At 36.7% G+C, this 72089-nt stretch overlaps 3 protein-coding genes and 1 non-coding gene across 4 annotated transcripts; 1 reads left to right on the top strand and 3 right to left on the bottom strand.

Annotated features, from left to right (window-relative positions):
* The first annotated feature begins 7513 nt into the window (after positions 1–7513).
* On the top strand, positions 7514–7620 carry LOC135152527 (small nucleolar RNA R71). The gene has a single exon (XR_010291702.1). It is a non-coding gene; the product is annotated as a small nucleolar RNA R71 (small nucleolar RNA).
* Positions 7621–26819: 19199 nt separating this feature from the next.
* LOC108203377 (protein FAR1-RELATED SEQUENCE 5-like) lies at positions 26820–28505 on the bottom strand. Its single transcript, XM_064091995.1, has 2 exons — positions 27422–28505; positions 26820–27136 (listed from the first exon to the last, which is right to left on the bottom strand). Exons 1-2 carry the CDS (start codon positions 28503–28505, stop codon positions 26820–26822), a joined length of 1401 nt encoding a protein of 466 aa, XP_063948065.1.
* A 65-nt stretch (positions 28506–28570) lies between these two features.
* LOC135152163 (protein FAR1-RELATED SEQUENCE 5-like) lies at positions 28571–29737 on the bottom strand. The gene has a single exon (XM_064091994.1). The coding sequence runs from the start codon at positions 29735–29737 to the stop codon at positions 28571–28573; it is 1167 nt and encodes a 388-aa protein (XP_063948064.1).
* A 1716-nt stretch (positions 29738–31453) lies between these two features.
* On the bottom strand, positions 31454–43027 carry LOC108192394 (uncharacterized). The gene is made up of 8 exons (XM_017372286.2): positions 42514–43027; positions 40361–41680; positions 37841–39670; positions 36132–37220; positions 33253–33357; positions 33077–33166; positions 32269–32379; positions 31454–32183 (listed from the first exon to the last, which is right to left on the bottom strand). The coding sequence occupies exons 1-8, from the start codon at positions 42574–42576 to the stop codon at positions 31632–31634; spliced, it is 5160 nt and encodes a 1719-aa protein (XP_017227775.1). The 5' UTR covers positions 42577–43027; the 3' UTR covers positions 31454–31631.
* Positions 43028–72089: the final 29062 nt, after the last annotated feature.

Below are 72089 nucleotides of genomic sequence, written 5' to 3'. Positions count from 1 at the left end.
AAGGTTTAAACACTTCTTTACTAAAGAGTCAACTACAATTTAGGGTCACCAAAAGAATTCTATGCCTCTCCTATTTTTCTATTTTTTTTCTTTTTTTTTTCTCTACTAAGTCTAAGGTTGGGACGCTTCTCAGTGTAAGTGAGTCACGACCGCCATTCGACTTCGCTTATTCTCTTTTTTTTTCTGTTTTTTTTTTTTTGTTTGTTTATCAAGTAATTCTCCAGTAATCAAGGGTTGTGAAAAGTCACCAAGAATTTGCTTATTCTAATACATTTGCACTTAATACCAGCACAAGTACATGGATCGTCCCTTTCACATGACATTGCATTCTACCCATTGATCTCAAAGGAGTACTGATAAATTTTTATTCTTTTTTTCTTTTTTTTTTTTTTTAGAAAGGCATATTCATCCCTTAACTCCCCCAAACTTAAGATTTACAAACTCTAAGTTCAAAACGGGAATACTCCAAACTCTACGCCCGACTCAACGCAAGGACTCAAGAAACAAGTTAGTCTAAGTCTTATCTCTAGAGCATAAGTGTAATTACAATTTCCACACAAGTCGTTTCCAATTACAAGGCATCACATATAATCAAGATTACTAGCCAAGAACTTATGCACATAAACTCATCATAGGACATCAACTTGGAAAACAACTTCAAGATTCATGCAAATGCAACTATATGAAACTACTAACACATACTAACACAAGCATATATATATAAACAAAACTAACTAATATGTAACAATATGAAAGAATATGCTAAATTATATGCAACATGCAACCTATATGAACACACACATCACTAGTAGTCCTTAGATTAGCACCCCCAAACTTAAAATATTCAATGTCCTCATTGAAGGTGATAAAAAGGATCGAATGTACCTAGAAGGAGCCCGAACCATCACTCTCCTCACCCTCATCAGGTGAAGAGTCAGCTGGAGGATAAACCATAGCAGCACCGAACACAGGCCACTCCACGTCTACGCCCGTAGCACGAAAAGCAGTCCCCAACGCCTGTGTCAAATCCCTCGCAAACCGACTATGCATATCGTGCATCATATCCATCCGCCTAGTGAGCCTCCTGTACTGAGAATCACTGAACCCACTGCCTCCAATCTCCGAGTGCTCTACTGTATGAGAAGGCCCAGCTCTAGCTCGATCTGTTGCAGCCTGAGCTCGATCCGGCGACGCTGGAGGTGGTGCCCTAGCACGTCCCCCCCTGGAATCTCTATAACCCATCCCCATAGGGTGGGGTATGCCACCATCCCACTCGGGTAATCGCTCAATAATAGCATGATCAATAGGAGCACTCGGCATCTGCAACTGCTCCTCAGCCGACCAACTCACACCCACCGCCACACACAACCTAGTCACTATTGTGGCATGAGGAATGGCCACACCAGTTCGACTCCTCAGAAATCTCATAATGTTCTGATGGATAACATAAGCAACATCCACATACTCTCCACTCAGAATGCCGTACAACAATATAGCACGGTCAACAGTGACGTCGTGTGGGTGACCCGAGGGCATGATACTAGAACAAATAAACAGGTTCCAAGCTCGGGCATACCTGTTCATAGCAGATGTAGGGAACGAGACGCGCACATTAGTGGTTGGGTTGCGCTTCCACACCGTACCCGGAACACACAATTCATTGACAATCTTATCCAAGTCCACGTTCCTCTTATCTTTGCGCACCCAATCCTCCTCCGTTTCTTGCATCTCTTGTCCCCCAATGAGCTTTTGGATGGCTTCCAAAGTGTAATCCACGGTCAAACCCCGCACAATTGAAACCCCATTCTTATCCATTCGAGCATTAGCATAAAATTCTCGGACAATGCTCAATGGTACCGCTTCCGGTGCCTTACACAACAACTCCCACCCCCGAGCTTGAATCATCAACATCAACCCACCATCCCCCGATGAAGGCAAAAAACCCCTTTCTTTAGTAATGGACTTACCCATAAGCCGAATAAACTCTTCTTGCGCTTCCGGGCTTGTAAACTTGTTAACCGAAGAACCCGTTGCTTGTGCTTGCAAACTACTACCCCCGGATCTCCTAGCTCTTTTAGGTGCCATGGATTTGAGGATGTATGTGATGATAGGTTGTAGTGGAGAGATTTAGTGAAAAGAGATGAGATTTGGTGGAGATGGGTGTGTGTATAGTTGTATGTATATGTATGTATAGTTGGGGTTGGAGAAGATGAAGTGGGTTTGTGTTTGGGAGGAATTTGGGTGTTGAATTAGGGCTTGAAAAGGAGTTTAAAGGGCTGGGAAATAAGGGGAAGGAGCTGGGTTTGAACAAAAAACGAGCAAAAGAAAAGAAGAAAAAAAAAAATTTTTTTTTTTATAAAACCCGGAACAGCTACTGCCTACTCGCGCGGGCGCCCCGGCCTGGCGCGGCTGCCCCGCTCGCGCGGGCGCGCCAGCCGTGGCGCGGGGGCCGCGGAGTGGCAGTGGCCTTCTGTGATTTTCGCGCGGGTGCCCCGTCCCGGCGCGGCTGCCCCGCTCGCGCGGGCGCGCCGGCCGTGGCGCGGGGGCCCCGGCGTGGCAGTGGGTTTTCGAGATTTTTTTTTTTTTTTTTTTCGAACAGAAGAAAAACAAGGATTGCTTGAAAAAGCGTGGGTTGCCTCCCACGAAGCGCTTGTTTAACGTCCTTAGCTTGACGTGAAACTCCAAGAATTAGACAATAGAGAGGATGGTGCTTACCGACTCGCGATTCACCGGTCCTCCGAAATATGGCTTCACTCTTTGTCCATTCACTTTAAATGATTCCTCCGGTGTTGTTTCATAAATTTCTATAGCACCATGTGAAAACACCTTCTTTACTGTGAAAGGACCTGACCATCTAGATTTTAACTTCCCAGGAAATAGTCTGAGGCGAGAATTAAAAAGCAACACTTGTTGGCCAATGAAAAACTCCTTTTGCACCAACTTTCTATCATGCCATCTCTTGACCTTTTCCTTGTAGAGCTTGTTGTTCTCATACGCCTGAAGCCTAAACTCGTCGAGTTCATTAATCTGAAGCATTCTCTTTTCACCAACAGCTGTCATATCAAAGTTTAATTTCTTCAAAGCCCAATATGCTTTATGCTCTAACTCTGCAGGCAGATGACATGCTTTTCCATAAACCAACTGAAAAGGTGACATCCCCAATGGAGTCTTATAAGCCGTTCTATAGGCCCAGACGGCCTCATCCAGCTTCAACGCCCAATCTTTCCTTGAAGGACTCACAACTTTCTCTAGGATTCGCTTGATTTCCCGATTAGATACCTCAGCTTGCCCATTTGTTTGAGGATGATAAGCAGTGGCAATTCTATGATTGATACCAAACCGTTCCATAAGTGTTGTGAACTTTCGATTGCAAAAGTGTGAGCCTTCATCACTGATTATAACTCGGGGAGTACCAAAGCGAGTGAAAATGTTCTTCTGAAGAAAACTGATGACTACCGCAGCTGTGTTGGTTGGTAAAGCCTTGACTTCAACCCATTTAGACACGTAATCCACAGCAAGAAGAATGTAGAGATTATTGCAAGATGAGATAAAGGGTCCCATGAAGTCAATACCCCACACATCAAAGATTTCAACCTCAAGGAGTACATTGAGAGGCATTTCGTCCCTTCTAGAGATATTACCAACCCTTTGGCAACGATCACACTTCAACACAAACTGATGAGCGTCCTTAAAAAGAGTAGGCCAAAAGAACCCCGCCTGCAGAATACGAGCAGCTGTCTTCTGTCCTCCATAGTGTCCCCCATAAGTTGAGTCGTGGTAAGCTTGCAAAATTCCTTCAATCTCACTGTATGGAATGCACCTTCTGATAATCTGATCTGAACCTTGTCGAAACAAGAATGGCTCATCCCAACGATACCACTTCGCCTCATGAAGAAACTTTTTCCTTTGAGCATACGACAAATCGGGAGGAATGACATTACTCACCAGATAATTCACTATATCCGCAAACCATGGCTCTTCTTCTTGGACCCCAAATAATTGTTCATCAGGAAACGACTCATTAATTAACGTGGTGTCTTTGGATGCTCGTGCTTCATCTTCCAACCGAGAGAGATGATCAGCCACCTGATTTTCAGTGCCCTTTCTATCCTTGATCTCCAACTCGAATTCCTGAAGTAAAAGAACCCAACGAATCAAACGAGGCTTCGAATCTTTCTTCGACACTAAATACCGAATGGCAGCATGATCAGTGTAAACCAACACCTTCGTCCCAAGCAAATAAGACCTGAATTTCTCGAATCCATAAACAATAGCCAGCAGCTCCTTTTCGGTGGTAGTGTAATTTAGATGAGCCCCATTGAGAGTCTTACTAGCATAGTAAATCACATGAAAGATGTTATTCTTTCTCTGACCAAGCACAGCTCCCACCGCATAGTCACTAGCATCACACATCATCTCGAAAGGCTCATTCCAATCAGGTGCAGTGATAACAGGTGCTGTGGTTAATTTCTTCTTGAGAGTTTCGAACGCAGCCAAGCACTCTCCATCGAATTTGAAAGGCACATCCTTCTCTAACAAGTTGCATAAGGGTTTGGTGATTTTAGAGAAATCCTTGATAAACCGTCGATAGAAACCCGCGTGACCAAGAAAACTCCGAATCCCCTTTACTGAGATTGGTGGAGGAAGATTTTCAATTGTCTCCACCTTAGCTTTATCCACCTCAAGACCCTTGTTCGAAACTTTATGCCCAAGGATTATGCCTTCTTGAACCATGAAGTGGCATTTTTCCCAATTAAGAACGAGATTAGTTTCCACACATCTTTTTAGCACCATCGTCAAGTTGCTCAAGCATTCATCATAAGAAGTACCGAACACAGAAAAGTCATCCATGAACACCTCAACATTGGTACCAATCATCTCGGAGAAAATAGCCATCATGCATCTCTGAAAAGTTGCTGGTGCACCACAAAGTCCAAAAGAAAGACGACGGAAAGCAAATGTGCCAAAAGGGCAAGTGAAAGTGGTCTTCTCCTGATCCTCTGGTGCGATACAAATCTGATTGTACCCTGAATACCCATCAAGAAGACAATAGTACTCGTGACCGGCCAACCTATCAAGCATCTGATCAATGAAAGGTAATGGAAAGTGATCTTTTCTGGTGGCTTTATTGAGTTTTCGATAATCCATGCATATTCTCCATCCTGTGACTGTTCGAGTTGGAATGAGATCATTCTTCTCATTAGCTACCACGGTCATGCCTCCTTTCTTAGGCACACATTGAACAGGGCTCACCCAAGAACTATCCGAGATTGGATAAATAATGCCGGCATCAAGCCACTTAAGAATCTCCTTCTTCACCACTTCTTTCATGATTGGATTGAGTCTTCTTTGATGTTCAACAGTGGGTCTACTACCCTCCTCGATCAGAATTTTATGTTGACAATAAGAAGGGCTGATTCCCTTGATATCTGCAATAGTCCATCCAATGGCTGATTTGAACTCCCTAAGAATTCTCAAAAGCTTTTCTTCCTTGATACCTGAAAGGTTAGATGCAATAATTACAGGTAATGTAGAAGCTTCGCCAAGAAAGGCATACCTTAGGTGTTCGGGAAGTTGCTTAAGCTCCAGTTTAGGAGCTTCAACAATAGAGGGTTTCAGCCGTTCATGAGAATCTTTCAATTCCGATAACCCAAGAGATTCAATTGGAGGATCCAACCGTCTTCTCCAAGGAGAAGCATTCAAGTATTGAAGGTGTTCTTCTTCCTCCTCACCACCGAATTCTGAGTCACCGGATATAACCCTTTCCAAGACGTCAGTTTTCAGCCTGTTATCAATTTCCGAATGGGCTGCAGCTTCGAGCATATCCACTTTAAAGCATTCCTCCTCATCTGATGGAAGTTTAATGGCATTGAACACATTGAAAGTAACCATCTGATCTTGAACTCTCATTGTGAGTTCACCCTTTTGAACATCAATCAAAGTCCGCCCCGTCGCAAAGAATGGTCTCCCCAAGATGATGGGAATCTTCTTATCTTCCTCAAAATCGAGAATGACAAAATCAGCAGGGAAGATCAGCTTATCTACCTTTACCAACACATCTTCAACTATCCCCCTTGGGTATGTAATCGAACGATCAGCCAGTTGCAAAGACATATTAGTAGGTTTCAGCTCCGGAAGACCAAGTTGCAAGAAAATAGACAAGGGCATCAGATTTATGCTAGCTCCCAAATCACACAAGCACTTGTCGAACGACAATTGCCCAATAGTACACGGGATTGTGAAACTTCCCGGATCTTTCAGTTTCGGGGGCAATTTCTGTTGCAACACAGCACTACACTCCTCGGTCAAAGCCACAGTCTCCAATTCCTCAAGTTTAAGTTTTCGAGATAGAATACCTTTCATGAATTTAGCATAACTCGGCATTTGTTCTAGAGCCTCCGCAAAAGGTATGTTGATTTGTAATTTCTTGAAGACCTCTAGAAATTTGGCGAATTGTTTGTCGAGCTTATGCTTTTGCAGTCTCTTCGGAAAAGGTGGAGGTGGATATACTTGCTTGACCCCAGTATCAGTTTTCGGGCTAGACTTTTCGGTTGATTCCTTGCTTGCTTCCTCGTTGACCTTATTCTTGTCAGCCTCAACAACAGTTTTTCCACTATCAGACTCAGATGAGAGCACGGGTGTTTCAACCTGTTGATCACTCTCTTCCTTGTTTCGCTCTGTTGCTGATTCTTTATCCTTCGTAACCTTTCCGGACCTCAAGGTGACAGCCTGTACCTGTTCCTTCACTTCCTTCTTGCCCGGATTGGCCTCAGTATCACTAGGAAGAGTTCCTTGTGGTCTATTAATCAACGCATTAGTAATTTGCCCAATCTGATTCTCCAAAGTCTTGATTGACACCGATTGGCTTTTCACCATTAATCTTAATTCTTCCAATTCTGATCTTTCATTGGAAGACTGTCCAGCCACCCCATGATTTTGTTGCTGGAATCCGGGTGGATGGAATTGCTGTCTCGGTGCAAACTGTTGTTGAAAACCAGAAGGGTTAAAAGGTCTAGATCCTTGCTGCTGAAACTGTTGCTGTTGTTGTGGCATGTAATTCTGATTATTGCTCCAGCTGAAATTCGGATGATTCCGATTATTAGGATGATAAGTGGCCGGAGCTGGCTGTTGCGACCTCTGAAAGTTGCTCACAAACTGAGCGGATTCGCTCGATATAGCACACTGATCCGAAGAATGTGCTCCAGCACAGAGCTCACAGACTGAAGGTGGTTGCTGATTTCCTAGATTTGCCAAAGAATCCACCTTCATAGTAAGAGCCTTAAGCTGAGCAGCTATGGCTGTAGTAGCATCAACATCTAGAATTCCTGCTGCCTTGCCCTGATGAAGACGCTGAGTAGGATTCTGATATTCATTGGCAGCCATCATCTCGATCAACTCATAAGCCTCATCATAGCTCTTAGCCCATAGAGCTCCGCCTGATGCAGCATCGAGCATTGGCCTCGATTGAGGACCCAACCCATTATAAAAGCAATTAATAACCATCCAATCAGGCATCCCATGGTGTGGGCACTTCCGAAGCATCTCCTTGTAGCGTTCCCACGCTTCACATAAAGTTTCACCAGACAACTGAGAGAATTGAGTGATAGCATTCCTGATTGCAGCGGTTTTAGCCATAGGGAAGAACTTAGTAAGAAATTTCTGAGCCAGATCCTCCCATGTCGTAATAGATCCTGCAGGAAGAGAATGCAACCATCCTTTAGCTTTATCCCTCAGAGAAAATGGGAACAACCTCAATCTGATGGCATCGTCCGTAACACCATTGAACTTGAAAGTGTCGCAGATCTCAATGAAGTCCCGAATATGAGTATTAGGATCCTCAGTCGGAGAACCCCCAAACTGCACTGAGTTCTGTACCATCTGAATAGTGCTCGGTTTGATCTCGAAAGTGTTGGCCTGAATTGCTGGCCTGACAATGCTCGATTGAATGTCATCGATTTTAGGCTCAGAGAAAGCCTTCAGAGCCTTAGGAATATTCACAGCTGGTGGTTGATCAACCATCGTATCAATCTCTATCGTTTCTTCCTTAATTAATGCTTCCTTACGAGCCTGAGAACGTGTTCGCATACACGTCACTCAAGTACCTGAAACACACACAACGAACTAAAGTGAGAAAAGAATCCAAGTCACTGAACTTTAACGACCACTAATGACAAGCACATAAACTAAAATAAAACACCGAGTCCCCGGCAGCGGCGCCAAAAACTTGTTCGCACAAAATCACGCAAGTGTACGTGGTCACAAGTAATATAGAATATTATTCAAGTTCGTACCCACAGAGACTGGTGTATTCAGAAATATGCACTTATGCACCAATGTATGATTATTATTCAATGCTTGGACAAGTATCAAATTGGGTTTTGGTTTTCTACTTAACTAATCCTATTTGAATTATGAAACTAAGACTTATCAACTAAGAGAATACGATTTACTAATGAGAATAAAACATGGGATTCTAGCTTCATTAACAACTTCATTCAGAGTTCTACCTTATTCGATTGTAATGGTTGATAACTAATCAGATAACACGAGACTGATACACGCTAACTGTCGTTATACGTGCACCATACTGCTACACATCCACAATTAAGATAGAAGGTAAACAGACACCAATTATGCTTAGACCCTATATGTCTATAGAATTTGAAAACATAACGGTTGAAGAGCAAGTTATCTATCAAGATTACATAGGGCGATGCAAGATGGGTAAAATCACATCACAAGTCATGTTATCGAACACGAAACCTATGCTCGCATGGCAAGTTCTAAATCAATATATTCACTGTCGCTTCAATAAAGATTAACAAGCAATCTTAGATGTTAGCTACGCATCCAAGACGAATAAGCACAACCAATACGAGGAAATCAAACCATCACATATGAACAAGGCAAATTAACTACTGAAATTCATCGATAAATCCGCTAAAATCCCATGACAATGATTAGTTCATAATCGAACTTCTCATCATCATGGGTTCGAATGTAAACATGGTACTGAATAGGGAAAACAATATCAAAGTACTAGAACAAGAGTTAAGAAACAAATCCGAAACGAGCATCCAAAAGTATCGCCTACTTCGAAGAATTACAAAGATGAAATTATGAACTAGATCTTCTCCGTAGCCGTCACGTGCTCCTTAGAATGTTTCTAGGTTATTTTTTAAGTTCCCCCAGTCCTCCTTTAAGTTTCCCAGCAAACGGGCCTTTAAACGGATCAAAAACGGGCAAATCGGGCCAAAATTCCCGCTCAGGTCGTGGGGCGGCCGCGCCAGAGTTGGGGCGGGCGCGCCAACGGGGCGGCCGCGCCAAATCAGCAGCCCTGACACCCAACCTTGTCACGTCCATAACTTTCTCCTCGTGCATCTGATTGCTTCGCCGTTTTTTTTCAATTAAAGCTATGATTCCCCTCTTCGTTCTCCTTCCAAGAAACCTACACAATACCACACTAAAACATATCAAAAATATCAACAGCTTGAGGCCATTCCATCAATTTAAGCCAAAACGAAGGCTTCCAAGTGGATATAAAATCCACTTATCAGCCGCAGCCTAAGTACTCTACTCGGGAGTTGTTTGACAACTTCCAGGCCTATCAGCTTGTAAGTTAATCTCCCATTTCATTTGTATTCAAGTTTGTACTTTTATCTCCCTACACAGATGAAGCTTTGTCACTTTTTTGATTGCATTTCATAAAACTATATGCAGATCCAGAAGGGTCTGGAATGCCTGCAGAGGATGGACTCTACCATACCGCCAGAGTATCATGACGATTTCAGCAGGATTGCTCCTATATTTATTGAGCCGTACTGCCGATTCATGCAGACGGTTAGAGGCCCGGCATATACGCCCCCGGCGTTGGAGCATGTCCATCTCTCTCCTTCTGCGAAGAGGCCGTTAGTTGCAGACAGCTTCTCACACAATGTCGTTGATATGACACAGCCGCCTCAGCATATTTCTGCAGACCTTATAGAGCCTTCTTCTTCGAGGCCGAAGAAGATGACTGTTCGCCGCCCCGCGGAACAGAAATGGCTGATTAGCAAAAGGCTGACAAAGGAGAAGATGGATACTATCCGGAGAGACTGGGGATGGGGGAAGGGTATGACAGTGGGTCTCGAGGGTGGTATAAGACATGATCTTATGTTCACACTTGCCCCTATTTCAATACAGAGTCTGGCCCCCGGTGGATGGTTAGATGATCTGATCATCTACACATACATGGTACAATTTCTGTTCATGTTGTCTTTGTATTTCTCTTTGTATAATTCTGTTTAATGTTGTACGTTCATTTATATTTCTCTTTGTATAATTCTGTTTAATTCTGTATATATGATAATTTGATGCAGTGGCTGTTACGTGATCGGGAGGAAGCAATTGCTGCAGAGGGCATCCACCCCAGGGAGCCTACGTACTACTTCATGGATCCCTTCTTCATCCCGTTGGCCATGGAATTGGACTACAAAAATATGACGGAGAGGGTGAAGCACTTTTATTTGAAGTGGGGAAGTTGTGGGGTTGGTCCACCAATCAACCAGGTGGATTACATATTTGTTCCCGCAAATGTCAATAACAATCACTGGATTCTCATGGTCTTTGCTGTGAAGAAGTGGGCTATCATGGTTCTCGATCCTTTCAACGATAAGGCTGAATATCCAGACGAAGAAGAAGAAATGGTACTAAATCCTTCACTCCTCTTCTACTAATATACATGATGGTTTTGTTTAGATGTTTGTTTTCATGTTTTTGTCGTTTGTAGGTCGGTGTACTTGGAGGGATGCTTCGTTTTCTTGCCAAGGGTCAAAAGTTCCCGCAAGAGGATGTAAGTCTAAATATAAAGACAACCCTATCTGTTACATAGGGATGATAACTCAACAATAGAACAGGACAAGTAAATAACACTACGCCTGCACCGGAATCGGAAGATACGAAGACAAAGGTTGAAGAAGCCATCTACATTCTTGAAGGAATAAGTTCACTGGAAGAAGTTCATTAATATGTCCATGCCTCAGTGAAGAATAAAGATTGAAGTATTCAAAATTGTGGAAGCAATGAAGATGTTGTCCAAGTACTCGAAAGATTTCAGTGCAACCCCTGAAGCAAGATATTTCTATATATCTTGGTTGGTTATTTATAATCAACAAACTGAAGCATAAACTAACCCGGAACCGATTGATCAATGTTTGCTGACAAAGAAGGTACAATGTTTAACTTCAGTGTTAGTCGCTTGTGAACCAGACCAGTGCACTAAGCGTCAGCACGTACGGAGCTTTGCAAAGTATTTATCGATCGAAGAATTGATCCAGTCATATCAAGTCATTTGTTCCAAAGCCAAGCCAAGCCAAATGCTCTGCCTCTGCAAGCTATGCCAAAGCTTACTACTCAAATGCCATATGTCAAGCTTCCACAGAAAGCCATATCAGGAAGTGACATTTTTATGTGTGTGCACTTATATATTTGTATATGTACAAATATATTTATATATATGTATATATGTATATTTAATTAAATATAATATATATAATATATATGTATATATGTTTTTTATTAAACATATGTATATGTATATTTATATGTATGTATATTTAAATAAATATATATGTATATAGTATATGTATCTATAATTTACATAAGCAATTATATAATTAAGTGCATATATATGTATATTATATTATGTGCATAAATATATTTATATTTAGAGAGAGCTATATATATATCTTTATATATATATATATTTATATTAATATTTACACATAGTTATATGTATATTATATATATTTAAATATATGAGAATATATTTAAATATATGTGTATATATATATTACTATATGTTTATATAAATATTATATATATGTATATATTCATATATACTTTTCTTTATATATTTATGTTTATATTTATATTTATAAATAACTATATATATCTCTATATATATTTATATATATTTATATTTGTATTTACATATAATTATATATTATATATATTTGAATATATGAGAATATATTTAAATATATGTACATATATTATTATATGTTCATATAAATAATATATATATGTGTGTATATATTTATATATACTTTTATTTATTAATATAATCACAACATAATATATTATATTATATATTATATGCATGCATGAAGATGATGTCATGTGTCTAGGGCACTCTAGGGTTTGCATGTGCATGTAGGGTTTCACACAAGACATTACACTTGTGAATGATTTTTTTCTAAGTCATTTATACTGTGAACACACTGGAAGCATACATGGCGCAACATTTGACCTGGAAGAAGTCCAAGGAGTGATAACAGTGGGCAGTCACCACTGTTGGGGCGCAAGTTTGGTTAAGATAGTTTTATTCTAAGTAAAACTATCAGTACCTGATGGCGCAACAATTGACCACAAGTCAAGGCGCAGGTTGGTTAACTCTTAACCAGGAGAGAGAACAGGGAGAGTTGGTACACTCTAGCGCAAGTTCATGTTACTGGAAATATTTCTAAGTGTATACACACTCTTCACTCTGTTGGCACAACTACAGTCAAGCGCAAGTATTGACCAGGCGCAGCTTTGACTTCTCCAATGAGTATTGTAGTGGCGCAAATTCAAATACTTAGATTTATTTCTAAGTAAACTCTACTGTGGAAGTGGAACACTGGAGCACAAACTCTCTCCCCTGGCGCAAACTCAATATATATATATTTGTATATATTCTTGCGCCAACACAAGTTACTTGGCGCAAGTTTGTTATACATATATATACTTGTATATATATTGGCACAAGGTGACTAGTTGTTAACTAGGGTTAGTTAATGAGAAGCCTATAAATACTTGAGATGTGGGTTCATAATTTAAAAAAACACACTCTCCACCACCTTTATGGTGGAATGGCTTTGTGCCTTGCACACTACTACACACAAATAAATCATAGCTTAGTTTTGTAATATATATATATTTAGAAGCTAGGGTTTGTGAGTGTACGTAGTAGTAGCCATTGTAGCCAACCTTCGGGTTTGGATTTATAGCACCCTTCGAGGTATTTATCAATATACAGATATACCTTGGAAAATATTGTGTGTTGGTTTAATATTTTCATATCCTCAGAAACCGACCCAATAAATATCCGGAACACGAAACCATTACAGAACTGCAATTTGTTTATCCGCAAGATTCGAAAGAATTTTAAATTGTAGTGAGTATCGTATTCAACCCCCCCTTCTACGATACTTTGGACCTAACAATTGGTATCAGAGCAGGCTGATTGATATACAAATCAGGATCCTTATTGTACGTAAAATCATGAACCTAGCTTTTGATATTTGATTAGGGTAAATGTTCTTCCGGTTTGTGTTGCTGAATTTGTCCGTAGGCCTAAGCAAGGATTATCTGTCGGATACTGAACTTTGGACCGGGACTTATAAATTTATACTTTAAATTTTAAAAAGTTTATTTTATAAATTTGACTTAATTTATTTTAAACTTATTAATTGAGTTTATTATGAATTAATTAAATTTATCTTATAAACTTGATTAAATTTACTTTATAAACTTTACTAAATTCATTTAATAAATTTGCTTAAATTTATTTTAGACTTGTAAAGTTTACTCTTAGACTTTATCAAGTTTATCATAAATTTTTATAAATTTATTATTTAAATTTGTATAATTTATGATTTAAATTTAAGTTAAAATATAAAATATAAATTTAAGAGGATTTAACTGATTATGGATATAAGTTCAAGTTCAAGGGTTCAATTTAGTTTGTTCTGGAAGCTATGATTTAATTGGAGACGAGACACTTGAATATTTTCAAAAATTAAATTTATCTAATAAATTTTAATATATTTACTAAATGAATTTGAAATAAATTTATTCTAAACTTATTCAGTTTATTATGAATTTATTTGAATTTATTTTTTTTAAATATAATTAAATTTATTTTATAGATTTAACTAAGTTTATTTTATACTTTATTTTCTTTCATCTTTTAAAACTTATTTTTAAATTAATATTCTTTATAATTTAAACTTAGTTTAAATAATCAAGTGTCCCGTAACCTTTTTAATTATTCTACTCCAAGACAAATCAGATTGACATTTAGTTGAGACAGATCAGGCTGACAGATTACAAGACAAACACCGGGCTTTCAAATACCAGATTCTCAGAACCGGTAATAAAAGTACATTGATGACCCAATCCAATTGATTACTCAAAGGATTATTAGAAGCAGTTTTCTATGTTCGACAAAGATGATTGTGATTCGAAGAAGATTCTATTGAAGACTAATTTGGTACTACTAACAGTGGATTTTGAAGAAGATACTTCAGGCCTTGATCTGAGTAATTACTCCGACTTGATTATTAGATCACCAGATCAGGATGGGAATTTGCTACATCTGCAATGAAGCATCTTTCCAGGGCTCGGAATGTCAACTTTGAATGGCACTACTGGTAGTAGGAAAAGAGAAGTTTTTATGGACGAATCTTCAAGGGATTTCAATCTAACTCAGTTATTCAGGGATATACAATTACACATTGAATTGTACCAATGCTAAATTTATCTGGAATCAGTTGAGATCAAAGACAGAGAACTGTGGAGGTTTAAGGATATAATTATCGAGTTACTACCGCATCAAATCAGTTTCGTGCATTTATGTCAAAACCTTAGGATTGAACAGAAGAGTTTGTAACTGCTGAATTTGAGGAAGCTCAAGTCGACGAAAGTTAACATTTTTGAAGAATGTGAGGACAGAACTTCAAGGATTAGCATAACACTGTCTGAGAGGTTTAGTCATGTCAGATTCAGATGGAATCCATTGGTTTCAAGTGGAGACTCTTCGGGGTTTAGTTCGACAGGTTGTTTGAAAACTGAGTTGGTAAGTACACACAATATTGATTGGTATCTTTAGCAAAGAATGGTTGCTATATATATTGAAGCCTCGACAAACAAGGATGATAAGGCTTGTCTGAAATTCAAGTGGATGTTTTGAAAGAAACATCACGACAAGTTCTTATGCTATTTTAGGAAAGGTGTGAGCTGGATCAGTTGCTGATGAGAAGGATGATTATGGTTATCTGGCTATCCCAGCATTCTCTGAAGATGACTCACCTCGCACTTCTCAGGTATGAATTCTTTCTAACTATGCAATACTTATTTCTTTATATTCAAAGCATGTTATAAATCTCTGAGTAGAATTATTTAACACACAAGCACAAGCATGATAGCATCACATTAGATAATGTTAAACTAGTATGCTAGATGACTATTCTGGTAACTAGGATTGATGATAATCTTGTGCATGTGTCTTTAGCAGATTCTTAACATGTGTATGAATATTTAGGATTTGATTATTTGAAATGGTGAGATTAGAAGCTTTCCTTTGGAAAACAACTCTTAGTTTTAGGGGTTATGATCCTAGCATGTATAACTTTGTTAAAACACTTACTTTCAGATTCCCTAGTACAATTAGATTTGCTTATTTATCTGAATTGTTTGTTAAGGAATTTATTTATTCTATGATGGAATGTCTACCTTGTGTCAGTAGAAATTGTAGAACTTCATGTTAGATCTAAAACTGACTTAGGTAATAGAGATAGTATAATGCCATATAACAACAGATTGGAATCAGATCCTTATGCTCTTAGAAGATTATTGAATATATGTAATTCTACTTTATACCTGTTGCACTTGTGTTAATTGGTTTAAGTAGAGAGTACTGAATCTTCTGAATTGCATAACTGCATGTCTTGCTCTTGTCTTATCTTTGATTGTTTGCCATGTGTATTCAACATCATGTCTGCTTATTTTCATGTCATGAATGCATTTCTTTGTACTTGCATTGAATTTAGAAAAGCATGTTTGAGAATCACATTAGGGCAATGTCTAGATAAGAATTAGCATGTTAAGGTTGCTTCTGTTGTTACCACTGTTAAAGAAAAATCTCTAATCCATCCGGATCCAGTTATGATTGGGGACCATAGAACTCTTTCCATTTGTGATTGCAGGTTACATATGATCCATATGATTTTTGGTGCACTCTGTTTGCTGAGTAGCTGAAATCATATGATTCACAAAAAGTACCCTGTTAGCAAATGTGATTGTGTGAGCAGTTCCGTCAATAATCTTTGAAAGATGACAACAAAGATTCTCTTAGGGGACATGCCTGTTTTCCTGGAATGTCATCATGGAAGAATATCTTTCTTGGAAGAGTCAAAGCACACAAATTCCTAGTATCAAACGGTTCTCTGACAAAGGACATTATGTCAGTTCATGGAATAGTGTTTTATCTTAAATCAAGAAGGATGTGAATATTGCTCGTAGCTAATATGGAACTTCAACTGAAGATGGAGTGAGCTGTTTTGATAGTGAAGCCTCATCAGATGAGTATTAGCTATGGCACTTGAAGCTCTCAAACTTGTATGTCAAAACAAGGAGCTCTTTTTATTAGTAAGAAGAGATTTGGTGAGAGGACTGCCTCATCTGGAATTCATTATGGATGAAGATTATGAGGTATGTCAATAGGGAAGTCAAAGGAGCATCGCACAGAAGCAAAGATATGATCAATATTGCTGAGCCGCTTCAGATGATACGTATGGAATTCTACGGATCAGTTAATGTCATGTCTACAACAAAGCCAAATATCTTTTTGCGAAGATCATTGACTACTCTAGATTCTTTCGTGTTGTTCGTATGTGTTCGAAGGACAAGACGTCACAAATGAAGGTTGATCAAGATGAACCCTGATCATTGATAAATCCAGAAAGACACCATTCTTGTCAGTGGCCAATCAGAAGCAAACACTAACTCTTGGTATGTGTTTGGAGGAAAATGCCTCTTTGCAAGTCTTGCATTTGAAGCTTAAAGAATATTTTCCTCGGCTACTCAATGGAGTCTACAGTCTACAGGGTGATTGTGATTAATCAACAGAAGGTGATTGTAAGTCTGGACAGGACATTGAACGACACTTTGCTCCAAGCTGTTAAAGGTGATATCATTGGTATTATGATGATTCAAATCCAAGCAGAATCTCTTTGCAAGGATAAGGATTGTTAAGAAAATCCCAGCAACAGCTTAGGGGGAGCATTTGGTGGATCCACTAGTCAAACTCAACACCACATTGAAGATGAACAGGACATATCAAGAACGTATCTGCTTAGACAAAGGGTCTGGAGTCAATATCATTCCCGGGTTCTAGTTCTTAAATGTTCCGAATGATGAAGTGAAGACTAGGAGAGCTATTGTGAAAGGATATTGCATCTTTGGATTTCAATCTGAAGTGAAACTTGAGGAAGATTCAGAAGCTCCTAAAGGGATCCAGATTGAGTGATTGCACAGCAAAATGATCTCAATCAATTTGAAAAGCAGATTGTGTGGATTCTGATACCCTGACCTAATGACAATTCATTACTTAGTACTTGTCGGGTATTTAGATTCCAACTGGATGTTTTTGGCTCTGTTACGAGGGACAAGCCAGTTTGGTTGCTTAGAGTTACTTCAAAAGAGAAGGTTATGAAGATGATGGAAATAGAATCTTCAAGTTCAGGACTCTACATCTTAGGGGATTCAACGACTTTCATGATTGAACTAAAGCACCATTGACGAGAATTGGGTTCAGGATATTACAGTGAGCTAGAAGATGAAGCTTCATGCAACATTTCAAGGACTTTGCAGTTGCAGATCCAACAGAATTTGTATTCTCTTTCTTCACCAGCTCTCTATGAGTTGTTATCCAACACCTGATGATCGTCACAGACATGGTATGACGTCTGACTAGCATATTATTTTAATATCTATTTGCTAGAGTCATATTTGGTATCCAAATTATTACCTCTCATGATACAAGGCACACACAATATACTATCTGTGCTGTGATACCATGATTATATTATATGTGGACTAACGTCACTTGTGCAAGATAATTGCTAAGTGAATGCAGATTAGTGATATGATGAGTTTGTTGGAAAGTTGCAAGTCTTTATGATCTACTAGTTAGCCTAAAAGAATGATGGCAATAAAAGGAAGTCAAGGATCTTTTGAATATGCGCATTTTGGAAGATTCTAGACCTGCCAAGACTTAAGCCAACAACCACTGAACTTGATCAGTACAAGAAAGGTACATCAACTGAAATGTCAAGTCTTAGAGGTATTCAACTCATCACTTTACTTAACTGCAAAATGATCACATGTTATATTTTCTCTATGTCAATGTTCATGGTTTTGATTGGATTTTGGAGAATCTATCCATTTAGTTGTTAAGAGGTTTATAGTTATTTTTGGGGATTGCCTAATCTATTGGAATGGTACCCTAAAGATACTGTGCTTAACCTGTACAACTACATAGATATTGTTTTACAGATTGTCAGAAAGACATGGGATTTATTCTCTCTTGAAGCTGTCATTCGTGGAAGGAGGTTGATTTCTTGTTATAATAAGAAGATGTCAAGAACAAGGAAATAACTCCATTTCCAGCAACTCTGTGAAGCACTCTTTACTCCCTTGAACCTAAGGATCTTGCTATTGGAACCTAAGGACCTAACTCGATCTAGTGCTCGTTGACATAAGGTATTACTTCTTTCATGAGCATGTCTATCGTATTCCTTGAATGAATTCATGAGTATTAAATTGTCTATATATAAGACTTGTGAATTTATTTAAAATCCAGTACCTCGTGCTTTTTGCTATTATATGTGATTGCCATGTTTATTGCTTTGCATGCTTAGATGGTGATTATATGTTTTAGCATGAGTGTTTGTTATTTCAATTATTTAAATTGTGTTGCATGACAATTAAGTGACTTGTTTGTTCATGATTTAAATGATCAGGGATGACATGAAGCATGACTTAATTATGTTATTTTTCTTGATCTATACCTCTTCAAAAATTGGTATCTAGTAGAGAACTTTGTCATAATCTAGTCGTGATATATCTGTATTTGTGAACATACTTAGGATTATTTTCTAGGTTGAATTCATCTTTATAGGTATAAAATCTGAAGCATGACTTATTTGTTTCTAGACTTGTGACTTGTATCAGTAATTGGTATGTGGTTAGAATCTACTTAGAATTTAGTCATGATATACTAGTATTTGTGGAGTTACTTAGATTCTCTCTAGGCTGAATCCATTTATATTAGTGTATATATTTGAAGCATAACTATTTGTGTTGGATATTTGATGATTTATTAATTGATATTTTATTTCATGTCTAACTACATATAGTTGTGATACTTTTAGTGTTAGTGATTTTTTTGCATGCTTATATGTAGATCACTAATATTAATTGTTAATATTTTTTTTGCGAGGAGTTGTGTGAATTCACTTGTGTTTAAGGATTATCTGTATAAGACTCGTGAACTTTTCTTCAACTTTCCCTCGGGCTTGCGAATATCTTTGTATGATTGTCATGATTTTAGTTGTTATATGCTGATCTGATAATTATATGATATTGCGTAGGTAATTATTATTTTATCTTAGTTAAATTGTGATCCACAATTATATGCCTATTTGTTTCATGATTGACTTTGATAGAATAATAGAAGCATGATTAATTCATTTTTGAAATATTTAATTGGTATCTATTTCTGATGCTTTATTGATGTTTTATTTGTGAATTGATTGTGATGTATTGGCACTGGTGAAATATTGTTGCATATTTCTTAAAACCACTGGTGCTAATATATTTTAGGTGTTTAATATTTGAGTACAAGGGAGACAACATAATCTTTATTCTGTCTCATATTTATGTTCTGGAGTGGTGAGTTTCTTCAAAGAAATTTTCTTATCAATTGATTTCAACAATTGGTATCCACTACTCTATTTCATAAATACTTCTTAGAATATTTTGCATCTATACATGTAGCGTCATAAGACGAGATATTGATTATCTTGTATTTGTGTACTTGGTGATCTTTGTCACTTGCAGCGTCTGTTTTGACGATGTGCTAGTATGAGGCCTTTTCACTAATTAGTGTGGCGAGTGCTTTATACACTGTAGCGCATAAATTTTCTTGTTTCCTTTTTAAAATTGTAGTGAGAAACAGGAGTCTGTGTTTTTTTCAAAGACAAGTTCATTTAAACCTTTTATGCATAGATTCAGACTCTTGTACTCAAACCAATTTTTAATGGAAAACTTTGATTCTTTCATCGGTTGTGATTGTCATTCTTTATGCAAATCATTTTTACAATCACAACTGATTCATTTTTCCTCAAAAGATTAAATGCAATTGCTCTCATTCAAAATCATAGATTTTCTAAAGTGCATTTATATCTCATTCTGTTCTTTGGAACTTAATCAGCCTTTTGGCTTTCCTAGATAGTCATAAGGTTGAAAACCAACAATCTTTATCCCAGACTATAAAACCAAATTCAGAGCACATCTCAACTTTCCCCCTGGAGTAATAAGGAACTTTTCAAACAAAAAGTCAATGAGGGAGATACTGTACTTGTTGCAGCAAATAAGGATGTGAGGGATAGTGTACCCACAGCTCTACCTATCAAGGAAAAAAAGGTGTTTTTGAACTTGAGGTAACTGTTGCTCATCTGTATTCTCTCAAAAGAATATAGAGCTGAAAAGGCAATAAAACAGTCTCTGGAATCATTCTCTCAACAGGATGAGTCCATTGAAATTCGCTCGTCAGCCAGAGCATCTTGTATTAAGTCAAGCACATCATCAGTAATCACTCTGATGAAGAGCCTAAACAAAAAATCTTATGGACACAATACAAGAGAGTGCACAGTGAGGTTAAAGGTTTTGTTCTAGAAGCAACTTCTTCATTTACCATTTTACGGTAGATAAGATGGTTGATGCCTTTACAGGTGTAAGGAGGAAACGAGGATCTCAATTGCCAAATCTTCAGGATTCTCGTCTCCCTCCCCAGATAAGAACAGATCTGGATCCAATCGGAATGGATAACCTATTTATAGGAGATCGGCAACTCTCTGACTATGAGTCAATTTATTGATGAGTTAGTTGAGGATCGGGGATTTACGAAACCCCATTGCACCGCCAGTGACCTCTCTTGAAGGGGCTATGGTGATTTTCTCATGCAGGTACAGAAGACCATACTTTGAGTGCTGAGAGAAACACTGTGAGCCAAACACTGAGAGTTAAACACTTGGTGAGATTCTGAGAAGAACCAGTGAGATATCAGAATGAGAAATATGTGAGCATGAGTGAGTGCAAACACATAGGATATTGAGAAGAGTGAAACACTTGTGAAGTACATATGATAATAATTGGTATTGAAAGCTCACAAGTTGTTGAAAGAATTGACGGAAGCAACTACGGTTCATTCCATTTCACGGTGTGAATTTATGGTTGATGAATCAAGTGTCTTCACAGACATTGAGGAGGACTTAGGCCTTTGCCATAATTAAGCCTTTGTCTAACCTCCCAGAGCAAACAACTCTGGATCCTTAATTGGATAAGCCACTTAGTGGTTGGCAACTTGTGGACCATGATTCGGATTTATCTGATGAGTCTGCAGGGACTGGGAATTACGAACTCCCATTGCACCACCGGTGACCCCCTTTAAGGGTGGCTAAGGTGATTTTCTTGCAGGTACTCAGCATTTTGGAAGCTCAGTATTTGTGTGGAGGGATACACTTACAGAACTCGTGAGTGACACCCTTACCCAAAAACCGAGAGAAATTTGAGTGTCGAGTGATACACCTGCAGAATGTTTAGTGAGATAACCATTGATTACCGAATTTATACCTAAAGGCAAAGTGGATACTTTCACTGAAATGTTCGACTGACTGCCGTTGGAGCCATGTTGAAGAAGTTATCGAAACCTTAACAGGGATCTAACAATTGGTATTGCGACCTAACAATATCGGGAAGCTTTATCATTTGGTAACACCAAAGGGACACGGTTGTCAGATTTTACTCATTACTTTTCCGTTTGGAACCTATTCTTTCAGTATAGGGACCAACCCAATTAAAGTAAACCCTTCTTCTGAACTCTTTCTTCGACCCCAGCTTTAGTGTTGTTTAGTTCTCTATGGGGAGATTATCTTTTGGTACAGGAAGTATTGTACACGTTCCTTGACCTATTTGATACCACATATCCTCGGAGGATTCCACAACTAAGGGGGAGAATATATGAAAGGGGGAGAATATATGAAAGGGGAAGAAAAAGTAAGTTAGCTTTCTTCTGCTGTCTACAACTAAGGGGGAGTAAACTACTCTTTAGCTGTGTACTACTGAGGGGGAGATTCTTCTTTCAACTAAGGAGGAGGATTGATCTTTCATCTAAGGGGAGACAACTACTTATCACTAAGGGGAACCTGATCAAGGTAACGGGAGGAAAAGTATAAGGTGATACAATTATTCTTCAGTAAGTGGTAGAAAGGAACTTATTCATTACCACTGAAGAATTCAATGAAGCTGCTGATTGTTCTTTGCATAATGGAATGTTTTGAATTCTCTTCAAGACAGACTATGAGGATTATCTGGCAGGTAAGCAAGAACCAGAGAAATAAAGGTGATATGCACATTTGTTATTTCTATTTCATGAAATCTGGAAATGTATTATATGATCCAGAAACTTTGTAGCATTATTTACCAGTCCAGGACTTTACTTTTTCTAGTGTTAGTTGAGTTATCCTCCAGAGGATTTGCTTGTTATGATTAACAAACAAATAGGGGGAGATTGTAAGTCTAAATATAAAGACAACCCTATCTGTTACATAGGGATGATAACTCAACAATAGAACAGGACAAGTAAATAACACTACGCCTGCACCGGAATCGGAAGATACGAAGACAAAGGTTGAAGAAGCCATCTACATTCTTGAAGGAATAAGTTCACTGGAAGAAGTTCATTAATATGTTCATGCCTCAGTGAAGAATAAAGATTGAAGTATTCAAAATTGTGGAAGCAATGAAGATGTTGTCCAAGTACTCGAAAGATTTCAGTGCAACCCCTGAAGCAAGATATTTCTATATATCTTGGTTGGTTATTTATAATCAACAAACTGAAGCATAAACTAACCCGGAACCGATTGATCAATGTTTGCTGACAAAGAAGGTACAATGTTTAACTTCAGTGTTAGTCGCTTGTGAACCAGACCAGTGCACTAAGCGTCAGCACGTACGGAGCTTTGCAAAGTATTTATCGATCGAAGAATTGATCCAGTCATATCAAGTCATTTGTTCCAAAGCCAAGCCAAGCCAAATGCTCTGCCTCTGCAAGCTATGCCAAAGCTTACTACTCAAATGCCATATGTCAAGCTTCCACAGAAAGCCATATCAGGAAGTGACATTTTTATGTGTGTGCACTTATATATTTGTATATGTACAAATATATTTATATATATGTATATATGTATATTTAATTAAATATAATATATATAATATATATGTATATATGTTTTTTATTAAACATATGTATATGTATATTTATATGTATGTATATTTAAATAAATATATATGTATATAGTATATGTATCTATAATTTACATAAGCAATTATATAATTAAGTGCATATATATGTATATTATATTATGTGCATAAATATATTTATATTTAGAGAGAGCTATATATATATATCTTTATATATATATATATATATTTATATTAATATTTACACATAGTTATATGTATATTATATATATTTAAATATATGAGAATATATTTAAATATATGTGTATATATATATTACTATATGTTTATATAAATATTATATATATGTATATATTCATATATACTTTTCTTTATATATTTATGTTTATATTTATATTTATAAATAACTATATATATCTCTATATATATTTATATATATTTATATTTGTATTTACATATAATTATATATTATATATATTTGAATATATGAGAATATATTTAAATATATGTACATATATTATTATATGTTCATATAAATAATATATATATGTGTGTATATATTTATATATACTTTTATTTATTAATATAATCACAACATAATATATTATATTATATATTATATGCATGCATGAAGATGATGTCATGTGTCTAGGGCACTCTAGGGTTTGCATGTGCATGTAGGGTTTCACACAAGACATTACACTTGTGAATGATTTTTTTCTAAGTCATTTATACTGTGAACACACTGGAAGCATACATGGCGCAACATTTGACCTGGAAGAAGTCCAAGGAGTGATAACAGTGGGCAGTCACCACTGTTGGGGCGCAAGTTTGGTTAAGATAGTTTTATTCTAAGTAAAACTATCAGTACAACCTGATGGCGCAACAATTGACCACAAGTCAAGGCGCAGGTTGGTTAACTCTTAACCAGGAGAGAGAACAGGGAGAGTTGGTACACTCTAGCGCAAGTTCATGTTACTGGAAATATTTCTAAGTGTATACACACTCTTCACTCTGTTGGCACAACTACAGTCAAGCGCAAGTATTGACCAGGCGCAGCTTTGACTTCTCCAATGAGTATTGTAGTGGCGCAAATTCAAATACTTAGATTTATTTCTAAGTAAACTCTACTGTGGAAGTGGAACACTGGAGCACAAACTCTCTCCCCTGGCGCAAACTCAATATATATATATATTTGTATATATTCTTGCGCCAACACAAGTTACTTGGCGCAAGTTTGTTATACATATATATACTTGTATATATATTGGCACAAGGTGACTAGTTGTTAACTAGGGTTAGTTAATGAGAAGCCTATAAATACTTGAGATGTGGGTTCATAATTTAAAAAAACACACTCTCCACCACCTTTATGGTGGAATGGCTTTGTGCCTTGCACACTACTACACACAAATAAATCATAGCTTAGTTTTGTAATATATATATATTTAGAAGCTAGGGTTTGTGAGTGTACGTAGTAGTAGCCATTGTAGCCAACCTTCGGGTTTGGATTTATAGCACCCTTCGAGGTATTTATCAATATACAGATATACCTTGGAAAATATTGTGTGTTGGTTTAATATTTTCATATCCTCAGAAACCGACCCAATAAATATCCGGAACACGAAACCATTACAGAACTGCAATTTGTTTATCCGCAAGATTCGAAAGAATTTTAAATTGTAGTGAGTATCGTATTCAACCCCCCCTTCTACGATACTTTGGACCTAACAGAGGACCCTCTAGTTCATGTTTGGGATGAGATGCCGAAGCAGCAAAATCATTTTGATTGCGGGGTCTTCGTCTGCAAGTACATGGACTACACCTTGCAAGGTTATGACCTCTCCACCTTGACGTGGGATACTTCGGATGTTGACCTATTCCGCTTTAGGATTGCAAAAGAGCTTCAGAAAGGGAGAGCGAGGCGAATCCCTAGTCATCTTATGCGGCAAAGGCTAGAAGGAGCCAAGGAATAGGACATTTATGTCGTTTATGACATTTTCGTAGTCTCGTAGTTTATGACATTTTCGTAGTTTCGTAGTTTATGACATTTACGTTTTATTTATTGAAGTGGAACGATGTAGTTGACTTTATTTCAATCTCAATATATCTTGGTTGTTGATTATATCGGTCGTTTATCGACCGTGTCCACCCTCGACCCCTTTCATTCAATTTTTGTTTATGTGTTTCTCGTTTGAGTTTCCCCCGCCCCTTTATTGCATATTGTTAGGAATGTCAACCTCTATATTGTGATTAAATTTGAGAATTTTTGGAGTATAGTCATTTTTTGGATGTTTGACAATTTTTGAAGTTTTGGGCCATATTTGAAGGCTTCGCAAAATTTGGTTAAATTTTTTTTTTGGGAGATTGTTGTTGGAATGCTGTTTATTCAGTTTTTGATGTAGTTTGAACTGTTTGAACTGTTAAAAACAGGTGGGAATGTGCAGAAACAAGCTGCACATTTCACGTGTTGCCACTGGAGTATCCGCGCTAAATAACCGCGGATGGACTGGAGTGTCCGCGGTTATTTACCGCGGATATTCCAGTGGCATTAATTTTTTTTTTCCTCCCTCTTACTGTCTTTCATGCTCATATATACTCTTCTAGGACCCCTTAACCACATTATGACTTTTAAAAGTTCATACAATAAGTTTTCATTACTTATTGGCATTTGTTTAGAAAATGACCACTTTCACCAATTTTGTGAACTTTGCATGCATATTGCCGCGAATAGACACGTTCAAAAATCATAAATAAATTACAATAGACTAGAAACACCATAATTGAAGTAATGATAAGACCTCGTACCATTTTGACAATGTTAGCACTAACAAAGAAATTACTACATAATATTGTCATTTCAATGTCAATAATACATCGAACGGTGTCTATTTTGTTGCGATTACACAAAAATACATATAAAACCTGAAATCAACATTAATCAGGTACGGGGAAGCTAACTATCTAAACACTGCTAAAATGTTGGAGAAGCCTCCCGATAGTCGGTGTGTGGAATGCCCGGGCGTCGCATCGGCTCTAATGAAGCATGCCACCCAATACAGCACAACAACACAACCTTCATGGAGCACACCTTCGGTCACATTGGCATGCGTATTGTGATCATTCCATAGTGTGACATGAATGCTATTAGACCCATCGTAGAGACGAAATTTGCTCCATGGTTCTTTGCGCGTTATCCATTTCCCCGTATCATCACCACGAAGGTTGGACACCCACCCCTTGACATATTCAATTCGCATTTGGTCACGCGTGCAACCCGGGCGAGGCCTCAACTTCATAATGTCGGCTATCCTATCACACGTCACAATATCACCACCATCTCACAACGATACTTTGTTTGGCCCATCGGGATAGTCCTTACCCAAGTTCAAAATAGGTAGAAAATATGGGGTCAAGTTATAAGCCACCCTTTCGAACATGTTATCGCTTGCACACCACTGACAAGCTTCGGTCTAATTTCTTGACCGGTAGGCCGCTTCCTCAGGCGGGTACAACTCGGTGTCTTCTTCCTCCAATTGGGGAGGTGGTTCGTGCATCTGTGCCAATTCGTCCAGCTCATGAATTGCTTCCTCCAAGAAGCTAAAACTAGGTGAATCACACATTTCTTCCGAGTGGGATGGTGGTTCGTACATTTCTGCAAGTTCGTCGAGCTCACGAATCGCGTCCTCCAAGAAGCTAAAACTAGGTGAATCACACATTTCTTCCGAGTCCGAGATTGAGTTGCTGACGTGTGACACTGACTCATCATCCGAACCGTCGGCCATTTCACCTACAAATCCAGCAAAGAACAAGTTAGTTACACCAACTCATACGAAGGACAAATAAACCACAACTAAAACATAAGAGAAATTTAATTAAAATGTGAATTACAATTGGCCAGTTTGAGCTTTTCTTAAATCATCTTCTTTTTTTTTGGGACACGTCCTAACATCATGTCCCAACATATTGCAATATCGGCATTTTCTTTTTGTTTTTGTAAGTTCCTCAACGGGGCTTTTAAAGCGGTGCTCTTTTTTCCGTCCCTTTGTTTTCGACACCAAGGGGTCAAGGATACTCTCATGCAATTTCTCACCACCTTCTTGAGTTGTTTTTGGATTTAATTCACCTCCTTCATTTTCGACCCCGTCAACGGGCATGCTCTCAAGTATTTCCGTTTCCCGATTAATAACCCCAACGGCATACTCATACCGCTCTTTCGATGCCATGCAACTATGACTAAACGCCATGGTAAGTAATGTCATGTGGTTGAATCTTTCCGTGGGAGTCATTTCATGAGATGGTGATTGAAATTCGGACGTGTGATATGGCAACTTGCCATCAACTCTATTGGCGTCCCTTGTCCAACGCCGTTTCACAAAATGTTCCGGTAGTTCCGCCACACACCTCTTCGTCAAGACGGCAATAATGTGACGGCATGGTATGCCAACATTGTCATACATTCTACAAATGCATGAACCCCATAATGACACCTTGTTGAATGATACAAGATACGTGTTTCTCTGAGAAGCACGCATCAACGGTCTATAACATTTGTAGAACGTGTCTTGAACATCTTCCAAGGACCGATCTCTATCTTTCTCCACAAAGTACTTAGATGATTCAACCAACTGTTCCTGAAATCTTCGAAACATTTCTTTCGTATAAATGGAAGCTGCGTGGTGCTCCAGAGCGGTTTTCATTTGCATGCAACGACTTCTATGAAACGTCACATAATCCTCGTCTTTCTCACGCATGAATTGCCTCTCCAAAGCTTTTTGTGCACCCTCTACAAAATCTTTCAAACCAGTGCAAGAACCAACATAGGCATCGAAATATGCATTCATTCCTTCACTTCTTGATGTGGTCTTTTGACCCGCAGAAAAAGTGTTTCTTGTGTAAGCCTCGACCCACTTATGCTTCAAAGCATATAACCCTTGAAGCCATGTATTGCCTTCCAAATTGTACTTCAAAACCAAAGCATTCCACCGATCTTCAAACACAACTTCAGTCAAAGAGTGATATATGCAATTGTTGAAATCAAATTTAAACCCTTCCTTGGAATAATATGTTGCAAGTTTCTCGGGGAATTTGTTGCTAATGTGCCATGAGCATAACAAATGTGATGTGTTCGGAAGTTGTGATTCAATAGCCGCGGCCATGGCTTGATCTTGATCGGTTATGATAACCAAGGGTTCTTTGCCTTTCATTGATTCTAGCCAAGTACTCAAAACCCACTCAAAAGTTGTCTTCTACTCAAAACCCACTCAAAAGCTGTCTTCAATTCATCCCGAACGAGGGCAAAACCAAAAAGTATTGATTGATAGTGATGGTTGACTCCGGTGAAAGGCACAAACGGCATAGCATACCTATTAGTTCGATATGTAGTGTCAAACGCAACCACATCACCGAAGTTTTTGTAGGCCATCAAAGAGCGGGGATCGACCCATACAAGACACTTCAATCTTTGTTTGTCATCGAGGAGAGTCTTGATGAAAAACTTACCGCCGCTCTCTTCTTGCAAACGGTACAACAAATCCAAACCGGCTTGAGCATCATTAACTCCCATGTTGTCCTTCCTAAAATCACGTACGACATTTCTTAAATGTTGGCTGTTAAAACCTACTTGTTCCGCTCCTCCGTGCATTTTTCCAAATATATTCATTTGTTGTCTTGGTTGGACACCCGAAACATGTAAGCTCTTGATCAAATTTTTTTGTGCCGCAGTCACACGTCTCTCCCGTCTTATCAAACTCATCTTAGAAGGAGTAACAACTTGGTGATTGTGTTCTAATTCCAAACCGGTTATCTCCCAATGACTTGTTTTTTTCTTATTAACCAAGTACATTCTAACTTTGCAACCACTCCTAGGAAGCACATCTCTACGCCGTTTGCCTTTAACGCTACCAACACTACCAATCAAAATTTCATCGTCCTCAACGGGGTTTTTCCCACGATTTTCTCCCGCTAAATTACAAACATACATTCGACCATATATGGATTTATCTTTCGCACGCTTCTGTGTGTTTTGTATCTTAATTGCAAAACCATTCTTTAAAGCATATGCCCTAAACAAATTCTCCCCGGCTTGTAAATTAGGAAATTGTTGATTCAAGTAGGGAATTGTGTTCGGGTCATCTACATCAACATTATCCTCACCATGATCATGCAAATTACCACTACTTTCATGCATACTACCTATATCATCATACAATTTCTCACTTTCTTCTAATTCTTCACTAACAACTAACTCCTCGCCATCACTATCAACAACTTCAACATACTCAATATTATCTCTATTACTACCACATTTAACTTTGTCATTATGTACATCAACATTTTTGGTTGTTTTCAAACTTTTTCTACCTTCAAATCTTGCAAACATTTTATCCATCTCAACACAAGAAAAATCAACAAAACAATACTACAAATTAAGCTTACCCAAGACAAAGATGGAAGATGGATCAAATTCTTGCCTAAAAGACTCACAAAATCAGCTGTGCACTTTCCAAAAAAAGATGAACACAAGTGAAGTTGATCACCTAGGTTATCAAGTGTGCGTGCAAAACATTCTGGAATGTCCGCGGAAAAAAACCGCGGAAAGGGTATATGTCCGCGCAGAAAAGTCGCGGATAGAGGGAGTATCCGCGGTAAATAACCGCGGACACTTAAAAACCGAATCTTTTGTCCCAGCCGTTGGATCGTCGATCCAACGGCTGGGGAGTAGGTTGTTACATAAACGTTCCCTGACAACCACATGTCAGGGAACAGGACCCATATATATATATATATATATATATATATATATATATATATAGAGAGAGAGAGAGAGAGAAAGAGAGAGAGAGAAAAGTTCTATGGAGACTGATTTTTATGGAGGCTTTAGAGACTTTAATTACAGCCATCTATTTCTTAATCATCCAAGGGCTGTAGATATTTGTCCTGCACGTTCGATTTCTCTCCATATCTTGTCCTGCACTTCTAAATCGGTGAACAACAAGCAGAACTTCTTTGTTGCAAGGCAAAATAACACTTAGATATATCACAAATATGCGGGACAAATTATTAATATTACATTACTAGAAATGTATGATAAGAATAGTGTAAATTATAAAGATAGTTTTGAATTAAAACTAAAACAAGAAATGCAGGACAAGGATATTAATAATACATTACTAGAAATGTAGGACAAGAATAGTGTAAATTATTAATATTACATTACTAGAAATGCAGGGCAATAAATGCTGGAAAAAAAATATTTAATCATGTCCATTAATTGCCAGATTATTTTAACGGTAGATCTTGTGGTCTCTAAGGACTCTAAGACATTTTGCTTCAATGGTATTGGCTATAATTTAAAAATGATATGTTATTAATATCTTAGATTGTTAAAATAGAATATATCAGTTCAATATGGTAATAAATGATGTGCAATCTTCCTACAGATTTCTTACAGACCTGTAGAGATTCGACAAATTCAGTCATCCATAGGAGGTTGGCTAAAATTATAAACAATAGCTGGGTATGGTTGGAGTATGTGTTTTTCGAGCTGTTGGCTAAAATCTTTTATTTTTAGTATGTCAACTCAACTTTTAGCTAAGGGGTTTCAATGGTTGGAGATGCTCTTGCACCGACTTTATTATCTTTTCTTTACATTTCTATTTTCCTCAAAATCCTTTTCCAGCAACAACAAATACTCCGACTTTCTTATCTTCTTCTGCATTTGATCATTTCCTTGTACCCCAGTCCAACAAACAACAATGTTAAGAATTACTTATCATTTCTTTTTAATTTCTTTAAGAAATAATCATTATTGGGTTGTAACATTCAACAGTTGGATATTTCTATACTCTACTATGATGTTTTATATCTATAATTTTCATTTCTTTATTCATTTCATTGTTACTATTTTACCTAGAATTCTACCCCACGTGTTTTAAAAAAAAATGCTCATTCCATTTTCGCTCATGTTTTTTTATCACAAGAAATTTAAATTCATCTATATTTAGTCATTATTGTTTCACACTTTTTTTTCCTTGATAAAACTTCTATATAATTTTTCATTCCATCCTCATCTCGTTCTATTCCATCCATGTAAACACAGCCTTAGTGAATTGTAAAGTTTCTTTACGTGTTTAATTGGTCAAGACTCAAGATATGTATGTATACATATTTTTTCATAATTCCAGGTCTATTTAACAGCTTTCTCATAATCAAAACTGTGCAACCGTGTGGATATTTGCACCCATTGTTTCACAAATACCTGATACTGGACATAAGAGAACCTGTTATTGTACTGCTGTTTCTTCACTCACACTGGTGGTCACATCTGCACAAAAGAATTGCTCTGCTCTATTTATGAAGCTCTCTGGGAACCTCGAGTGCAGCATTAAATTACATGGAGCCTGTGAAGTTAATGGACCGTTCTTTGAACTCTTTTCTTCATATGATTTCGACGGTTTAAAGTCTCTTGTGTTTCGCATCTTAAGAGTTCTGCCACTATTTCCTGGGCCCCCGCCTTTCCCAAGAGTTCGATTGCTTCTTACATTGAAACGATTTGACCGTTGCGAGATATCACCCTGCAGTTTTCTTATTTCAGGTCCTAACTGAATAGAGTCAGTAACCTCATCCACAGGACGACTTTCTATAACTGATCGCGGACAAAATGCAGGCAATCCGTTTTTACATGATCTGAGCAAGGAAAGGAGCATGTCTGTGCTGAGTTCTTGCTGAACCACGTCCTTGTTCTGGTCACAGCCAAAGCAAGCAGCAACGAGAGTCCCCGCCAAGATAGGCATCAATTCTGGATCGCTGAAGAATACGAAAGGCAGATCGCACACCTGTTCTTCCAACTATGCCTCTTAGATCTTTTAGCAACAATATAGAAAGTCAGAAGCATCAGAGAAGAAGGTTCGTATCTATTACCTTATGAAGAATGGTAGGGCTCTTTCCCCATCGTAAAACAGCTTGATTCTCATAATGGAACAAGGAAAAGTAGCTGAGAAGCAGTAATGATTCAAACAGAAGCAATCCAATCTGAAACAAACAAATACAATTAATTACTAGGTTGGCCATATCTCTTACAAATATGTATATCATCCGTCTCCAACTAAAACAAATAGTACCCAGTAGTCACTAATGACCACCATCAATGATATGCAATACTAATGTTAACTACACTAATTGAACTGAAACTAAATTCTTGAGAAAATATATTGAAGAAATACAGGCTGGACTGGGGGGAGATTAAGATATCTTAGATACAATGACAACACATGTTAGGAACCTTATTCGGATTCCTACCCATCGTTCCCAGCTATTATTTAAAACAGTAAAACCGAAACTGAAATCCAGTTTGCATGTAGATGATGGGCCTGGTTCACTAATTGTAAACTTAAAATGATCAAAAAGCATTTTGGGATAGGTAAGGAGAATATAACTTTAACAACTTGGCATTCCCAGTAATGATCTTCTGGCAACATTCTAAAGTGAAGTGTCATATTTCTCTTCAATAGTGAAACTATTCAGTCATTTAGGTGGCTCATGATTAAGCCAAAGCATATTAATTATTTAAGCCAAAGCATATTAATTATTTAGCAGAGAGTCCTTGCAATCTATTATATTTTGAGCTATAATTGATTTATCTGATGAACACTGATCACACTAGTTAATTTAACATTGCAATAGACTACTAATAAGAAAGACTGATAGAAGTGACAATTCTTTGCACTACCTTATCGCTAGCAACACCCCACTTGCTTGTGCAATGAGAAAGTAGAAAACTCATCAAGTGGAAGAACTCCATTTTTAGGTCTGCCCTGGCCTATTAAATTATTATAAAAGAAAAGGTGAAATATTACGGGACAGAATACGAGAAAGGAGAGATTTGAAAAGCTAAATAGGACTTACTAGCATCATTTGAATGAAATTTATATCAATTAGAGCTAAATTGTTCAGCACCTTCAGCACTCCAGTTGCCGCATCCTCAAAATTAGATGGAAGGACATAGGATCCCTGACAAAGCATACAAGCAATTTGTAATTTAAGCATCCCAAGGACTAAGGAGCAACCTTCACCTTGGGATGGGAATTGTTATGCAAAGTCCTGTAAAACGTCTTCATTCTTTCTTTAGTGCATGTAATCTTTACACAATAATAACAGGATGCATATTAACTAAACATAAGTTTTGGCATAAGAAAAAACAGACAGGGACATTTAGACAGTTTCTATACAAAAAAATCAACCGAAGAGTGAAGAAATCCCTACTCGTGCTAACATCTTCATTCTTTCTTCTTTAGTGCTAGTAATTTTACACAAATACAACCAGATGCATATCAACTCAACATATGTTTTTTTAGCACAAGCAAAAACACCGAAGGGGACATGTAGACAATTTCTACACATAACATGATAAAAAGCAACAGAAAAGTAGACAGTCAAACAAACCAACCCCAGTTAAGAACACTCGTGCAAGAAGCTGTAAAATAGCGCTGCATATTTCACTATTAAGTTTTAAGGTCCAGGTCCCTGACATATGAATTTTGCAGCATACTACCAGCAATTTTTTTCCGCTAGAAGGCATTGACCCTAAATTTTTACCTTCCAGTGGTTTTTTTTTTCTGCTGGTAGTATGTTCCTGATATGATATTTGACTGTTCTGGACCATTACCCTAAATTCTATATGGATCAAAAAATACTGCAATTAAAAGTTAAAACGGCACTAAACCATAATGGCAGAATACAGAGGAAACATATCTCCCTATAAAACTATATTCAGTTTACAATCACTGCCGGGGTCCTGGGAGATGCCAAGTCAAAAGAACATGTTGGTTTTCGGATAATCAAGTAAAAATATTGACTTGTTTGATAATAGGGTTAATTATCTAATTGGGCACTCACTTCGCACCAATATATCATCCGGGACACTCTCGAATTTTTGGTCTCATTTGAAACACCGTTTTCATAAATTGTATCGGTCTTAAGAATAAAATGTTAAATTCGAAAACAAATCGATAGTTTAAGAAGTGTTACTCATAGGGCTTTAACAAAGAAGGCTATAGAGATTATGTAGGTACAATTAATTGAATTTCCGCGTCCAGAAAATGGGTAAAATTGATGGTGGAAGAGATGGGTTATGAAGAACCCTAATAATCCATATATAGCCATTTTTTTAACGCAGAAATTCAATTAATCGTACCTAAATGATCTCTATAGCCTATTTTGTTAAATCTCCATTGAGTAATACTTCTCAAACTGTGGATTTGTTTTTGAATTTAACTTTTTTACTTTTAAGACTGATATAATTTCTGAAAACAGTGTTTCAAATGAGACCGAAAATTCAAGAGTGCTCCGGATGATATATTGGTGTGAAGTGAGTGCCCAATCAGATAATTAACCCGTTGATAATAAGAATGGAAGAAGCTGAAATTTAATTATATGCATTTAAAATCAAATTAATGTTTCCCCTTTGGGATGACCTACATTTAGAATTGATAGATTTTATTAAAGACTCCTTCATTATATATTTGTAAATGCTAAATAAAATAGATATCTTGTGCTAAAAACTCTTTAATTAATTATTTGTAAAAGCTAAATAATTTTATTCAATATCAGTTGCGCCCTTCATACATGTATTATTGGAATTCTCCAAAATACAAAGATATGATCTTTTTTAATCTTAATTTTCCTAAAATGATGAGAACTCAAACTTTAAGTTATTTTATTAGAATTTTAAGAGAGACACCGGACACATTATCCACATTGTTTAGTTAACAGGTTTTATATCAAACTAGACACCCGTTGCGTCAAAATATCTCAGCTGACTCACACATCTCAGCGGGAACTCATTTAAGTCGGTATAAACCAAATATATATCATTTTACCCACATCAATATTCATACCTCTTTACTTAATCATTTATTAAAAATCAACCGTTTGTTTTTTTACTACAAAACCAGTTCGAGTAATTTCTTTATTGTCTCTTGTATTTATCAAAATAATTGGGGAATTTCTAAAGCAACATAGCTATGTAGTTAAAAATATATATAACTATAAATATATATTTATGTGATCACCCTAGCTATGTTGTTTTAGAAATTCCCAAATTATTTTGATAAATCCGAGAGACAATTATAAAAGTACTTGAAGTGGTTTCGTAGTAAAAAAGCAAACGGTTGATTTTTAATAAATGATTAAGTAAAAGATATGAATAGTAATGTGGGTAAAATGATATACATTTGTTTTTAGTGGCTTAAATGAGTCCGGTGAGATATTTTGACGCAACCGGTGGCCAGTTTGATATAAAACCCTTTAGTTAACTGAGTAGGGACCAGTACAGACATTTGTAGTCACTATAAACTAGAACCAATAATAACTTATGCATATCTTGTGCATGTTGGCTTGGAAAAACAAGTTATACATGGGGTTTATGCTGAAGATAAAAAGTTCTACCTCAGAAGAATTTAAAAAAGATAAAGACCCGATTACTTTTGGATTCTAAGCTTCTAGATCAGACATAAACTTAGTATATTCATACTGAAATAACCACAGGTATACTTGTACAATAAGAAACCCAACAAAATGTGAAGCAGATATACAATTTGAGCAATCCATACTTTGCAAATAACAAGATCTGGTGGAATAGAAAATAATAGAATGATAAAAATGTGTTACTATATGGAAAGTTATTACATACAAATCAAAACATATTAAATATATTGACACATATTATATGTGAGTGTGTACCTATGGCTATGCTTATGCAAATTTATATACAGAACAAATTTTACCTGGTCGGAAGACAGCCTATTGTTAGCCTGCAGTAGGACAGCTGTCAACAGAGAAGGAAGGCAGACTAAGCCAGTTTCAGATATAGCAGAGAGAAGAAATGCTACAGGTTGTTTGAGGCCCAATCTTTCTTCCTTTATTTCCACCGCACCGCTATACACAGAACTCTTTTCATCCTTTCTAGAAGCAGATGGCTTGACTTTATCATCTTTTAGATTCTGGGACGGTTTGATAGTTTCTGTCATATCCATCTTAGTGGTAGTACTTTGAACCTTATCTGCATTTTTATCAGTGGCTTTTTCCATTAAGCTACTTGGACATGATTCATCAAGTGCCTTATCCTCTGGGACTTCTGGCAATGATACAGATGGGGCATCACTTGCAACAGATATTGGTAATTCATGATCGTTAGTACAATTATAGAAAGAGGAAGATCCCAATAGGGAAACCTCGGCAAGTTTTTCCTCTTCAATTATAATATTAGGAATTATACCACTAGGAGAATAATCCCAATCAATGGAAGACACCGTTCTGAATCTCGATGTCAAAGTTACCAACAAGTTGATGCTTAAGAGAATAGATGACGGAAATGGTGAGCCTTCCACTTGTGGTCTATCGTAAAGTGCAAAAAGATCTCGTAATCGGTGTATAACTTGATAGGCAATAACAAGCTCCAGCAATCCATTCTGCATTTGGAGCTGATGCTCATCATTGCTTACATGACTGATGATTACAGTCACAGTCCATAGAAAACCATCCAAGATCTCAGTGATCGACTCCAAATTTTCTATTAATGTTCTATTCAATGGTAAGTTGGTGGAAGAAGGGATATTTGAAGATGCTGCAATCTTAATATAGTTTTCAAGTGCTCCAGCCAACAAGGGAGTTATTGGAGGCAAAAGATTCTGTGCAAGAAAGTAACTCCTGTTCGCAGGCAAAGACAATACTACCCGCAAAAGTCTTAAAAGGTACACTGTCACCTGGCATGCTTCAGGCTTGGATGTGTGCGAAGCTGGCAAAGCAGAAGCAATGAAGTCGAGAAGACCTGCTTGTCTAGAGGCTTGCAGCTCAGGTTCCTTTCCCTCCAGGAACTATAACATATTATTGTTCCAAAAAAAGTAATAGGTAACATTAAAATTGTGGAGACATTGACCAACAAAAATATCTTCTTTAGGTGTAATTTGGGAAATAATTACAAAAAAACCATAGTTCACGACAAATATTAGAAGCCCATTTAGGAAGAACCCTTAATACAAGCCAGCAGCTATATCAACAACAAAAAGGAAAAATAAAGATTTGAGTGTGTTCATATTGATTCTAATATCACAAAGATAAAGTCCAGGTATTCAAGAGACCTCGTAATCTCCCAAGAGCAAGAATTTCTCAAGACAAACCAATTTCTGCCTGCCCCTCACATGCTCATCCCTATACAATATATTCTGTCACATTCTGTAGTTTCCAAATATATTATACATCACTTTATCCTCCCAGATTTCATACTAGATGATTACATAGCTATATCAATATATTTTAATTGATTTATTAATATCAGTTAGACATTAGACAGCCTAGATATCCCTTTATTACACCCAAACAGTCTAGACATCCCTTTTATTACGTCTAGAATATTTGTATTTCAGTGGGAATCTATAACCTACTCATATTTCGTAAAACAAATATTATCAGATATTGTCTTCGGATATAAGAGTACCTTAATCATTTCAGCAGTTATTAATCCAATGCTTGAAGCCCCTTCTTTTCTAGCTTGTCGAAGTCTTTGGAGGTCCTGAAGCCATCTCCCGATTTTTGCCCTTGCAGTCCCTACTGCTGCTCTATAACCACTGCCTGAGTTTTCAGGACCAGCTGAAGGCTCCAAAAATTCATGTTTCAGAGCCATAAGCTTTTGACGGATTTTTTTAATCCTTTTTTTAAATGAGTTTTGATGTGCTGAATTTCCAGTTGAAAGAACAGCATCAATGTGACTTGAAGTATTATTTGCTGTATCAATTTCTCCATTATTAGTTGGTGTAAACCTACTCTGCCCCTCCTTATGTAAAGAACGCCGGAAAGGGGATAATTGGTCTCTAAAATCCATGGAAGCTCTTTCTCGTATTTGTTCCAAGTAAAATTTACGCCGCTGTTCACTTTCGCGGAGTCTTTCAGCTAGTTTCTGAGCAAGGAGTTCTGCTTCCTCTTGTTGGGCTTTGGCACGGACCTCCTTCCTTCGCATTTGTTCCATAGCCTTTGCCTCACGTGCTGCACTTGATGCTTTACGTTCCTCTTCTCTTCTCACCAGAGCTTCTTCCTTTTTCCGCTGCGTCTCAGCAAGACGTTGCGACTTCTCAGCTTCAATGAGCTTCTTCCGTTCCAAAACGGCTTCTTCTCTTGCAATGTCCTCCTTTTGTTTAATTTTCAAAACTTGAAGTTTTTCAGCTCTCCTCACTTCAGAATCCTGAAGTTTCTCACGCAAAATAATCTTTTTGTTTTCATCATTTAGTGAAGTAATAAACCGAACTTCATTAACTTTGCTGCTTTCATCACCAGCTCTTCTTACAACTTTAGCAAGAAAAGCCTCATGTCGAGATTCTCCTCGTTGTTGCCGAGCAAACATTCCCTCACGCAACTTCATGCTGCGAACAGCTTGCCACTCATTAACACGGTTCAATTTCTCTGAAGTCCGCTGAAGCTTTTGAACTCTCTCAGTTTCTAGCTCACCTCTAATTCTCATAGCTCGTGCATGCTTCTCTTCTGCATCCTTCTTTAGATCTACGACCGTCCTTTTCTTCTTCTCAGAAGACATTAGCTTATCTCGCAGATTACGTGCACGCTCTGCACTCTTTCTTGCCATGCCAGGTGAATATGAAAAACGAGAAGAAAAACGTGTAGGAGTTGCAAGTATGTCTTCCCAATTCCTCTTCTCCTTCCAAGCATCCATGGATTTCCACAAGTCAATACTTGAACCTATTTTTTGATCTCTATCCCTTTCCAAAAGAGGATTTTGTCTTCTGAGATTGTCCATATATTTAGAATGTCTCTCTGCAATAGTATCAGTTGACAACCTATCCTTTTTCAGAATAATCTTTTCCACCTCGGAAGTTGGTCCGATCAGTTCTCGCTTGCCCTTTCCAATTACAGTAACAGATGAACAATCTTTAAGAGTTAACTTAACTTCATTTGATTCAGAGGCCATATCGTTCTGTATAGAAGTACGGCCATATTGTAGTGACTTCATTTTGTTGGACCTGCTTAAATCAGCAGTCCTCCTTTCTCTACTTGAGCTTCCCTGGGTAACAGCTATAACTCCACTCTGCTTCCTTGGCTTCACTGCTGATGCTTTACAATCAGATATTGTATCAGTTCCACAGGTTTGCTTCTCCAACATATTAATGGTTCTACGATGTCTATCTAGATCATCAAATCCCTTCCGTTCAGCATAGTCAGATGTATGTGTTTTAGCTCTTTCCTGTTGAATTTTACTAAAAGCCTCGAGAGATGAAGATAAAATTTCTGCCCTATGGGGTGAAGTTGTCATTCGACGAACCTGCAGCCAAGAGCAAAACGCTGTAATCCCAATATATCTATGAATAATAAAAATAAAACATTAAATAACCAATCATTGCATAAGCATACATCAAGTTCTAGTTAAATCAAGTAAAGACAAAAGTTCGCGATAGAATTGCTACTTGTCATGTAATCCCTCCTCATTGAGTTATATACGCTTGGAACACAAACCCTGCGCAAAAGGAGTTAAAAGTGACCCAGCTCTATGAATTGAATTTTTCTTGCTGTTAAATAAAATGTACTCAAACTTCCCTTTCTATAATTCTAATATGTGCAGAGTAAGGAGTCTTACAATAAATATTGACTCGTAGTATCACCCAGTGGGGGAGGCTCAAAGTCTTATATGTAAACAATACATATTTAGTCTGCCAGAAGCAGACCATAGGAGTTAGTGATACATAGATATAGGGTCCTCAAATTTCAGCAAAAAATTAGTTGCCTACTACCAGATTTCAGGTCCCAAAATGTTGTCATTACAAAATTTATGACATCTGTTAGTTTAGAAATAATGATACCACGCTCTATCAACGTATTGTTCATAGAGTACGCCACATACTTGTTTAATACCCTAGCATCAGACAAATGTTCCTGCATTTATTTCATAAACAGTTTCATAGAGAAAACAATTAAAACATCATACAGTGGCTAAAAATGAAGCAAACATGCTAACCTCCCATGACAGTGAATGTGGCCTACGCTGATCAGATTTTAGTGTCATTGGTGCCCCGTCATTTAATTTTGGAGATGCTTTTTTTACCGTCTCAAATTCCACAACTCTAGATTTTAATTCTTTAAAATCAAATGCAGCTTCTTCAAGAACAAGAACAGCCTCTTTCATTTGCTCTGTATCACATTCTAGTTCACATAAAAGATAAAGTTCATCAATAGACCTATTAAGATTCTCAAAGAGGAAACACCATAGCCGTTGCCTAAACCTCTCCTTGCTTTCAACTGCTTCATATTTACCGATATCAAGTGGCACTTCTGAGAATCCATTAGCTACCAACTGTGTTCCTAGATCCATGCAGTCTTCGTTGAACTCTGGTGTGTTAGATTGTCTTGGACTCCCCCCACCACTCTTCTCAGGTAATGCTGTAGCAGAAGGTACAACATCTGTCACTGTGCTTGAAGATTCATCTATAATAGCCACCTCAGGTATTACTGCGGCACCAGTTTCACATATGACATCAGATGCCAAAGGTTCCATATTTAATACTGCTTCAACTTTGGGTGTGCTACTTTCATTGTAAGGACAAGAAGAATTCGAGGGTTCACTATTAGTATGCACATAGTTTGCTCTCTCGGAGCCCAAAACATCATTAGCAGAACTAGGTCTATGATCATATGTTATTTGTATATCTACTTCATTGGAAGCTACCTCATTCCCCTCTTTCAGTTCTTCCTGGAAAGATTTAGCCTGAGGTGAAAATAATGGCTTCTGCATGTGTTCATCCTCACATTTTGCTGTAATGAAAGTGCTCTTTCCAGGTTTGCAGCTAGAAGGCATACATGTGCCTGAAACAGCACCAGTCTCAGCCTTCCTGCTAACCAAATTATCATTTTCGAAACCACCGAACTTGATATGAGCTCCATATATATTTCCTGAATCCATGATTAGTACTTCATCATCTAAATCACCCCATTTGATCTTCTGAATGACAACATCCTTTCCAGAAATCTTTTGATCATCTCCAGGTCTGCCATCAGAACTTAAACCTTCTACAGTTTTCACCACTGAAGTAGCACATTTGTTACTAACAACACATTTGTCAAGTGTGGAATCTTTATTTGTAACAGATGAATGATCAACAACATTACTGACGTCTTGTACAACTGAACCTTCACTCGCTTTTAAATTCTGAGAACCAGAATCAATACTTGACCGTCTTTTGTCCAAAGATGGCTGACTTTGAAAAGCTTTTGGAGCTGGCTTTCCTGATAGACCTCCAACCCAACCATGCAAAGAGAACTTCGAACTACTTCTGTGCTTCTGAATAATAGGAAAAAAGGCACATGGTACTCCACTTATTACATCCAAATTAAGATCAATTTATGGCATTAGCCTCTAAACAAACCACATAGGAAAAAAAAATAGCAAAATCATGAAAAGTTAATTTATCTTGAAATCTTGAAATACACAATTTTGAATAGATATTAGGATTTTACCAATGGAACCCCCCCCCCCCCCCCCCCCCCCCGAGCGAGCTACAGTACTCACCGGACTGACCATAGATTTAAAGGCTTGACATAACCAATTAAACATTTTTATCTAAATCACACACTTGACTTAAACTTCTAGACCTACAGGCTACAGCAGCAATAAAAAGACAAGCTTTCAGCAAACAATTCAGTTATATCAATTTACCTAGTCATGTTCGATTAAAATTTAGGCCAGTCAACACATTTTAAAAGGACCTTTCCCAACTTTACCTTCCATCTAGTATTACCTGAATACAAAACTCAATAATGCAAATAGCTAGAAGAAAACCATATATAGGAAAGAGTTCAAATGGAAACTTTTGTTGGTTATATATCCAGGGAACCAATACATTCTGCGCCATTTTCTATTTTTTGTTCTTCTAATTTCAACTAAATTAAATGTCAGGACTCTTTTTCTTCTGAGAACTGTATTCTCTTGAAAATACCATGTAAACATTAATATTTATATTTATATAATAATGGGTACAACAGAAAAGCCAGAGATAGTGATGGAAACATGAAAGAAAGTCGAACTTGAAGCTCGTATCCATTTAATTTACAAAGGGATTCATCCAACATTATCAAAGACTGAGAAAGCACATAAAGTAAAGTTAAAAATGAAACCTTTTTGACTTGCAACCATCCAGAGCCTTGATCATCCCCATTTTCTCCATTTTCTTCCATCATTCAACAAATCGAAAAATCACACATTCTACCAAGACAATACAATTTAGTTGACACAAGAAAATCCCAAACTACTCAAACCATTAACATTAGAATACACTTGAATTCCGATTACAATCTACTATAACACAACCAATGAATTCAATTCAATTGCACAAAAAAGAGTGAATTAACATAAAAAGTGACACACCCATCAACTAATTTTCCAGAAAATGTGGATAAACATCAAAACTTTACATGCCCATCAAACGATTGTGCCCAAAAGACTGATAAAAATCAAAACTTTACACGGTAGAGAAAAACCCAAGATGGTAACACAGTGAAAAGGTGGTTTATAGAATGTGAAAACAAAAGTGTTGATCGACGGGAAAGAAGAACAAGAGAAGAAGAAAGCAAGTAAAATCAAGAACGTAAAAACAATAGAGTATTGTTTTTGTAAGACTCTTCTGTCCTCATTGTTTGTGTAACGTCAGGGGCCACTATAGTCCACGGAGTAATCGGAATCGGCTATTAAATATACAGTTTTTTACGTGAGCATTGGCACATGCTAAGCGCGGAAAATTTTGTGCTTGGATTATTTTGATTGGCTCCTATCTCATGCTAATGGTGGGTCCCCGCAAATACACTAACCACACCAATCAAAATCTCTCAAATACAAAAATTTCTGCGCTTAGCATGTGCCCATGGGCACACACTAGCCAAACTGTTAAATATAATATAAGAAATATGATTTATTAAATAATTTAGTATAAAATTAAGAGGGGTATATTGGATTGGGATTTTAAAGCATTTTTTTGCATTCATGAAATCCGATAGTATTCGATTGGGATTGTTTGAAATCCATTAGAATCTTGAGGTATTCAATTGGTATTTTAAATTATACAAAATCCGGTGGTATTCAACTGAGATTTTAAATTATGCTTTAAAATCCGATGGTATTCAATTGGGATTCTTTAAAATCCATTAAAATTTGATGGTATTCAAATGTTGATGGATTTTTTTGCAATTTCATGAAATGATGGATTTTGTGGCATTCTTCAGTGTATTTTAATTTTTTTGAAATCCTACCAAAATCAATGAGATTTTGAAGCATTATCCTTAAATCCTATAAACTCTGCGACATTTTATCAAGAATCCGCACAAAATCAAAATCACACACAATCCATTAAAATCCATAGACTAAAAACAATCCATTAAAATCCCAATCGAATACACCTCCGTAAGAGTATGAATTTTAACGATGCTCTCTGTTTTATACTGTGGTGGATGACTCTTGTGTTTTTCACCCTTTTGTATCCTCTCATTAATAGCTAACCTTTGGCTTTCCAATTTCCTTGTATCATATGTCCTACTAGCCTATATAAGACTTGCTTGTACCTTAGTCCCTGAAAGGCATATGTTCAGCCTATTTGTATTTAAAACGTTACAACTCAACTCAGATAAGAAAGCTCAGTAAATAGCAAGTCATCGGAATCCGTACGAAGAACGTCAAATGATTTATGGGAATTATATGTCAGATAAATTCCAGGATGCTACTGCACACCACTGAAAGAAGTTCATTAATATGTTCAAGCCTCAGTGCACAAATAATCTTTTGTGGCACGTCCACGAGTTCAGAAGATATAAAGTTTCTATACTTTATTTTATCAGAAGATTCCATTTAATGAAGAAGTACTTACAAGACGAAGACTCGACGAACAAACCAAATTCTTATTGTTTATTTGACGAAGAATATTTGATTTAACTAGATACAGATGAACCAGACAGTACATCTGTGTATCAGTTATTCAAATTAAATATTTGAAGTCAAGCAGAAGTGGTAGTTCGATCGATCGACAAATCAAGAAGAAGTTATTAAAAGTTTAAAGAAGACCAGAAGCTGTTCTACTGAAGATTGGGTGATTTAATAATTAATAGACTATTATTTCACTTCTCAAATAATTATATTAATTGTGTAATTTATTTGTTAAATTAATTCACTCTCGAATTAATTTAATTTATGAATTTATATGATTAACTTAATTAAGTGGATAATTTTCAATTAAATATATACTATTAATTACATTCAAAATCATCAAAACATGCTCATCAAGACAATTCTAATTGTCCTACCGAGCTGTTTCATCTGTGGGTAGATTTGGACCTCGGCAAGACAATCTAATTGTCTTACCGAGAGCTGATGTCTTCTGTCAAGACAATCCTTGATTGTCTGGCCGAATGACTTCTGCCAAGACAATCCTTGATTGTCTGACCGAATGACTTCTGCCAAGACAATGTGATTGTCCTACCGAAGTCTTACATTGTCTTGCCCTTCCTGTGGATTGTCTTACTGCAGTGTAAATGACTTTGTAAGACATTTAAATTGTCTTTCCTTGCTAGTGTCTTTTCTACTTGTATTTGTCTTGTCTTTGTATTGTCTTACAAGTACAATGCTTTGCCTATATATATGGCTTAGATTTCTTTATTTCAAGTGTTCAATACTTTGTAAATCAAAACATTTGTAAAGCTTTCAAGTTGCTCGTAACTTGTTTGATCGTTATATCCACAGTTTTCTGTGCTTTGATAACCCGGTTGTTTTAATCACTAAATCTAGAATATACCCTGTCGAATTTATTCTACGAACTTTAGTGGACATTAAAACTGAACCATATTAATTATATCACGACTTCAAACATGTTATATTAATTAATTATAATATGATTAACAAGTTATAGTCAATCAGATTCACTTCCGCGATAATTTGGTAACGATTGTATTCAACCCCCCCTTCTACAATCGTATCTGGACCTAACAATTGGCATCAGAGCGGTTGATATCATTTTTCCGTATCAGATCCTATACACACTCTGTAATGTCCAAATATTTTTTATTCGAATTAATTTTATTCCAAAAATTAATTTTAATTTAAAATATTTTTCTTTCAGTAATCCAAATCTCATCCAAACACTATTCACTTTAAATCATTAAGAATGAGTACACAAAAGATTAGTAGCATTAAAATCCCACCGTTCAGCAAAGAACACTTCGGCCTATGGAAGAGGCACATGTTACTATTCCTCCGCACTGCGAACATGAAATATATCGGGATATTGAACAAGGGTGTTTCTACTCCGATAAAGCTTATAATAGCACACGAAGAGGATGGTGTGTTAATGCCTCATAAAACTGTTCCGAAAGAACTTTCTGAGTACACGGATGAAGAGAGTGAACAGATGAACCTTGATGACACTCTCCAACTGATCTTAGTTGAATCCCTAGATCCTGTCATGTACAATGTTGTTGTTAATTGTACGAATGCGAAGCAAATCTGGGATACGCTAGAAATCATCAATGAAGGCTCAGAAGAAGTAAGAGAGAACAAGAAAGAAATACTGATGGCTCAGTATGAACAGTTTGGTTCCAATCCCGGAGAAGGGATTTCAGATGTATTTATCAGACTTAATAATCTGATTAACAACTTAAATCTGAATGGAAAATACTATGACAATAAAGAGGTCAACATGAAGTTTCTCTTAACCCTTCCTGAACATCTGGAACACAGAATCACTGCAATCAGGGAAAGCAGAGATCTGAATGAGATATCTCTGGAAAGACTCTACAGAGTTCTGAAAACTTATGAACTGGAACAAGTTCAGACAAAGCAGAGATACGGATGGGGTAAAACACAGAACCACTCAAGAGCTCTAGTTGTTGAATCACCTACACAGGAAAAAAAGAAGGATGTTGTTGTTCCTTCTAAAACCACTCAGGAGTTTGTTGTACCTAAGATGGGTCAGACTGCTTCTTCCAGTGGTGATGATGAGTTCTATACAATGGAAGAGTTAGAACTGTTAGAAGATCAATCTCTATCACTGTTTGCCAAGAAGTTTGGAAACATGAGATTCCGGAAGAACCCTTCCTACAAATACAAACCTACTGCTAGTAAGTTTCAGAAGGGAGGTTACTCTTCTTCTACAAGCAAAGGAGGATACAAGACTGGGATGGTGGACAGAAGTAAATTTAAATGTTTCAACTGTGGTGAACCGGGACACTTTGCAACTGAGTGCAAGCAGCCCAAGGTTCAAGGAAAAAGAAAAGATTCGTACGATGAGCTGAAACAGAAGTATGATGCCTTAGTGAGAAAGCATCAGGGAACTTCTGGAGGTCAAAACTTCAAAAGCAAATCTTATCTGGCAGAAGGCAAAAGCTGGGATGATACAGATAGTGATGAAGAGGAGCAACTAGGGAATGTTGCTTTCATGGCTAACACTGGATCATCTTCACCTCCTCCTGCTGGAAGCTTTCAGGTAGATCCTACATGCCCTAAACTGTTTATGCAATTAGGACTTAAAAGAGATGATGCTATTAAGAAGTTGAAAGCTGCCAATCTTAAAATTGATACGTTAGTCTTAGATATTCATGCTTATAAAATGAATGAGATGAATGTATTGAAACCTAAAATTGAACAACTGACTATGGATTTAGGATTACAAGTTGCTAAAGTCAGAGTTCTAGAAAAAGGTGAGATTGCTTTAAGACTTCAGCTAGACGAAGAGAAAGTGAAATGTAAAGCCTTTAAGGATGCCTCCACTATAGTTAAAGAGCTTAATGATAAACAAGAGATCAAGAGAACTGTTGGAATAGGATTTGACTATAACAAATCTGTAGGTAAGGCTAGTAACATTACTCCCTTTAAGAAGAGTGCTGAGGAGAGAGGAATTCCTTTTGTTTTGAAAGATTCCCCTCATCCTTTGTTTAAATCCTCAGTAGCTGAACCTCTGTTAGAAACTCCTGTTGTCATTAAATATGAACTCAAACAGGAAGACCTTAAAATGAAATAGAGTAATGAGATGAGAGATGAGATTCTGACAAACCTGAAACCAATCAAAGTGAAAGGCAATGTTAGGTTGCCTAAAGCTGGTTTAGGTGTCAACTCAGAAAGAACTAAGTTCAACAAGCCTAATAACTTTGTGAATAGTAAGAACAGAAACGATAGATGCCATTCTACTCAGAACTTTAAATCTGTTAATAATGTTAGATTAGAATCTGTTGATGTTCCTACTATTGTGACTGATACTCCTGTTGTCCCCATATTTGATGCATGCCATAAATTTTGTGGTGTTGATAATTGTATGCTTTGTGCTTTCAATACCATGTCTGCTTATTTTAAGAATTTGCATGCTAAAAATGAAAACACGTCACCAAGACAACACACAAACAAGAAGTATGCTAGGGCAAAGACTGCTAGTCCTCCTCGTGTTAGGAAGGAGACTTATGTTCCAAAGCCTAAAACTAAGGTTTATAAGGCTGTTGTTAAGGAAGTAAGTTCAGTCAAGTCTGAATCAAGTGTCAGTCCAAGAGGCTCTGTTGTTACACCTGATAGAAATCAGTTCTTTAAGTTTGCTGGACCCAATCAAGTGTGGGTCCCAAAGAATGTTTAATCAAGTTGTCTTTTGCAGGGTGCCAGTGGAGTTGTTCGAGTTGTTTGGGTGCTTGACAGTGGAGCGTCAAGGCACATGACTGGCAATAGATCCCTGCTGACAGAAGTTAGAGAGGCAACTGGACCTACAGTTACTTTTGCTGATAATAGCAAGGGTCGTACTGTTGGATATGTTGGCCAGTTTGGAGCAGGCATTGCCAAGAGGCCAATCTCCGCGCTTAGACACCAAACCTTAATCGGCCAGGTAAGCTTTCGCTTGCCTTAGACACCGAAGAGTCGGAATAATTAAAGATTACCTCGTCTTTTAGGTACCTTCCTAATTGAGCGCGAAATCCTAGGGGCTAACGTCTAATTCAATTTTATTAAAAGGCTAGGGAAATGCAAATGAAGAAATTAAGTTGTTGTGGGCCAAGGAAAGAGTGATGAAATCCCTCCCCTTATCTTGTGATTGGGTTTTGCCCTTAAGATTTATTTAAAATGATCCTCCACACAACGAGATAATAAACGCGGTAAACAACTATGGATGCTTAAACTACGTGTCCTAATCTAAAGAAAGAAAGAAAATTAACGTACCTTTGGTTCCTCCAGCGATCACCACAATTTAAGGTACGAAAATTTAAAAACAAAAATTAAAAACTAGATGATGTGCCCTAAGTGATTAAATGCATGATGCAACACATATGTAATTCTATCTAATATTTTTGGATTTTAAAATTTTTAATTTGTTTGTGATTTTTTAATTTTCAATATTTTTGTGATTTTCTAAATAAAATAAATTGAAATAGGAGAGAGATACAAGTTACCCAAGCAAGCTTCCAATACTCCAAGAATATTCTCCACTTATTTCAAGCTAACTCATACTCTTCCAATTTCCTAAAATTCAACAAAAAAAGAAGTGAGAGAATATAAAAAAACTAATCCGAAAAATTAAATATTAATGCGCGAAAATTAATTTTAGTCCCCGGCAGCGGCGCCAAAAACTTGATGTGCTCAAAATAAGATTTTGATATTAATCGCAAGTGCACGATCCCGTTTTAGTAATATAAGATTCGATCCACAAGAACTAAATTTATTTTCGCGAAACTTAATTTTTAACTTAATCAAATTAGACCAAAAGATTTTGAGAATTTTTTTAAATAAGCTAAATGACAAAATAAAAGTAAGAAACTATTAACTCAGATCAAGGATATCAAAGTTTTTGACAAAACAGCGTAATATATCGACGAAAAAGAAAGAAAAGTAAACAACAAAAAGAAAAGAAAGAAAAACAAAAACAAAAACAAAAACAAAAACTGAGCAGCAGTGAAGTGTGTACGTTATACAGTGTGAACGCGTAAAACAAAATCAACAAAACAGGTAACCGTGAAACAGTAACGGGATAAATGGAAACAGAGCACCGCCTCGACAGTTTCACCGGAATTCATTGAGGTGCCCGGAATAGCTTAAATCTCACCGGAAAATTGATTTGACCGGAAAATAAAGTCATTCCAAATATAACAAATATAAACCCACTAATCTCTAAACCAAATTTAACACTAATTTCTACACTAAATAATCCCTAAACTACTCATTATTGACCAAAACAAGATCCAAATCAAGCCAAAACAACTCCAAATTATACCAAATTTTAAATCTAGCCTATATAAAATATAACTAACCAAAACCCATTAACCTCAAGTGAAAATCATAAACTAAAATTTACACCCAAAAACCTCAAAATCAAGAACAAGGAGAACACCAAATCTTACCAAACTAACTCCAAATCACACAAAACTTCAAAACTAGCTTATCTACCAAGTCTCTAACAAAACCCCATCAAACTACAAGCTAAAATCAAAATCTAGAATACTAAACCATTGAACCCACTAATAATATTGAGAATTAAAAGGGGCTCAATTTAAATACTAAAAAATGCAAGCTTAAAACATATAATTAGGCTCCTTCCAATCTACAAACAAATTTGAACCTTTTGTAGTTAGAGGAAGATTTCATAGCCAAAGTAAACATAAAGAACAAGAATGTAAGAACAAAAGATAAAACTTTGCATTAAAATATTAAAGTGTTTACAAAATGAGAAGAGAGCATACAAATTAAAACTAGATCTAGACTATAAAAGAGAGGCTACTAAAAAGAGAAAATCCTAGGTTGGTTGAAACATGATGGGGAGATGTGTATTTATAGGGGGAAATTAGGGTAGAGAGGGGGGGGGGTGTAGGTGTCCCATCTAGATGCTTCCTTGAGAATATTCCCCTATGATCCTTTTCTTCCCATCTTTTCCTCCTTTTTGCTTTATTCTTTTATTTCTTCAAGCTTTTGCAATTTTCCTAAAAAAAGACAAATAAACAAATAAATAAGTGAGAACAAGCAATAATTTAGGCATTTAAAATATACAAAAATATGCACTTATCAAACTTCCCCATACCTATATTTTGCTCGTCCTCGAGTAAAATCAAAAGAAAAGAAAATAAACTAAGAAAACTAAATGCAAGTCCTACGCTCCTTTTCGTAGGCGTGACGGGTGATTTTAGGTTCACCAACCCGTTAAACTCGTAGACGATCTCTACAAGAGGAGTTTTGTCTCCTAAGGGTTTACAGAAGATATACCCATAAAATCTTTGAGACATTCTAGCAAGTGTCTACTCGACTCTACTCTAATTTCGTTGGTGTTAACAAAAAGCGTTTTTAAGGAAAATACGACTTAAAGACTCATCTACTAATAATCAAGATACAGTTGTCTCTAATCTACTTGCATCGACACAAAGATTTACTAGAAATCCAAGGAGTGTAAGTAATTTAAGGCTTTTGATGGATTCTAATTGTCTAAGAACACTTTCTCTTTTTCAACCAATTTTGAACTGACCCAATCTCTATCGAAACAAATATCTAGCCAAACTTCACAAACTCTTATTTTTTTTTTCTCTTTTGTTTCTTTTTTTTTTGCATTGACTTTATTTTGTCCGTTTTCTTAGGCAAACAATGTTACCCATGTAGCGAGCTTTGGGTCAGTGACTCCCAAACCAAACGGTCTTAGGGCACTAGGTTTTAAAATCCCCCTACGGACTTAATTGCTCGAGTAACAAAGGCCACAAAACGAGACTAGCCAATCTACTTTTGCCCATTTATCTAGAGATTTTATCTATAAAGAACAATGGGTATTGAAGTAGTTATTCCTTTTCTTTTTCTATCTCTCTCTTTTTTTTTTATCTATTTTTCTTTTTCTCTTTTTTTTATTCGCAAAGGTTCGATTCGACATTGTTTCAACATGTGGGTTCTCTCTCAGGTATCGAATAATATCACTAGACAATCTCTCCATCAAAGGTCTCGTGCAAAAGTGTGTGCCATCTTGGAATTTAAAGTACAAATCGGTCGATACAAGTTTCAAAAAGACAACCTTACTCAACTACGTTCAAATTATCTAAAAGACACTACATATATATACTTTTCGAAAATATGCTAAACACCAACTACTCCTAAAGTTCGAGTGAGGGAAAGACAACTTACCTAAAAGTATCTCTATTTTTGGATTTTTCTAATTTTTCAATTTTTAGGGTTTTCATTTTTTAAGAATTACACTAAAGCCCTCCCCATACCTAAATCATGCATTGTCCTCAATGTATGCAAAAGAGAGAATTGAAATGAGTGAGTAAAGAGGAAATACCTGAATAGGAGATGAGGGAGATGCAAAATTATTAAAAACTACGAACTACATAACCCACACACGCACACATTTCCTTCCCCATACCTGAACTTCATGAGGGAAGGCTCGAAGAAAGAACCGAATCAACCAATTCCGGAAGGAAAGATGGGAGGAAGCTTCGAGAAAGAGTCAGAATGTGTGCGAAAATTTTTAGGCACAAAAACTTTCTCTAGCATGTGACCATCGTTTACCCCTATAGTACAAGTATCACTAATGTTCTCCCTAAGCCAACTTAATGCTTCTTTATTATTAAGCAAATTAGAGACTATGAAATGTTGGTCATGGTATGAATCACTAGGATTGATGCAGGAAGTAGTGTCATCTTTTCCTAAGGCACTATGCGAATGATGGAACAATGAGTCAAATGTCGGTGGTTTACCAACACAACTCTCAAAATCAGGCCTAGGGTTAATGCTAACAATCTCGGGCGGAGTTTCCCATTTTGAACAAATGTCGTTCAATTCTCCTAACATCTCCTCCGAGGTCAACTCTCTCAAAGACTCGTGATATTCTCTATTCTTCTCGTTGTTGACTTTGAAATCCTCGTTGAGAAGAGACTCAATCTCACTATCCTCAAAGCTAGACCATGTGACAAACTTGTTGACCACATTGACTCCTATAGGTTCCTCGTAAAGCTCATTGGGTTCTTTTCCTACGTTGAAAATGTTTAAATCAATGGTCATGTTTCCGAATGTGAGCTTCATCGAACCATTCCTACAATTGATTAAGGCATTGGATGTAGCAAGAAAAGGTCGTCCTAAAATGATAGGAATTTGGTTCTTAGGATTCGAGACGGGTTGAGTCTCGAGAACAACAAAGTCAACGGGAAAGATAAAGTCACCGATTTTGATCAAAACATCCTCAATAATCCCCTTAGGCATTTTAATAGAACGATCGGCAAGTTGAAGGGTCATATTGGTGGTCTTGAGATCCCCTAAACCTAGGGCTTGGTAGACCGAGAAGGGAAGAAGATTCACACTCGCTCCTAAATCAAGTAAAGCTTTATCTAAAAAAGTATTGCCTATGACACAAGAAATTGTAGGACAACCGGGGTCCTTATATTTCACGGGAATTTGATTCGAGAGAATCGAGCTAACTTGTGAGGTCAAAAAGGCTTTCTTTGGAACATGAGTTGTTCTCTTATGGGTACACAAATCTTTTAGACACTTGGCATAAGATGGAACTTGTTGAATGGCATCTAAAAGAGGAATGTTTATCTTGACTTGTTTAAAAACCTCTAGAATTTGTTCCATTTGGGCCGAATGTTTAGGAGGAATGAGTCTTTGTGGGTAAGGAACCCTTGGCTTGTAAACTTCTTCGTTGGGCTTTTGAGAAACGGGCCCGGGACTAGGTTCACTCATAGACTCTCGGACTCTAGAACATTCGGGCTTATCCGGAATAGGATTCGACAAAGAAGGATTTGGTTCAGGAATCGACTCTTCATTTTCATTAACGTTCTCACCAACTTTGTTATCCACTTGATTTCCCGACCTTAGAGAAATAATTGCATTAACATTCTCGGGAGGTCTTTGATTGAGAGGAAGCTTAGGATTGACCTCGGGTTGACTTGGGAATTTGTTTTTCTCTCGCTCACACAATGCGCTAGCTAATTGACTCAATTGGGCCTCTAACTTAGACACGGATTGCACATTAGAATGCAAAATTTGCCTATCTTGGGTTAGGGTTGTCATGAAAGTATGTTGAGATTGAGTCAAATTAGTTTGCGATTTCACTAAGGCTTCCAAACTCTTTTCTAAGGAATTGAGGCGTTTATCCGAATCATTGAAACCGGGAGGATTCAAAGGAGTTTGAATTGGGTTATGACATGAATTTGGACCTTGATTTGGGTAAGAGTTTGGGTTGGGCCTTTGTTGAAAATTTGATTGAGGAGTTGGAAAAGAATTTGGCCCTTGATTCATTTGAAAATTGGGTTGAGGAACTTGACAATTTTGACCTTGGGTCCATGAGAAATTTGGGTGATTTCTCCAACCGGGATTATAAGTGGGTGCAAACGCATCATTCCTAGGATTTTGAAACGTCGCATTTACTTGTTCAAGTTCATGCGAAGGTTGGGTTCCGGGATTGGGAGCATTATAGTTTGGGAACATAGGCATGGATGAGGGGCCACTATGAGACTCCAAAGCCTCGAGTCTCTTAGTAAGGGTTGCTAATTTGGCATCGGTTGCCACATTGTTTCCTATCGAGTGCAAACCCCTAGAGCTAGACGCCTCGATCGACTTTTTAGGTTCCCTAGTAGACTCCCATAACATTGTTTTCTCGGCTAAGTCCTCGAAAAATTCTCACCCTTGGTCCTCATCTTTTTCCATGAATTTGCCTTGGCACATAGACTCTAATAAAGCGGTGGTTTGACTATCTAAGGCCTCGTAAACTATCTTGCAAAGTCTCCATTTTTCTATTCCGTGGTGGGGGCATTGTGAGAGAAGATTTTTGAAGCGGTCAAAGAAAATCCAAAAAGACTCATTTTCCTTTTGATGAAATTGATTTATTTCATTTGTAATTTGGAAAATACTTTTTTAGAAACACCACAACGAACCCCTCCCACGTGGAAATAGAATTAACAGGAAGACTATATAACCATTTTTTCGCATTCTCCTTAAGCGCAAAATTAATGAGCCTAAGTCTAATCGAATCTTCCGTTAATTGGTGGAGCTTTTGGAGGGAACAAACTTCCTCGAACTCTTGAATAAAAAGATAAGGATCCTCACCCTCACTCCCGGTAAATTTAGGTAACATGCTAATGTGGTGAGCTTTGATTTCAAAATTGTTCCCATTAACGGGAGGAAGGGTGATGCACGAAGGTTGACTTGAACGAGATGGATAACAACGATCCTTAAGTGAAAGGGCCATGTTTACTATCGGTTCTAGAACTTCTAGGGTTTCGGAATCCGAAGAGGACGAGGGAATCTCGATTATAGGTCTTACTAATCTAGACGATTCGTTCCTAACCCAAGTAGTTCGCATAAACTAGATAGTAAACACGTAGCAAGTAAGTGCGAAAAATTAAAACACACAAAAGAAAGGGTGTAAAAGAGAAAGAAAAACCTAAATCTAGGGTTCCCTAAAAAAATGAACTAGACCTTGCTCCTAACGTTAAGGACCACCAAAAACTCGATAAATCCAAAATTATTCGGACCGGTTTGGCCAGTTTGGAGCAGGCATTGCCAAGAGGCCAATCTCCGCGCTTAGACACCAAACCTTAATCGGCCAGGTAAGCTTTCGCTTGCCTTAGACACCGAAGAGTCGGAATAATTAAAGATTACCTCGTCTTTTAGGTACCTTCCTAATTGAGCGCGAAATCCTAGGGGCTAACGTCTAATTCAATTTTATTAAAAGGCTAGGGAAATGCAAATGAAGAAATTAAGTTGTTGTGGGCCAAGGAAAGAGTGATGAAATCCCTCCCCTTATCTTGTGATTGGGTTTTGCCCTTAAGATTTATTTAAAATGATCCTCCACACAACGAGATAATAAACGCGGTAAACAACTATGGATGCTTAAACTACGTGTCCTAATCTAAAGAAAGAAAGAAAATTAACGTACCTTTGGTTCCTCCAGCGATCACCACAATTTAAGGTACGAAAATTTAAAAACAAAAATTAAAAACTAGATGATGTGCCCTAAGTGATTAAATGCATGATGCAACACATATGTAATTCTATCTAATATTTTTGGATTTTAAAATTTTTAATTTGTTTGTGATTTTTTAATTTTCAATATTTTTGTGATTTTCTAAATAAAATAAATTGAAATAGGAGAGAGATACAAGTTACCCAAGCAAGCTTCCAATACTCCAAGAATATTCTCCACTTATTTCAAGCTAGCTCATACTCTTCCAATTTCCTAAAATTCAACAAAAAAAGAAGTGAGAGAATATAAAAAAACTAATCCGAAAAATTAAAAATTAATGCGCGAAAATTAATTTTAGTCCCCGGCAGCGGCGCCAAAAACTTGATGTGCTCAAAATAAGATTTTGATATTAATCGCAAGTGCACGATCCCGTTTTAGTAATATAAGATTCGATCCACAAGAACTAAATTTATTTTCGCGAAACTTAATTTTTAACTTAATCAAATTAGACCAAAAGATTTTGAGAATTTTTTTAAATAAGCTAAATGACAAAATAAAAGTAAGAAACTATTAACTCAGATCAAGGATATCAAAGTTTTTGACAAAACAGCGTAATATATCGACGAAAAAGAAAGAAAAGTAAACAACAAAAAGAAAAGAAAGAAAAACAAAAACAAAAACAAAAACAAAAACTGAGCAGCAGTGAAGTGTGTACGTTATACAGTGTGAACGCGTAAAACAAAATCAACAAAACAGGTAACCGTGAAACAGTAACGGGATAAATGGAAACAGAGCACCGCCTCGACAGTTTCACCGGAATTCATTGAGGTGCCCGGAATAGCTTAAATCTCACCGGAAAATTGATTTGACTGGAAAATAAAGTCATTTCAAATATAACAAATATAAACCCACTAACCTCTAAACCAAATTTAACACTAATTTCTACACTAAATAATCCCTAAACTACTCATTATTGACCAAAACAAGATCCAAATCAAGCCAAAACAACTCCAAATTATACCAAATTTTAAATCTAGCCTATATAAAATATAACTAACCAAAACCCATTAACCTCAAGTGAAAATCATAAACTAAAATTTACACCCAAAAACCTCAAAATCAAGAACAAGGAGAACACCAAATCTTACCAAACTAACTCCAAATCACACAAAACTTCAAAACTAGCTTATCTACCAAGTCTCTAACAAAACCCCATCAAACTACAAGCTAAAATCAAAATCTAGAATACTAAACCATTGAACCCACTAATAATATTGAGAATTAAAAGGGGCTCAATTTAAATACTAAAAAATGCAAGCTTAAAACATATAATTAGGCTCCTTCCAATCTACAAACAAATTTGAACCTTTTGTAGTTAGAGGAAGATTTCATAGCCAAAGTAAACATAAAGAACAAGAATGTAAGAACAAAAGATAAAACTTTGCATTAAAATATTAAAGTGTTTACAAAATGAGAAGAGAGCATACAAATTAAAACTAGATCTAGACTATAAAAGAGAGGCTACTAAAAAGAGAAAATCCTAGGTTGGTTGAAACATGATGGGGAGATGTGTATTTATAGGGGGAAATTAGGGTAGAGAGGGGGGGTGTAGGTGTCCCATCTAGATGCTTCCTTGAGAATATTCCCCTATGATCCTTTTCTTCCCATCTTTTCCTACTTTTTGCTTTATTCTTTTATTTCTTCAAGCTTTTGCAATTTTCCTAAAAAAAGACAAATAAACAAATAAATAAGTGAGAACAAGCAATAATTTAGGCATTTAAAATATACAAAAATATGCACTTATCAGTTATGGCATAAGAAACTCTCACACCTCAATTTCAAAACTATAAACTCTCTGGTCAAGAGAGATTTGGTGAGAGGTTTGCCTTCCCTGGAATTTACATCTGATGATCTCTGTGAAGCTTGTTAGAAAGGAAAAGCGAAGAGAGCATCTCACAAAAGCAAGACCATCAATAGTATCACTGAACCATTGCACCTGTTGCACATGGATTTATTTGGCCCAGTGAATATTACTTCAATTAATGGAGGAAGATATGCTTTGGTCATTGTGGATGACTTCTCAAATTTTACTTGGGTTTACTTCCTAGCTTCCAAGGATGAAACTCCCCTGACAGTAATTGATCATATCAAGCAAGTTGAATTGGAAAAGGGTGTTCTTGTAAAAGCTGTAAGATCAGATAATGGAACTGAGTTCAAGAATCAAACCTTAATCAACTTTTACTCTGACAAGGGAATCAACAGACAGTACTTAGCACCAAGAACTCCTCAACAGAATGGAGTCGTCGAAAGAAAGAATCGTACACTGATTGAAGCTGCTAGAACAATGATTGCTGAAGCAAAGCTTCCTCTGTACTTTTGGGCTGAAGCTGTGAGCACTGCCTGCTACACCCAGAACAGAACTTTGATCAATAAGGATCACATGAAAACTCCCTTTCAACTGTATAACAACAAGAAACCATATGTCAAACATCTTCATGTCTTTGGAGCCAAGTGTTTTGTTCTTAAAGATGGTGAAGAGAACTTAAGTAAGTTTGAGCCAAAGGCATATGAAGCAATCTTTGTTGGTTATACCAAAATTGCTTATAGAGTTTTTGTGATTGACACTCTGTCAGTGAAAGTTAGTGTCAATGTTACATTTGATGACACTAAACTTCCAAGTCTACAATCTGCTGATCCATCTGAGTCTCTGAAGTTTGACAACTATCCAGACTCTGATTCAGATGATGATATACCACCTGAGTTTGCAACAGGAGATGACAACAATGATGGTAATGATCCAGGCAATGGTGGAGGAAATGGTGGAAACACTGGAGATTCCACTAATGCTAGTGGTGGATCATCAAGTCAACCTGGCAACAACTCAGGGGGAGCTGATGGATCAACTAGTCACACATTTCAGCTCAATGATAATACTGCTGAATCATCAAGGACACATCTTCCAAGGGAAAGGATTTGGAGCAGAGATCATCCCTTTGATTTAATTATTGGTGATCCTGATGTTGGTGTCAAGACTAGAAGTGCTACGACAAATGAATGCCTATTCTCAGGGTTTCTATCTCAACTAGAACCTAAGAAAATAGAAGAAGCACTTGCTGATCCTGATTGGGTTCTTGCCATGCAAGAAGAACTCAATCAATTTGAGAGACAAGAAGTCTGGGCCCTGGTTCCAAGACCAAAAGGAAAATCTACCATTGGAGCTAGATGGGTCTTCCGTAACAAGTTAGATGGTGATGGCATTGTTGTGAGAAACGAAGCCAGACTGGTTGCAAAAGGTTATTCACAAGAAGAAGGAATTGATTATGATGAAACCTATGCTCCAGTTGCTCGTCTTGAAGCCATCAGAATATTTCTTGCATTTGCTGCACACTCCAACTTTAAGGTCTATCAAATGGATGTGAAGAGTGCATTTCTGAATGGAAAGCTAGAAGAAGAAGTATATCTGGAACAGCCCCCTGGCTTTGAAAATCCAGAGTTTGCTGATTTTGTATACTTCCTATTCAAAGCTGTCGATGAACTCAAGCAGTCACCAAGGACATGGTATGACACTCTCTCTGAGTTTTTAATTGAAAACAATTTTACTAGAGGTGTCATAGACAAAACTCTCTTTTACAAATTGCATGATAAGGATATGATATTTGTACAAATATATGTTGATGATATTATATTTGGTTCTACTAACGATAACTTGTGCAAGAGATTTGCTAAGTTGATGTAGAGTAACTATGAGATGAGTATGATGGGTGAGCTGTCCTACTTCCTTGTTCTTCAAGTAAGCCAAAAGGAAGATGGAATATTCATTTGCCAATCCAAGTATGTCAGAGATCTTCTTCGAAAGTACAATCTAGAAGACTCTTCACCGGCAAAAACACCCATGGCCACTGCCACAAAGCTTGACCAGGATAAATCTGGTAAGAAAGTTGATATCACAAGCTATCGAGGTATGATTGGCTCTTTACTTTATCTCACTGCAAGTAGACCAGATATCATGTTTGCAACATGTTTGTGTGCTAGGTTCCAAGCTGATTCTAAGGAATCACATCTTATAGCCGTCAAAAGAATCTTTAGATATCTTAAGGGTACACCTGGATTAGGTATTTGGTACCCTAAGAATACTGGTTTTGACTTAACCGGCTATACAGATTCTGATTATGCAGGATGTAGGATTGATAGGAAAAGTACGTCTGGAAGCTGTCAATTTCTAGGACGTCGGTTGGTTTCCTGGTACAGCAAGAAGCAGCACTCCGTGTCTACCTCTACTACTGAAGCTGAGTATATAGCTGCTGGAAGCTGCTGTGCTCAGATCTTGTGGATCAAGAATCAATTGAATGATTATGGTATTGTAGTAAACAAAATTCCTATATTTTGTGATAATACAAGTGCCATAGCCATTTCCAACAATCCGGTTCAACATTCAAGAACCAAGCACATTGATATCAGGTATCATTTCATTCGAGAACATGTCATGAATGGTACTGTGGTGTTACATTTTGTACCCACGACTGAGCAAATTGCTGACATCTTCACTAAACCACTGGATGAATCCACTTTCTCTAAGCTGGTTTGTGAGTTAGGGATGTTAAATATGACATAGTTCTCTTGTATATATTTTTCATATGCATTATATATTTTTATATATTTTTTGTGAATTTTCTGTGTAATTATTTCTATTTTATTAGACTTTATATGATATTTTGTATATTATCTGATAATATTCTGAGTAGCTATGCATGCTTGTATATTAGTCTGTAATTTTCTAAGTGCTCATATACTCCCCTGTAATTTTCTCTAAGCATTTAGATAATTATTTGTATTTATTTTGTATTTTTCAAAATTAATTAAGCATAAATATTTGAATTTAGGTTAATTCATTTTACTGAATTAAAGTTAAATTAATAAATATTTATATTTAACTAAAGTTGAAATTTACAAAATATTCATATAATATATATAGTATTGTTCTATTATAGGTTTTTGATTTTAATTGCAAAATGTTTTATCTTTTAAAATAATCAAAAATCATATTATTATTATTTGTTTTTCAGCAAGACAATGTAGTTGTCTTCTGTTTGGCTCGGTAAGACAATAGTTTTGTCTTACTGAACCTGTTTTTCGCTGTTCTTCTAACAACTCGGCAAGACAATTACATTGTCTTCCCGAGTATGCCTTTAGCCGCTTTGTGTATCAGTAAGACAATCTAATTGTCTTAACTAACACATCCTTTGTCTGCTATATTCAATCTCGGCAAGACAATTTTGAATTGTCTTACCGAGACTACACTCGTCGTTGTCTTGCTGTGCTTGTATATATTTCCCCTCTAGACAATCGAGCAAGACAATTCATATTGTCTTGCCCAAAGCTTCATCTTCTTCATACATACGATACACGCACACACCATTCATTGCTCTGGTTTTTCAAGTTTTGACTGTAAAAACTTGCTTTGATCTCGTTTTCAAGCTTCGTGCTTGCTCTGGTTACTCGATTTCACTCAAATACAGGTGAAACTCTGCTCGATTTTCATCATACTCGAGCCTCTGAATTCGTGTGTTTGCTGGGTTTCACGAAGGTTTTGAACCACCAGTTCGACCATTTCCGATTTGTGTTGTGTTTTCCTTGAAATCACGATCGTTTGGATTAATTGGATTTCCGGGTTCTTGAATCGATTAGGGTTTTATAGCTTAAAGGGCTGTTTGGTGTGTAGTTAATTGAAAGTGGTTTTTGACTAAGGACCATTTGGCTTAGACTTGATTAATTGGGGACTTAAACTTAAGGCCGTGTTTGGAGATCTTGCGTGGGAAGTTTAATTTGATTAGTTCCTTTTAAAATTAATTAATTTTTAATTCGATATTATTCTAATATTTCGAATTATTAATTAATTAATCAAGTTTTAATTATTAGTTGAAATTTGCGAGACATTTGAGAATTCACATTTTATTTGAAAAATTCTCGCTTAATTCAATTTTTAATTATTAAAAAAAATGGCCGGAGAATTTGTGATTGCTGAGACTAACTATTGTGCTAGCCTTAACCCTGATGACTGCTCAGATAGATTCCGGACTTGGGTAAGATTTCTTTCGAGACAGTGTCTAGCCAGTACTGCACTTACAGCTGATATTCCGATTCAAGTGCAACCACTATTCGACTACTACTCAAATGTTGTCAATTCTACGACCCTGGAGAAATACAAGATTATAGGGGATCTACCTAACGGGAAGAGGATTGTCATCACTATTGATGATGTGAACAGAATCCTAGGATTTTCAAGGGAAAATTTTAAGCAAGATCCCTCAGATGATGAAATCAGATAATTCTTTCAGGATATTAACTATCAAGCTCAGATCTTTCTCCCTAAGATGTCAAAGGGAAATCTGAAGGCTGAATGGGATGTGTTCTTCGACACCCTTGAAAAGGTGTTTACTCCCACTAATCGAAAGAATTTTGGCAATATATCTTCGATGCTGCAAATCTTTGGATTCAGCATAGCTTATAACAGACGGATCAACTTTGGGAAGATATTGCTGAGGGAGATTATAAGAAAGATGGGGTCTGTTACACAACGATCAATTCATCAGAATGAAAAAGTTGAATGCTTCTATCCAAGATTTCTGATGTTATTTCTGAATGATAAGATGAATGAAGTTGATAGGAACATGTACGTCGATTCTCCTGTTGTTCCTATTCAGAGAACTTGTGCTAAGATCCAGACCAGGCTGGTAAACAAGAAAAAGCATGACAATGTGCCACTGGTGGTGACTCCTTTCATGTTAGAGCAATTCAGTGCTCCATTTCAGCCTATTCAAGTTCCTGAACCTCTACAACAACAACAATATCAACCTCAACAACCACAACAGGCTCATCCAGACATTCAACAAGAACACCTGCAACAACAATCACCTCCACCAAACCTTCAACCACTTCAACTCCTTCAAGACTATCAATCATCCATCCAATCCTCACATTACTCTCCCTACAACCCTCCTTACAATTCACCATATCAATCACCTCACCAATCTTCATACAACTCTCCTCACCAATCTCACAACCAATCCCCTCCACATTACAACTTCTTCCCAGACCAACAAGCCTCCATCTTTCCCTCTCAATCTGAACCAACACCTTCACCTACACATACACATAACATTCCTCAACCACAATCTACCTCTCAGCCACTGCCTGCTGATTCTGCTATCAATCCAGAACTACAGGACTTCAGGACTGATTTACAGGTAGCTCAGGTACTTTCTAATCTCACTGATACCTTTAATATTGATATTGCAGATTTTGATTGTGATATTGGATTTGATTTCCAGACTCCCAACATTGAACCTGAAAACACCCAGGTTCATATCCAAGCTAACGTTTCCATTTCAACAACTGATTCTTCATCAAACACTTCAAACAACACTACTTCTTCACCAGTTGTTAGAAAGGTTGCCCGGAAACGGAGTGGGAGTGCAATTTTGAGAGATCCCGCAGTTTTGTCTCATAAGAAGCAAAGGGTGGCAGAACCAGAGACAACTGCAGCTGCATCCATTTCCTCCCAAAAGGATTTGGACACTGAAATGGTAAATATACAGTCTCTAGATTCATTCTCTCCACAGAATGCATTTATTGAAATTGGCCATCCGACCGCGGTATCCTGTAAAGAGTCAAGCACACAACTAGCACTCACGCTAGTAAACACTGAACCTTTGTCTTCTGATTCTTCACTTAGAGAGAGCACAGAATTTCAAAACATGTCATATGAAAAATTTTCTGATCACTCTTTCTTTTTGGATCAGGATCTACTTGGCAACCTGCAAGTACATCAGCCTTCACAGGCATCAGAAGGACAATTTGTTCCTTCACTTCCTACAGTTCCATCTCAGGGAACTATGGTTGTATATACAGGTTCTGGTGACGGTGTGAAAACTACGAGTGAAATCAGGCAAACACCGAGCGAAACACATGCACGAGAGGATAGTGATAAATCTTTGAGTGTCGTGAGGTGAGTGCACACACCAACACTGATCTGTTACAGGAACAAATGTCTGCTCTGAAAGCTGAAATAGAAAGGTTGAATGCTGAGAATGCTAGATTCAGAAGTGGAGAGCTGGTGACTCTGCAGGAGAAAGTTGTTGATCCTTCCTTTACTTCTCTGGAAAAGGAATTGGATGATCATGTAAAGGGCATTCACTCTAGGATGGACAAATTTGATAAGACTCAGGAGCTCTGTCTGACAAAGCTTGACAACTTGGAGCAAACTCTGGCTCAAGTTGTTCAACACTTAAAGATTAATCCGTCAACATCTCAGTCTACTCCAGAGGATCCCTCAACTAAGGGGGAGAAGGATAAGGAAGATAAGGATGACAAAGATGATCACAGCAATGCTGATGCTGCTGATAGGAGTAATAAGGATGGAAATACTGATTGGAGTGATAAGGGTGGAGATGGAGCAAGTGGAAATGATTCTTCTGCAGCTGACAAAAGTTATGACAAGTCTAAAGGCAAAATGCCTGAATCTGAGAACATCTTCACTAATCAGGATTATGACAACATTCCTGAAGATGTTGATGATGATGATGCATTTGATTCTGCTTATTTTGAAGCTGAGGAAGAAGGTCGTTTCGAGGAAAGCTTTCTCTTTAATGAAGATCAGTCTGTGGACCCTGAGCACATGGAAAAGGTCAGGATGTTTAAAGCTCAACATGAAGCTAGCAAAGCAAAGCTTCAGGAATTACAGAAACTGGTGGATGAGAAGAGGACAACTGATGAGTTGGTCAAGCTGGAGAAACAAAAGATATAGGATGCAAAGTGCAAGGAGAAGAGAGAGGATATCTCCAGAAAAGTTGGTGAAAGCTGGGATATTGCTAGGCAAATCTTCTCTGGACCTCAAAGGGAACCTTTCAATGATGGTAAGTTCAAATCTTTCATCTATGACCTGAGAGAGGCTAACTCTAATGAGGATATGTTTATGCGTGCTCTTGCTCTCGAGTTAGAATACATAACTATTGGTGTCAAGAATCTTCTCAATGAATGGGAGATCATTATTTCTACTCAGAGAAATGGAACATTCAGGGTTTCAATTGGTCTATTCAAGTTTCTATCTCTAACTGAAATCTGGGTGATTCGTAACAAGATCAGACGCAGCTCAAATCTGAATGAACTCCTTCGTGACAGACTTATGGATTGTGCAATTCATAACAGTCCACAAGTTGTCAGAAATCCCTACTGTGTTAAGTTCATTCACGAGAGAAAGTTTGGAACCTTCTACCTGGACTACCAACATCTTCTTAAGTATGATGTTAATCAGATGGTTCCTGTTTCAACAATTCTACGTACCAAGGGCTTCGCTACGAAGGCCAAAGCTGATGCTAATACTGAGATTGTGAACTACTGCACAAGAAGAAACATCCAACAATACTTCAGAAAGATGAAGTATATCAACCAATCTCATCCAGCAGATTTCATCGAAGACCCTGTGGACATAGAAGTTCAATATCATCTTTCATTGGCTCGTGAAAGAAAGAAGCGTGGAGAATCCACTGCAGCTGAAGAGCCTACTCAGAATGAGCCTTCTACTCCAATTATTCACTGTTCAGATGCTGAAGAAGGAGAAGTCACTCGTTCTGAGTGAATAGATTGATTAGGATATTTGTTAGATATGTTCGAGGAACATCCTTTTGTAATCTATTAATGATCATGGTTTAATGTTTAATGCAAAGCCATAAACTTTTGCTATTTACATTCCTTTGTTTAAATCTTTGTCTTATCTGTTAGTTGAGTTATCCTCTAGGAAATTTGCATGTTATGTTAACAAACAAATAGGGGGAGATTGAAAGGCATATGTTCAGCCTATTTGTATTTAAAGAGTTACAACTCAACTCAGATAAGAAAGCTCAGTAAATAGCAAGTCATCGGAATCCGTACGAAGAACGTCAAATGATTTATGGGAATTATATGTCAGATAAATTCCAGGATGCTGCTGCACACCACTGAAAGAAGTTCATTAATATGTTCAAGCCTCAGTGCACAAATAATCTTTTGTGGCACGTCCAGGAGTTCAGAAGATATAAAGTTTCTATACTTTATTTTATCAGAAGATTCCATTTAATGAAGAAGTACTTACAAGACGAAGACTCGACGAACAAACCAAATTCTTATTGTTTATTTGACGAAGAATATTTGATTTAACTAGATACAGATGAACCAGACAGTACATCTGTGTATCAGTTATTCAAATTAAATATTTGAAGTCAAGCAGAAGTGGTAGTTCGATCGATCGACAAATCAAGAAGAAGTTATTAAAAGTTTAAAGAAGACCAGAAGCTGTTCTACTGAAGATTGGGTGATTTAATAATTAACAGACTATTATTTCACTTCTCAAATAATTATATTAATTGTGTAATTTATTTATTAAATTAATTCACTCTCGAATTAATTTAATTTATGAATTTATATGATTAACTTAATTAAGTGGATAATTTTCAATTAAATATATACTATTAATTACATTCAAAATCATCAAAACATGCTCAGCAAGACAATTTTAATTGTCCTACCGAGCTGTTTCATCTGTGGGTAGATTTGGACCTCGGCAAGACAATCTAATTGTCTTACCGAGAGCTGATGTCTTCTGCCAAGACAATCCTTGATTGTCTGGCCGAATGACTTCTGCTAAGACAATCCTTGATTGTCTGGCCGAATGTCTTCTGCCAAGACAATCCTTGATTGTCTGGCCGAATGACTTCTGCCAAGACAATGTGATTGTCCTACCGAAGTCTTACATTGTCTTGCCCTTCCTGTGGATTGTCTTACTGCAGTGTAAATGACTTTGTAAGACATTTAAATTGTCTTTCCTTGCTAGATTGTCTTTTCTACTTGTATTTGTCTTGTCTTTGTATTGTCTTACAAGTACAATGCTTTGCCTATATATATATGGCTTAGATTTCTTCATTTCAAGTGTTCATCACTTTGTAAATCAAAGCATTTGTAAAGCTTTCAAGTTGCTCGTAACTTGCTTGATCGTTATATCCACAGTTTTCTGTGCTTTGATAACCCGGTTGTTTTAATCACTAAATCTAGAATATACCCTGTCGAATTTATTCTACGAACTTTAGTGGACATTAAAACTGAACCATATTAATTATATAACGACTTCAAACATCGTTATATTAATTAATTATAATCTGATTAACAAGTTATAGTCAATCAGATTCACTTCCGCGATAATTTGGTAACGATTGTATTCAACCCCCCCTTCTACAATCGTATCTGGACCTAACAGTCCCTAATCATATACATGGAAACAAGATGGTCTCTTCCATTGTTAGTTAGCTCTCTCTCTCAAAGTCTTTTCTCTTATATATTATATATAACACGTTATCAGCACGATAATGTAAATAGGTGTTGGAAATCCAAGAAGTAGAAGGATTCTACGAAAATCTTGTTATTTCGATTTGTTCATCAAGTAAGTACACTTCTTGTAGCTTACTTTGCTTTTCTTGGAATAGTATGATCTTTATGTGCTTATTATGTGTTTGATTCTTATAAATTTCGTAACTGATTCATTATTCATCGGAATTTATTGATCTGAACCAAAAATATCTGCTTGATTATGTTATTAGAATGATCTGAGTTGATAAGTTATCTGAATCCAAAATCAATAATATCATTTGAAAATTAATTTTTTAAAAATCTGAATGGCATTGGTTTATATTTTTATCTTGTCAAATAAGTAAATGTGTCTATATAAAATATTTCCGTAATCTAATAAATATCGTATTTAAAGATATTATTGAATTCAACTAGTTTCCAATTAACAAAAACTAAACTAAATTAAAATGTAATTTTTTGCTAGAACTAGAATATTTACCTAAATTAAAATGTGATATTATAATATTACACAAATTTTCAAATTTTATACTAATCTCAATGTTTTACAAATTTTTTATGTTTATATCAGTGGATTAATTTTAAATATAATAATGATTTTTTGTAACTATATATCATGGTGAATATTAAATTTTGTTATTTGCTTGTTGTCCAACACTGTGTATGTTGTAGCTGAATCGTTAGGTTACGATTTCAACTCTGAATGGGTGAGCACTATCAGATTCATACTGCTACTTTGAGAATCAGCATCAAATAAACTGAATGTCTGTTGCGCTCAGGAGATGGCTCAATCAGCACTAGTAAGACACAAACAAATGGGGCCTTATAGTCGTTGTAAAGGTCCTTTGATCATCTACAATTTTTCTTCTTCGTGTATTTCTAAAATCTGCACATAAGTATGTCAAAATCTGCATTTTGTGTAATCTGATTATATGATTCAAGTTCATATGCTGTCACTTCTAAAATTCATAGTAAATTGAATATTAGTTCAAATATTATGAGCAACACCATTCTCGAACCCTCTTTTCGATATCTACCTTTTGTCTTTACAATCCATTACCATATATTGTAATTTCGATGTCTTAAATATCAAAATACTATCATATCAGAAGCTGATTTTGCATCTGCAGTCCACAAATATTTGTTTTCTGAATTCGTTACTTGTTCGTTTTTAATGAGCCTTACCATTCTGGAAAGAACTCGGAATATCCTACGGTTTTCGTGCTTTATACTTTTCCAGATAAAATCATTTTATTAGAGTAAATTGACATTCTTTGAAACTGATCAGATTTGACTTTATCATAATTCTATGACTTTATCATTGTGTAAGTTACTATTCTTTTATTTATGATATTGGATTAATATGGTTGAGGTTATTTTTAATATTGTTCTTAATTTGGGAGATTTAAGATATTGGTCTTTGAGTATGTGTTTTGAGTATTTATAACACAACTTGGATGTTTGGTTAGTATAGACCTATTTATGACATACATAATAAATTTATTAAAATCTTAACTTGATGTTTGGTCTCTAGATAATTTGTTTTAGCATTTGCAATATCAAATCTTACAAAGCTTGATTTCAATGTACTTGATGTCACTGAAAAAAATTACTTGACATGGATTTTGGATGCGAAAATCCACCTAAGTGCTATGAGCCTTGGCGACGTAATAAAGGAGGAAAATAAGGCCTCTGAGAAAGATAAGGCAAATGCTATGATTTTTCACCGACATCATCTTGATGAAGGCTTAAAAATAATTTTGACTATTGAAGATCCACAAACTCTTTGAAAGGATCTAAAAGAAAAATATGACCATAAACAAAAGGAAGTGATACTTCCTGAGGCTCACTATGTTTGGGTTCATTTGTGCCAAAAAGACTATAAAAGTGTGAGCATGTATAACCATGCAATGTTTAAAAATACATCTCCACTGAAGTTGTGTGGCGAGAATATCATCGATAAAGATATGTTGGAGAAAACATACTTCACATTCCCCACCAATAATATGCTCTTGCAACAAAAATATCGTGCACATAGATTCACAAAATATTCTGAGCTTATTTCGATGTTGCTCCTTGCTGAACAAAACAATGAACTTTTGATGAAAAATCATCAAGCACGTCCGAGTAGTTCAACACCATTCCCTGAAGTGAATGTTGTGTCTACTCATGATTATAAAAAATAATAATAATAAGACTTTTGGACGTGGAAATGGACGTGTTTTGAGCCACATCTTGGTGACCAAATTTGGTGGTGGCGATAATTAAATCATATATTTAAAAGTCTTGCTTTGCTTATTGAATATAAAAATATTTATGTTCGAACTCTGAAAGGATTGCTTGAGTATATATTATGAAATCTCCTTCTCTTTAAATTATTTCAAATATTATATTTACTAAAATATTTATATATTTTTCTTTTGAAGAAATATGGCCGGTAGCCTTTCATTATGTGACATGAAAGATGAAGAACCATTTTTTTTTGCGGATAGTGCAACAACATATACAATTTTAATAAATAAAGCATATTTTTCGCATCTAACATTAGCCACGGCTAATGTCAATACAATATCGGGTGCATGATATAATTGAAGGCTCCGGAAGAGCAAGTATAATGCTACCGAATGGTACATGTTTATTGATTGAAAATGCAATGTTTTCCATCAGATCAAAAAGAAATCTTTTGAGCTTTAAAGATATACGCCACAATGACTATCATATTGCGACGACAAATGAACGTGATAATGAATATTTATGTATCAAGACTATAGTATCAGGGAGAAAACATGTGATAGAAATACTCACATCATATAGTTCTGGATTATATTATACTTTCATAAATCCAGTTGAGTCACATATGACTATTAATAAAAAATCTGTTGACCCGATCAATTTAATTATATGGCATGATCGTTTAGGCCATCCAGATTCAACAATGATGCCAAGAATTACTGAAAATTCAAATGGACATCCACTCAAAAACAAAATTGTTCCATTGTCCAAAGATTTTTCATGTTGCTTGTTTTCAAGGAAAATTGATAACAAAACCATCTCCAATGAAAGTTGCAATCGAATGCCCAAATTTTTTGGAGCAAATTTAAGGAGATATGTGGACCAATTACCCCATCTAGTGGGCCATTTCAGTACTTTATGGTAGTCATTGATGTATCAACACGATGGTCACATGTTAGTTTATTGTCCACTCGTAACGTTGCTTTTGCATGACTCCTTTCTCAAATAATTCAATTACGAACACAATTTCCTGATCACAATATAAAGAAAATAAAATTGGACAATGCGGGAGAATTTACATCCCAATCTTTTAAAGATTATTGTATGTCGATTGGGATTGAATTGGAGCATTTTGTTGCCCACACACACACTCAAAATGGTCTTGCCGAGTCTTTCATTAAAAGACTACAACTAATTGCGAGACCATTACTTATGAGAACAAATTTACCAACTAATTCCTGGGGTCATGCAATATTACATGCGGCTTCTTTAGTTCGGTTAAGACCGACTTCTTATCATAAATATTCCCCAATACAACTGGTAAATGGTCAAGAACCAAATATCTCCCACTTGAAAATTTTTAGGTGTGCATTTTATGTTCCAATATCCGCTCCCCAACAAACAAAAATGGGACCCCAAATAAGATTAGGGGTGTATATTGGATTTGATTCCCCCTCGATTATTAAATATTTGGAGCCCAAGGCTGGTGATTTATTCACGACAAGATTTGTCGATTGTCAATTTGATGAGACAGTTTATCCTGCATTATGGGGAGATAAGACAAAATTTAAAAAGGAAAAGCAAGAGGTTTTGTGGAATGCAGTATCCCTGTCTCATTATAATCCTCGTACAAGTCAATGTGAACTTGAAGTTCAAAAGATTATCCACCTACAAGAAGTCGCAAATACATTGCCTAATGCATTTACTGATGTCAAGAATGTGACAAAGTCACATATACCGGCTGTTAATGTTCCTTGTAAGATTAAACTTCCCGAAGAAGGTAATAAAATCATGCTAGCAAATGAGTCTAAAGCACGCCTTAAGCGTAATACACCTATTGGATCCAAGGATAAAACTCCAAGAATAACAAGGAGTCTTGATAACAAAGTTGGAACATCAAATGACATCATAGAATTGATCACTGAAAAGACGTCTTCCAAAGATGATCAAACACCTAAAATTGTTGACAATGAAGAGATCTCGATAAATTATGAGGTGAAACTAGAAAAGAAATTGTCATGGATGATATATTTGCATATGCAGCTGAACTTGACATTTCTGAGGAAATGGAGGATTATGAGCCTAGATCGATCTATGAATGTAAAATAAGAAATGATTGACAAAAATGGAAAGAAGCTATTGAAGCAAACTGAAATCACTTGAAAAACGCCAAGTTTTTGGCCATATTGTCCAAACACCTACATGTATAAAACGCGTCGGATATAGATGGGTATTTATGGTAAAAGAAATGAGAAAAATGAAATTGTGAGATACAAGACACGCCTTGTTGCTCAAGGCTTCTCACAAAGACCGTGAATCGATTACGAAGAAACTTATTCCCCGGTAATGGATGGAACAACATTCAAATTTTTAATAAGTTTATCAATTCTAGAAGGGCTCCAAATGAATTTAATGGATGTTGTAACTGCCTACTTGTATGGGTCACTCGATAATGACATTTACATGAAAATCCCTAATGGATTATAAATGCCTAAAGCATATAGTTCAAGACCCCGAAAGAATTACTCAATTAAATTACAGAGATCAATATATGGATTGAAACAGTTGGGTCGTATGTGGTACAATCATCTCAGTGAATATCTTTTGAAAGATGGATATACTAATAATGTAATATGTCCATGTGTTTTGATTTAAAGGAAAAAATTAGGGTTTATTATCTATTGATAGAGGAATTTGGTGAATTAACAAACGTGAAGTTCGTTGCCAGAATACGGTGTAGCGTCGTGGTGATTTGACGGAAACCCGTCGTAGGGTGGTGGTTTTAGGTGTTTGAGGGTGGTTGAGACCAAGGGAATATATTTCTGCTCTCGTTCTCACAACTCTCGATATATCCTCTTGATGTGCCTACCTACCCCTTTATATAGGGGATCAAGCCGTACGTAGTTCTGTTGAGCCAAGACTCCTAGTTTTATCAGGACTGGGCCTCTTGGGGATAAGACCAACCTTAAGCCGGTGACTTATCTCTTAGAGTTCTACTCCAGTTAGAATTAAGCCTTGAGGCTGACTACCTCAGACTCCTTGTCCAAGTAAATCACAGATACAGCATTATCTCTACTACGAGAGATAACACTAACCTCTACGTTTCGCAGCATAGAGGAGGCATCTAGTAGAGCCGTGACCAATTCCTTGAGGTGTAGGGACGCGTCTCTACCCCCTAGTGAAGGTTCTCAC

This window comes from Daucus carota, chromosome 4 (genome assembly GCF_001625215.2).
Source record: "Daucus carota subsp. sativus chromosome 4, DH1 v3.0, whole genome shotgun sequence".
NCBI classification, from domain to species: Eukaryota; Viridiplantae; Streptophyta; class Magnoliopsida; order Apiales; family Apiaceae; genus Daucus; species Daucus carota.
The sequence above is the reverse complement of the archived record's forward strand: the minus strand, read 5'-3'. Positions and strand labels throughout refer to the sequence as shown.

Bases quoted from the DNA above. Each gene is read 5' to 3' on its own strand.
- LOC108203377 (XM_064091995.1), bottom strand. From the start codon at position 28,505: ATGGCCGCGGCTATTGAATCACAACTTCCGAACACATCACATTTGTTA. The intron at 27,137-27,421 runs GTATCCTTGACC...CTGGATTTGTAG, and splicing joins TGGTGAGAAATTGCATGAGA to GTGAAATGGCCGACGGTTCG.
- LOC135152163 (XM_064091994.1), bottom strand. From the start codon at position 29,737: ATGGATAAAATGTTTGCAAGATTTGAAGGTAGAAAAAGTTTGAAAACA.
- LOC108192394 (XM_017372286.2), bottom strand. From the start codon at position 42,576: ATGATGGAAGAAAATGGAGAAAATGGGGATGATCAAGGCTCTGGATGG. The intron at 37,221-37,840 runs GTACTCTTATAT...AATATGTTATAG, and splicing joins TAACTGCTGAAATGATTAAG to TTCCTGGAGGGAAAGGAACC. The intron at 32,184-32,268 runs GTAATAGATACG...TTGGAAGAACAG, and splicing joins GCCCTACCATTCTTCATAAG to GTGTGCGATCTGCCTTTCGT.